The 72,089-nt window shown below is 41.6% G+C and overlaps 1 long non-coding RNA gene across 1 annotated transcript; it reads right to left on the reverse strand.

Annotated features, from left to right (window-relative positions):
• Positions 1-5,081: 5,081 nt before the first annotated feature.
• On the reverse strand, positions 5,082-42,204 carry LOC132324056 (uncharacterized). Its single transcript, XR_009485506.1, has 3 exons — positions 42,116-42,204; positions 40,546-40,651; positions 5,082-5,464 (listed from the first exon to the last, which is right to left on the reverse strand). It is a non-coding gene; the product is annotated as an uncharacterized LOC132324056 (long non-coding RNA).
• Positions 42,205-72,089: the final 29,885 nt, after the last annotated feature.

Raw genomic sequence — 72,089 nt, forward strand, 5'->3', positions numbered from 1 at the left:
CAGACAAGACGTGCCATCAGAATAGGTCTCTGTTTTTAAGGGGAAAAAAAAATTCTAATGAAAACAACACCTTGAGCAGTGGCACTGTGCAGCAGAAACTACATTAACTTGTCATAATATGTTGCTTCTGTTGGAATGACTTTCAATTGAATGACAAAACAAAGATGAGCTTCAGAATACACAGTATTACTGAAGTGCTTGGAATGTAACACATGGGAAGCACCCCTAACATGGATTTTCTGATTCCTCTTAAGATGTCAATGATTGCCAGCCTCAGCTGCAGGTCACTGCTTTGGGGTTTGCCCATATTCTTGTCTTACAACTGACAAATCATAACACTATTTGTAAAAATGCACACACACAAATAAATTCCTCAGAAAAGGTGATTCAACATAAAGCCGCCTATGATCTGAATGAATGGGGGAAAAAACCCCTAAAATCCCCAAAACTTATTAAGATGACATTTGCTTCATTTAAATTGCAGCCTTTTTTTCTTCTTCATTTCAGTCATATTCTGCTTTCTGTGAGCAGGTACTGAGTCCTGATTTTGCTGAAGAATTTTGGACATCATTAGCATCACTGACTAACTCTTCATACTTCCTTGTCTTTTGCCATTTTTATACTATGGGGCATTTATGATGTTTGCTATGGCACTTCTGTGCTCAGGCTCCCAAAAATCCTTCTCATCAGCTTCCACAGAGCACAACCTGCTGTTGCTGGCCCAAGTGGTGCCTGTGGTGGCAGGGGAGAGATAAGATGGCAAAAGCTGCCAGGGACAAATCCCATGCAAGCAGCTCCACACGCCTGGTCCTCCCATCTCTCTGAGCATCCCCTTTATTCTTAAGATGCTCCAAAAGTACAGAGCCATTTTCAGATCAAGGATAGTTCCTTGCCTGTGCCTTTTCCTCAGTGAATGAATGGATACAGGGCTTGTGGAACTGAGGTTTGGAGTACACGGTGCGGTGGCAGCTCTCAAATGAAATGTGTGTTGTGGCAGGACTTTTGCTTCTGAATAATCATTCATCACAAAGAGTGATTAAGTGTCAGAGCTCATGACTCTTTTAGAAGCTTATTGCTACTATCCGTGCATATAGCAGTGAGGGAATGGTTTTGTTGGTTTGTTTTTTTTTTTTTCTTCTCAACTCCTAAGATTTGGAGTTGAGAAGAAATTGATTTGGGAAGTAGCTCATGTGTATTGATATTAAATATTAACATGAAACACTTGATTTAGAAAGCTTTGGGTATTTCCAACATTTTGTTACAGTCCAAAAGATTATGCAAAGTTCACAAACAGCTTTTCCAATTGATCCAGACATGTAAAAAATCATTCTGCTTTTGCAGCAAGGCTAAATCCGCTTCGCTAACTTTAATGTCACATTTCAGTAAACAGAGACTTCTGAAGATTCCTTTTTTTATTGTTTCAGCATATTATCAATTTTCATCGAGGTGAGTGCTTTTAGTATATCTCTCCAGAGTATTAATCACCATTTACGATGTGTTGTATCACACAGCCTGCAGCAATCCAGAAAAAATGCATTAAACCATAGAATCACAGAATGGCCTGGGCTGGAAGGTACTTTAAAGACCACATAATTCCAACACCCTGCCATGAGCAGGGACACCTTGCACTAGACCAGGTTGCTCAGAGCCTCACCCAAGCATGCCTCGAACACCTCTGGGGATGGGGCAGCCTCAACTTCCCTGGGCAGCCTGTGCCAGTGTCTCACCACCCTCACAGTAAAGAATTTCTCCCTAACACCTAATCCAAACTCTCAGCTGGAATCCATTCCCCGTTGTCCTGTCTCTACACGCCCTTGCAAAAAGTCCCTCTCCATCATGTCAGGGAAAAGCGAGAAACGCTGAACTTGCTGGAGCTGCCTCTGCCAATCTCTTTTTTCATTTTCTGCGGGTGAGTAAATAAAAAAAGCAGGGAAGTGATGGAGTTCATCCTTTGTTTCTGCAGCCGCGATCCCCCCGAGCCCCGGAGCGGCGCGGGCGGTGCAGTACCGCGTCCTGCCGCGGGAGGGCGACAGCCGCGCTGCCCCGCCCGCTCCCCGGCTGCGAGCGCCAACCCTCTGCGCGCCTCGGACCCAAAACAGCCCCAAAAACCACCCAAAAACCCCTCTGGGAGCACCCCAAAGGCGCCAGGAGGATTCCAGCAGGCCACAGCGAAACCTCGCGGGGCTGTCCGAGCGTTAGTATGCAAGTGGAGCCTTGAGACGCTCGTGTGAATAATACCAAAAAGGTCTAAGCCTCTTAGTGCTGCGGGAGTGGAAAATCCCATTTCAGGCAATTGTGCTCATAACTAGGAAAGAGGGGAATGAAGGGGTTTGGTTCTAAGCAGCTAAAGCGCTGTCCAACTGCAAGACAAGTGGGATGTAGCACTTAAGTAATGACTGTTTTGGTGTCAAGTTAAGCCCTAAAATGCACAGAGATCTTACTAAATGAGTAACATCGGGGTCTGCCCTCTACCTAGCAAAAAAAAAAAAAAAGAAAAACAAAACAAATCATTTTCCAAAGTTAACAATAACAATGCATTATAAAATGTATAATTAAAAAGTTCATTATAAAAAATATTCCATTAAAACATTGTGATTCAACTTTCTCAAGATTTTTTTTGGACATTCTTAGACCAGTTCTGTTTATGAAAGTAAGCATCTCTGTATTTAAAGGTGTTAAGAGCTCATGTCCTTGCAAGTTTACTCAGTACAGCTGTTGAACTCTTAATTCTTCTTCCACTGCTCTAAGGAAAATTAAATGCTGCAGATGTTATCCTTTATAATGCCATATACACAGACTCAGTTCCTCATTTGCAGGGCAAGTTATTTATTTTTTCCTACTGATCTTCAAGGCAATCATGATCATTAGGCATCGCCAGGGTTAAATAAACATGACCTGAAGTGATCACAAGTCAGAAGTTATGTGAAAGAGATATTCTCATGTCAATAAGTGGAAATCTAGGAACTGCACTTGAAATATTTCAAACAAATCCCTCTCTTCAGACAAAAACATGTTAAGAACACAAGCGAAAAGGCAGAAATAGACCTGAAACTAAAACATTTCCTGTCTCTGAGATATATTTGAACTAGACAGTCTACATTATTAAAGATGTTAGTGGTCACAGATAATCAATAGGTTAAACTTCATAAAATAAAGGAAACAAAACCCAAAAACCAAAATGGCAACAACATGACAAAAAACCCCCCAAAAAACCCCAAAAATTAAAAAAAAAACCTTAAGCAAGCAAGAAAAAAAAAAGACAAGAAAAAAGAAGAAAATAAATGAATACTCTTATACTCTCTGAAAGTTTTACCCATTCCAGCTCCACATGTCTGACCCCCTTTCACTACACAGCAACAGCCCTGAGAGAGGCCAGGAAGCCCTGGTGTGCCCTGGTGTGCCCTGGCAGCATTTCTGCAGCTGCAGCCCGGACAAGCCCACCTGCCAGGAATTCCCCTAAGGACAACTGCAAGGAGCTTAAGAAGATTTGCATCCATTCATAAAAGATCCCTTTGCTTAAGATGAAACCAATGTGGAACTCGCAGGAACCTGGGGGACTTTTGGGGCTATTGCCCAATTTTCCAGACCCCCAAGCCCATGCAATTCCCAGTTCTTAGGGGGAAGGGAGGCACTGAGCACCAAGTGCCTCACGGTTGGCCCTGGTGGCAAACAGAGGAGCCACTTCAGAGCAGTCCCTGCTATCCAGAATCATTACTGCCTGACATTGTTTCACTCCACCAAGCTTTCCTCACCTCCTCCTCCCATCCCACAAAAAGGGGAAAGCAGATCTTGAAAACCTTCAGTGGAGAACTACTGCCAAGGATTCTTTGGAAGTGAAGAGCTCTCTGTGCCATGATCAGTGCAAAACTCAACTCCACAGCTCTTAGTAAATCCACTGTTACCCTCAACCTCTCTGATGCTTCCAGTGCTTTTGCAATTACCCTCCCAGATTTCCACTCAAACCTGGGTTTTTCCTCAGGCTTGCACGTGATAAAGGTCCACTGAAGCCAACAGAAACGCTCCTCCAACTATCCCACAACCCCATTCCAGGGTCTCCTCCAGATCAAACCTCAGGATATCTGAGCCTCTAAGAACCAGTTGCTGTTACAAGATAATACCAACATTCCACAGCCAGCTTGTCACAAGCAAAGACTTTTTAACAATGAGAAAAAGAGGAACATCATGAAATTAAACAAAAAATTGGAAAGCCACGCATCTTATTTTTCTTGTGTATAGCACCAGCCTCTTAGGAAAAGGTACAGCTCAAGTAGATTTACTTTAAATACTGCAAATTAGTGAGCAGGAGCAATGCTACCAGTAAAACATGGAAATTTGTATGACACGTTTTCAATATAAAGTTTTTAACCCTAGACCTCGAGGAGTTTTTTCAGAGCTGTAGGTGGGAGGTGGGAACACTTGCCTGCCTTTTTCATCGTAAAAAACTCTGAACACATCTTTAAACAGGAATCATTCAGAACTTCAGAGAGTATCTGAGCTCTTCTAGTAAGGAAATACAACAGTAAGGAAGAAAATTTTGCACAGTTATGTTTAAAGAGAAGAGAGTGTGGCACAGTAGCCACACATAAAACCAGTTAAACCCCACTTTTATCTGTCATACCAGGAATTTTTATTCTGTACTCTGTCATTTACACTAAGTGCACTTATTACTGGTTTTGAGTCTGTTTTCTTGCAAAGACATTATATATCAGGAATTAAGAAGCCAGAAGCATCTCTTTGAAGCATCCTCAGCTCATAAGAAGACTCATTCACCAGGTTGTTAGACACAATGAAAGAAAAGATGCATGAAACCAAGAGCACTTGCACAATCCTCCTCCCCAGTCATCTGTTTCCATCTGCCACCTATCTTCTAGGTTATGGTCAGCAGAGTTTAAAGAGCTTCACCTTTGTGAATCTTTGGGGGTTTTTCTAAGACATATTTTACTACCAATGTGTAAAAAGCAGCCACCCAAGGCAGAGTGGAGTTTTTATCCTGAACTGCTGTACTGGTCCTTTAACTTTTTATGACTCATAGTTCAAGTATTTGGGAATTCCCCTCTAAATATGAGTTTGACACACTTGCATTATGGAAAGTTATTTTATTCAAAAAGTGACAAAATGCAATATTCATGCAATACCCAGGTCTATATTTAACACCACACAATTGGGTTTTTCTCTTTTTCTTTTTTTTTTTTTTTTGCAATAAAGCTTCTAATTAAAGACAGATTCCAAAAAAACCGAGAACAAGACTGAATAGCAGAAGTAGCAGCATTGAAAGAGACAATCACAGTGTCACACATCCAAGCAAGTCGGGGTTTTTTTTAACTATTCAAACAATGTCAGAGCTGTTTACCTCCTCCCCCAGACCCCCCAGTTGCATGTGTGAGTGCACAGCTTCTCTCTTACCTGTGTGCTCAAGTCCCTTCTTGGTGGGCTGGCTACTCATCAGGGATCACCTGACTAAAGCCTGGAAAGAAATTAAAATATAATCAGCTGACCACCCTTGCTCACTGGCTTCCAGCTTAAATACTCCTCTCCACAGCACTCTGTCATGTGAGGCAGGACAGAACCAGCTGTCATTGCTTCAGAAAAAAGGGAAATGGGCCCCTCTGTTTCCACCTCCTTCCTTCCTCCTCGCTCACTCTTTCCTATCTGTTCCTGCCTCCCGACCTCCTCCCTTTCTCATTCTTCCACTTTGCTCATTCACTGCCCGCCTGGCTGGGGTCTCCCAGGGGAAGCCGCATTCCACAACGCTCAAGCATTTCCCCTGCATCCCGAGGTTTCTCAACAAGCTGCCTACACATTTGTACTGGAGGGGAAAAAAAAAATTAAAAAAAAAGAGGGAAGGGAAAAAAAAAAAAAAAAAAGGGAAGAAAAAAAAAAATCAGAGAAAAACAGAAAAAAAAGGCACCACATTCCACAACCCTCAGTCAGCCCTGGCAGACTACGAGACATTTTCAGTCACACAGCACAAAATGCATTAGTCAGAGCTGAAAGACCACACACTTTGTACCACTACCATGCTAACAGGGAATGGTCTGAGCAGAGCTACAGGAAAAAGGAAAGGAGGGGTTCCTATTGGTGCTTCCATTTTACATGGGGTGGTCACCTAAATATATGAAAAATCGGCAGGAAAAGGCCCAAAGCTGACGTTCCCAGCAGAAACAATGTGGACGTGGGCAGCGGGGAAAGCTCTCCCGACCTTCGCCAAAAGGACTCCCCCTCCAGCAGGATGTGTTATCCCAAAGACTGCACGGCATTATCTAAATCAGAACCTCTATCTCCCCACTGGTTTGTTCATAGGAAATACAAGCCTAGAAAAAGTGAAAGTAACACTGCATGATTCAGATTCCCCGAAACCACATATACTTTCAGTTCAGACTTCTCTCTTCTTCGCTGCTCCTTAGCAGCTCTGCAGCTTTATCCATCTATGGAGTTTTGTTTCCTCTACTTACGCAGTTTCAGCCCTCCGTGGTCGCAGGGAATCTGATCAGCAAGAAACGAGAAAGGAGCTCGGCGAAAAAAAAAACCCCTCCGTCCTCATCCCAATGACCTAATCACTCATCTATCTGCTCACTGCTTCCGTCCCCCACACGCACTTATCTCTCGCTTGGAGGCATTTTGGGAGCGAGGACGCGGCTCGGGAGAAAACAGCGCTTCTAAAATCGCATCAGAGAGGGGCAGCGCTGAGAGGAGCACGCCTTGGTGTCCACCGGGAACGGCACCACGGAGCCCCCAGCCCCAAATTCCCGCTGCCAGCCCCAAATTCCCTGTCCCAACCCCAAATTCCCTGCTGCCAACCCCACACTCCCCGCTCTCAGCCCCAATTTTTTTGCTCCTAGCCCCAAATTCCCGGCTCCCATCCCCAAATTCCTGGCTCCCCTCCCCAAATTTCCCACTGCCAGCCCCAAATTCCCAGCTTCCAGCCCTAAATTCCCACTCCCAGCCCCAAATTCCCTGCTCCCAGCCCCAAATTCCCTGCTCTCCTTCCCAAATTCACTTCTGCCAGCACCCAGTTCTCAGCTCCCAGCTCCAAATTCCCTGCTGCCATCCCCAAATTCCCAGCTTCCAGCGCTAAATTCCCACTGCCAGCCCCAAATTCCCTGCTCCCATCCCCAAATTCCCTGCTCCCAGCTCCAAATTTTCTGCTCTCCTTCCCAAATTCACTTCTGCCAGCACCCAATTCTCAGCTCCCAGCTCCAAATTCCCTGCTGCCAGCCCCAAATTCCCAGCTTCCAGCCCTAAATTCCCACTCCCAGCCCCAAATTCCCTGCTCCCAGCCCCAAATTCCCTGCTCCCAGCCCCAAACTCCCTGCTCCCAGCCCCAAATTCCCGGCTTCTCATGGGACTGTCCCTAACACACCCTGCCACGACCCAGGGGCTTTACCCAGAGTTAGGGAAGTGTAGGGAGGCGGGGGGAAGATGGGGAGAGCCCTCAAGCGCCTGCACTGGAATTTCTCTTCAGGAAAGTCCATGCTTTAATGAAAGACTGATACTAGATACCACAAAGAAACTTTTATTTCTCTAGGCACATGACTCAGATGCATTTTCTGTGTGGGTTATGCGGTTGTGTTATGTTTCATCTTAAAAAACTGTTTCAAAGAGACCTTTAAACATTAGTTTTAAGAAAAACTCGATGTGTTTATGTATAGTGAGTGTTTTTAAACTGCCTTTTATTGCACAATGCTGTATAGAGCAGAGACACTAATGTCTGTTTTCATCATAGACATAATTTGAATCTAATACTAAACACAATAATCTGTAAAAATATTTAAGTTACATCCCTAAATAGTTCCCAGAAAAGTAAACAAACTGAACCCTTCAGCAAAACAGATCCCCTTAGTTACAATATTGTTATCTGCCCTCTTTTCTCATGTATTTTGAAAATACATTTACTCACTGTGTTATTGACTTAGATGCATTAGTTTATAACATAAATGGTAGCTGCTGCTGTGCAGTATTTCAGCAGGGGAAGGCTGTCCAGAACTGCCTCAGAGACCGAACACTGTCGCCATTATAACAAAAGCATTAAAATGAATAATTCATGAGCAAAGGAAGTACCCTACCATTAAAAGGCACCGAGTATTTAATGAATTGTCCAAAAGCTACCCCTTTTACTGCCCAGTTCCTCTTACTACTTAATTATGCTACATTTTTCTAAAATGGCATCAAGTAGTAATCAGCAGAAACACACGGATCACTTGTAGGAGACTTTGTGAGGAGTAAGAAATAAAAGCTAAAAAGTGAGCCAGAGAGAGGGAGGGGAAAAAAGTGTTTATGTCTGATGATGGATATATTAAGGGAATGAGACTTCAGACTTGAAGGCTTTTCCAAATTGTGCTTTTGAATCTTGAAAAGGAAGAACATCGACAAATATTCCTTGCAAGAATAAAGGCAATCAGTTCTTTGCCTTTATCTGGTACCTTCTTTTTCAGGATCCCAAGGCATCATGAAAATGCTCAGGAATTCAAAAACCCCATTACTGAGGACTTTTGGAACTTTCCTCCTGTTTATAAGGCCTCAAGAAGACCAAATTATTTTCTCCAGGTCACACAGGAAGGCTTGGAGAGGCAAGAATAGAGCTTCATCTTCTGGTTACCAGTCCTGTGCCCAAGAAAAAGAGCAACTTCCTTGCTTTATGCTAGCAGGCATCAAAAAGTTCAACAGTCCTACAGGTTTTAACCCAATAAAATGAACAGTGGTGCACAGGCATTTTCTGCAGGGACAGAGGAAAATTCCAAACCATTAACCCCACATTACACCAGAATTATGAGCAAACTTAAGTTTTGAATAATATATTTAAAGGAATTTGGCCTAGAGTAGCATCTGCTCCTGTTTCTTATATCTGCTGCAGGAAACACCCATACAGTGCCTGGAAAGAGATTTATTTCTACCATACACTTTCAAACTTTTCAAGACATTCAAAATTGGTACACTAACATTAATAAGCTTCTCAGATTTAATTTGAATCAACATCCAGTTCTTAAAATTGAAGAAATTGCATCTCTGAGTCATTTTGCCAACGGGACAGCATTCCATAATGTCAAGCAAAAGCCATCCTAAATATCTTTACTTACATGGGTCACTTTTTAGCTGTCCTACTCTCCTACACTGTTGAGAAGAACTCAAACACAATTCTTATTCCAAGGCTCTCATTGCAACAAGTTCACCAATTATGTGGCAGCAAGCCCATTAATGCTGAGATACAAAAACTTGTCCCCAAGGCATCGTGGATGGAATGAAAACATGAGGTGTAACATTGCAGAATCAGACACTGTCACTGGTCAACACTGATGCTCCTGGGCTTTTTAATTTTAAACCTGTTGTCTTCTTTGCAGAGCATTGGTGAGCACCTTTTTGATTCTGACTGGCCAATTTCTAGGTTTTTTCACTTTTTAAAAAATTTCAATAGCATCAATTTGAGAAAGATGCTCTTTTGATCTGGTATTAGATGGATGACTTTCATTCTGCCAAAAAAATTTGCCCTTCAGTCAACTCAGAGCTGCTCCCACAGCAAGTCCTTACAGGAATAAGGAAATGCTCTTTAACAGCTAGAACAATCTGTACAGTTAAACATATTTTTAGTCTTCAATCCCCAAGGAACTGTGAGCAGAACTGAACAGCAAAATAAAAATCCCCATAATTTGTTGTTAGATATAATTAATATAGCCCAGCTCACAGCAAGCAGTTTCTTGTAACTGATTGACTGTTTCAGTACAAATGACCATTAATGGTTTGATAACTTGTGGCAGGAAGAAAGAGGAGGAAAACCCACAAAATATTTATGGTAACTGTTCCAAAGATGGAAGAAGTTTTCTTTTTTAAAAATTGCACCAAAAAAACCCCAAGAAACCAATTAAAGAAAGAAATGCTATGAACACTTCAAGTTTATCTCCTTCAAAATATTTATCTTGAGTCTACATTACAGGAGAAATTCTGTGTTGACATAAACCAGTATGAGTGTGTCCACCAAAGCAGCAACCTCCACCAGGGCATCCAGACTACTGAGTCACTACCTAAACACAAGTGTTCAGAGAACAAATAGCATCAAATAAATTACTTCAGAGAAAACAATGAGAAAGATCACCACTGCTTCCACTTGGAAGTAGGGGGGGAAAAAAAAAAAGGAAGGAAAGGAAACAAAAAGTCATCATGTCTGTAATCAGAGCAAAATTTTCAAGTGAAAGGAACTTAATCAGCATTTTGCTACTTGGACAAGAGGGAGAGGAGATGGGAAGAGACAGGAGAGACTTGAGGGGTAATAATCAATCAGATTGGTACATTGTTGAGTATGCACAACTGTCTCCAAACAACATTACAGCTGCAAGCAAGAATGAATGGAATTATATGTATCAGTGTAATGATAAGGTGACAATCAAGTGCAAAAGAAAAAATAATAAGAAATCAAAGGTGAAGGAAGTGTTCAGCTATCCAAGAAAAACTCATCTGATCTCAGTATGCCAAAAGTGTGGTCAGATAATGTATACAAATTTATATCTAGGAGCTTAGATATGTTTAGAGAGTTCTGATATTTGTTTTACCTCCAGTGAGTGAATTTATGTTCCACAGAGCAGTGGTGTTTACCACACTGCTGTTTACTTGTATCAGCAGAGTTGTGTGGACTGTGCAGTGAACTACTCAGACCTTTCAGTGCTACAGAGGAACAGAACATTACCTCAGCCTTCTAAAATAAAAAATAGTCTTTGGACATTAATATAAATACATCTTATAAATCAAAAAACAACTTTTAAAAGACATTTTGAGGGCCAACTAAACAGATGGAGATGCAAGAGAAGTGAAGGTAATTTCCACCTTTTTTATTGTAAAGAAATACCTTGAAGGAGGCATGTCAGCACATCTACAAGATCACAAAAATAGCTTAGGCTGGAAAAAACCCCTGGAGGTCATCTGATCCAGCCCCTGTGCTCAAACAGGGGCGCCTGCAGACCATTGCCCAGGACCACCTTCAGAGAGCTTTTGAAGACCTCCAAGGACAGAGACTCTACAACCTCTCTGGGGGACCTGTGCCAGTGCTGTCACCCTCACAGTGAAAAAGTGATTTCTTATGTTCAAATGGACCCTCCTGTGCCTCAGTCTGGGGCCACTGGCTCTGTTCCTGTCCCTGTGCAACGCTGAGAAGAGCCTGGCTCTGTCTGCTTTGCAACACCCCTTCAGGTATTTGACCCCATTTGTGCTCCTCCTTCAAAGCCTTCTTTTCTCCAGGCACAACAGCCCCAGCTCTCTCAGCCTTTGCTCCCAGGTGAGATGCTCCAGACCCTTCATCACTTTTGTGTCCCTTGACTTGAAGGGAGGTCCCTGGTAGCTCCATCTCTCTTTTACTGGGGAGTCCAAAACAGGAGCCAGCACTGCAGATCACCAGGGCTGAGCAGAGAGGGACGATCACCTCAGGATCACCTTCCTTCACCTGCTGGGCAGCCCTCCTGCTCACCCAGCCCAGGATGCAATCACTCCTGTTCAAGGCAAGGGCACACTGCTGCCTTCTGCTCAGCTTGGTGTCCACCAGCCCCCTGGGCCTTTTCTGGAGAGCTGCTTCCCAGCTGGTCATCCCTGGCTGGTGCACAGGACTGGTCCTCCCCTGCCAGAACCCAGGACATCCCTCTGGCTGTCCTGAGCAGCCAAGACCCCTGCCAGGGGTCTCAGAGACCCTGGCACAGAGCCCAGAATGCCTGTGGTTTGATTACGACCTGTGGAGCAAGTTACCAACCTTGGATGAAGATCTGCAAGCCATGACAAATTAAGTAGAATGAGAGTGAATTTATCGCAGGGTGAAAAAGTAGATTTTGGGGTTTCTAGAATGGGGGTTCAGGGGGCAATATGGAGGGATCTGGCTGTGTCCTGCCTTTCTCCTTCTTCTTCTTCTTGGCCTCCATCTTCTGCTTTGATGTTGGCACTTTTAGATTGGTTTAGAGCAGAGGCTCACTGTCTAACATAGATGATGGGTATTGGGAAGTAATTGTAAATAATGTACACATAGTTTTTAGTATAAAGACATAACATCACCCCAGGGGCAGGCAGAGTGTCCTGGGCTGTCTTGCTGAACAGACCTCAGCTGGACAGAAGAAAGAATTTTATAGATAAAGAACAATAAACAACCTTGAGACCGAGAAATGAAGAGCTCTGATTCCTCCTTTAAATGCCAGGCTGGGAAAAGGGACTTCAGACCAGTGAGAGATCCCAGGACACTCCCCAGGGCAGGACTTTGTGCCTGCCTCTGCAGGTCCTCCAGGTGTACAGGTCTTTGAGGAAAGGAAAAGTTATGCAGCTTGGACTAAGGTGCAAACTGCTTTCATTGACACCATTATTTCTTACTTTCAGATACAGGCTGGCTTCCTGAAACAGGTTATGTTTTCCTTCCCTTCCCTCCCTGACAAGGAATCCCTCTTCCTCTCTCTCTCAAATACCAGGTATTTCCTGGAGTAAAAAAGGTAAGATTTTAGTGACAGTTCATTTCTGCTACCTTGACATTTTCTGCCTCTTCCACAGTTTTCCAGCATTTTGAGAGAGTGGGCTTAGAACAGAGAACTTAGGAAGGAAATATATGTAAAACATTTCCTAATAAAAAGTAGTAAAGTCGCTCAGGTACTTATTTGCAGGAGGTTCTCCTGGTGTTTTCCAACAGAACTAAAGCAGCAAAAGCTCTCTGAGTTTGATGAACTGGTAGAGTCCCACTGCAGTCTCTGAAATGTCAAACTGTCATAGGAAGGACAGCAGAAAATGTTTTCTTTTGGGTCTTCTTATCAGACAATCTGCTGCCAAAGTGGTAGCGACCAAACAAACAGCTTCTGACACAAATACAGCAACCACAAATTCTCCTCAGATTTCACAGGTGCAATTCAGCTCTCCCAGCCCAGATTTCTGGTGCCACCTCTCCCCTGACCTCCTGCAGCCAATTCTCCAAACTCCAGAGGGCTCAGGATGTGCCCCAGGGCTGCACACGCCATGCAAAGGCTGGGGACACACTGCAGCACCTCAAAGAGCACTGAACAATGATGTGTAGGCACCAAAACCCGCCCTAAGCACCCCAAATTACAATCTGACTCCTTTGCATGCTCATATTTGAATCCTTTGGGCAAGCTGTGTGTCCAAGACCCTACATCTCTTTATCACATAAATGCAGATGTTGCCTGTCCCAAAGAAAGAGCAATTATGCTCAGCCATAAATCAGAAACTACTTATAATTCAAAAAGACACAGAGGAAAATCTAGGCCACCTTACCACGGCATAAAAAGGGAAACAAACTGGTTTGTTTCCAGAACAGGAGAGCAAGTGATTTTTCTTACAGCACAAAGCTCACCGAGAGCCCCTCAGACACTGGCAGCACAAAAAAAAAAAAAAAATCAGCCAAAACAGAACAGACCCCTGCACCCATGCCTCATATTCCCAATGAAACTTCATACACTCTGTCCCACAAAAATAATGACACTGGATTTTCTTCACATCTTTTCCAGTGACTTCCCTATTTTCAAATCCAGTTTTATACTCTGAAATATTTACAGACCCATGAGCTTTCTAATTAAGGGAAAAAAAAAAAAGAGGAAAGGTATCTTCAAATATTTCTTTTTTCCTATTAATACATTTCTGAAAGCATTTAAAAGCTTCTCCAGACCAACATTTCTAAGAAAAATATGAACTCAACCACATGGCTCAGAAAGGTGCAGGGATATTGCAGCTCTGAACTGGCTCCTGAGGGACCAGCACCAGTTTAAGTATATTGATATTTATTCAGCTTCCTCAGAGAGGCCAATAAAGCCAATCAAGGAACACAGCACCAATAATTACTCTCATTTCTACTGCAGTATTTTCAGGTGCTGCAGTTCCAAGCTTTGGTGCTGACACCTTTTGTTTGATGCACAACATTAATTTTGGGATTTTGCTGTGAATGGACACCCTTAAAGCTCCTTTTGGGGCTCAATGGCTACAGTGTGACATGCTGTGAATAATCAAACCGTGCTGGATGCAGGCACACAAACAGGAGGTCTGTAACAGCTCCCTCATACCTGGACTGCTCCTGTACAAGTGAATTTGTGTCCCATGTACACAAAACCAGGAAGAATATTTATTCCATGTGTCTATAGAAACATCTGCTCAGTATTTTTCAGCATACTTGTGTCTTGTTACATCACCTCAAGCAATGATTACACTCAAAATGAAGAGTCCTGCAGTGATTCCCAGCAGAAAGGAAGGAGGAAGATTTCAGGGCCTCCCATTCATTGTTATTTTCCAGTTCTATCTCACTGGGATTATTCAGGACATCAAAAACTTATCAGCATAAACAAGACTGATGATCTGTGATCAGCACCCTGCTCTCTGTTCTGTTCTACCAAGCTGTTTTATAAACAATCAATGCTATAATTAATAAGCAGTGACATTCATCAACAAGAACTGCACTTGCTTTCACTGATCAAAAAATTTAAGACTGCTACATAATATCAAAAAGGTTTCATCTGGTTAGGTTTTTAAAAATTTTAAATAGAGAAGAAATGAGAGCTGAAGTTCTCTGGTCTTTGAGAAACTGTCATTATCTTCTTCTGCTTTAAAAAGTTTCAACAGCTTATTAAAAAAATTTATCCTGTACAAATGTGAGGTATTAATTAAAATTCAAATACCTTATTCACAGTTTTTACAGCTAGAAGCCTAATTCTTTTCTATAGCATGTCATTATTTAAATCAAGTCTTATTTGAGAACCACGGGAAAACAAAAGAAAGGAGAGGACCTTGGCAAATTGAATGAATGTCAGATTTCAAGGAAGAGTGGAGAGCAAGAACAGGGCAGAGAGAAAGAGGAGGAGTTTTCAACTCCTAAGGAATGTTAAATTTGCTTATGCCAGTCCTTAAATATAATGTCCATTGCACCTAAACAATAGGACTGAAAGCCATGATTTTGAAAGAAATTATCTCAATAACTTTCAGGATCTGTCTTTCAGGTTGTGAGCCAGCTGGAGGCACATGTGGGCTCGCCAAGTGATCAGCTTCTTAGAATTTTTCTTAACCACTTATCTTAGGAAAACTTTATTGCTGAATTAGTGTTCCCAGCTCCTTAACGCTTTCACAGAATCATTAAGGAGGTAAAAAGGCACACAGGTCTGTAAAGCATTAGTGCTTCTAAAAATGTATGATGCACAAAAAGGTGTCTGAAACAGTGTGAAGTTGAGCACTCAAAAGGCAGATGGGGCCAGACTGAAGGACCCTTGAGCACCTGTAAACCCATCTTGCTTTGTGTGTGCACACATCACGATAAAAATCCTCAGTTAATACTCAAACCCTAGATGTCTTTTTTTTTTTTTCTTGAACAGGTCCATCCCAGTCAGTGCACAGGATCATTGGCTGTTTGCTCAACAAGCAAAGGGATATTCCAGTTTACTCTGCCATTCAGCAGATGGCCACAGACTTTCCTGCCATCTCCTATTTAACTCCAGCTTGGAGACTTCAAATTTCCTCATGGGTTTATCACCACCATATGGATACTGGGAAAACAAGTTCCATAACATTTGTCAGCACCACCTACCATGAAAAAAGGGGAGAAGAACTATTTTAATTTCATACCTGGGGAACTGAGGTGTAAAGAGAGCAAGGCTTGGATGACTGTGGTCATCCAGCTAAAGCTGTAGCAAAGAAAATGAGAAATGGTGCCAGGTGCCCACAACAGGCTGAGCCGGTTCTGAAATATAAAATAATATATAATATAAGATAGAATATAAATATATTTATTTATACAGCAAGACCCTCCCACAGACCTGGGCTGGGGGCAACCATGTCTGAGTAAGGTGTCTCCAACCAGGAGCCAGAGACCTGCAAAATGCAGCTGTCACTGACCTCTCTGAAGGACAGGAGGCTGTTCAGCCCTGCCAACAACCAAGCAGTCAGATGCTCTGAAAATGGGATAAAGGGGGACAGAGAACAGCTTTCCAGTAGTGGTGAGGGACTGGGCTGTCCCACAGACCTTGGGAGAGTCCCTGGGCAGCCCTCAGCTCTCCTTAAGGGAGTTGCTGTTGCTTTGCAAACTTCTCTCCTTCACAACACATCTTTCAGAATCCACAGCTGCCACATTCTGATGTACCCTCATGCAAATTCACCTGAGCTAGTGAGTGCAAGAAGGAAGTCCTGAGGAATAAACATCATGTGAACATGTAATTAGATCCTCTAACACGGCTAAATAATCAGAACTACAGTGAGCTAAGACAGCACAGGAAAAATTGATTCCAACTTTGGATAATCTTTAGGACCTTCCTTCTTATTTTACTACCTTATTATGCAATGTGTTTTTATTCAGTATATTTTTTAAAATCCCAGGGAAAAAAATGTAAAACAAATGCTCATAGGGAAATGGCCCAGTGTGGAACAGCTGAATCCACACTACATTTGTCTCTGTCATTTGTACTAATGGAGGGGATAATTACAGCAGTGAGAAGCTCTCATCAATGCAAGCCATCCTTTTGACAGTGGGTCAGCTACACAAGACATGTAGGAAAAGAAAGGAGCCTCTGCTCAGAAATCTTTGGCTCTTCCCTGCAAGGAGCAGTGCACACCTGAGTTGCACACAACTTTTGACCCATTTCCTCAGCCTTGACATTTTCTGCTTCTCTACTCTTCATTTCTTTCCTTCCAGGGCTTGTTCTTCATCCACTCTTAAGCTTCCAAGCACTGGCCCTCATCATTACCCTGCTTTCCCACTGCCCCCAGCTCCTCATTTTGTTCCACCACCTAGTCTAGCTCTCCTTTCTTTCTTAGGACTTCTTCCTTAAATTCCCTGTTTTCCTGACAAAATGGCCATTCCTCATCTCCCCAGCTGTCCTCATTTCCCTTGCTTCTCCCCCATCTCAGATCTCTGTTTTGGACTTGTCAGGACCCTTGTCTCAGAGGTTTTATGCAGAAGTCCAGCCCTGGTATAATCAGCTCCCATCAGGACCATTCCTTCCCCACTCTCTACTCCACAGTCTGTCCTATGTGTCCACTGCAAAAATCCCAGGAATTTGCTGGAAAAACTACAAAATTAACTTGAGGAGGGTCTTTGATCTCAGTTTCAATATCCAGGGTCTGCACTACTGTGTACAGCAGGTTATTTCCATGTTTAATTACACTTGCCAAAAGCAAAGCAAAAGGATGTTGCCTCACCTCCAAGACTCAAATCCCTACCCACAGCACAGCCAAAACAGCACTAAAGCAGCAGAAAACAGCCACAAACAGCTGAACATATTTCAGCTGACAATTTAATTCCTCCTCCTCAACTTCAACAAATTGTGCCCAAGGCAGAGATGTGATGAACAATTGATGTGGTGTGGTGGAGTCATGCTCCGAAGGACAGCAGGCTCTCGAGCACAGAGAAATTGTCCATTTATTCTCTTTCCATCCTTTACTCCCCAGCACAATAAATTCTCCTCCATGTGCCTGGACAAGGAATAGGCTGACACCTGAGCCATGGTGGGGTGCAGACCTTCAGCACAGTCACACAGCTCAGGAGCTGCAGCTGGCTCCATCAACCTCACCCCAGTGAGCTGCAGTGGTGGCCCCGAGGAGCAGCTGAACCAGGCAGCATTCCAAGGCATGGGTGTCAGAGTGAAGGACAAACACAACACAGTAGCCACAGGAAACAACAACAAAAAGAATCCACTTCTTACATTTTCCCTTTTCCTGGTCCTGGAGCACAGATCTGTCCTGTCCCTCCCACCAGGCTGCTCATGAAGTCACTGGTGAAGGATTCCTCCCTGTCCTCAACTCATGAGCCTTCCTTTAGAATTTCTCTGCCCCATCCAGTGGAGGAGGGAGGTGAGAGAGTGGCTCTGGTGGCCACCTGGAGTCCAGCCCAGCCCAGCCCACCCCAGTGCCCAGCCCCACCTTTCCCAGCAGGGCAGCATGAGGTGGGCATGGCCCAGCCCACGCCACCAGACACAACTCTGAGCTGCACAGAGGTCCTCTGCTTCCTGATTTTCAGGCTCAAACCCACAGAGGTGATCACAATTACATCCTGCTGGACATCTACATATGAAACAGGATGCTTGCCAGATGAATTTTTTAGTTCAGATTTACAGCACCACTTAAAGCGGGCTTTTATAACTTATTATAATTTTTATTGTATTTTGCTTTATATCACATATATCTTTTGCAAAACTCAGTTTTTATAGTATTTAATGTTCTGAAAAGCCTGTTTTAAAAGTTTATATGAACCAAATTATTTGTGTATAATTACACTTTTATTATTTTTAAAAGAACTCTTAATCTCCTCGACAAAAAAAAAAAAAAAACAAAATCTTTTTTGTTTTAAAAAACAAAGAGACTGAGCCAAAATATGCAAGGTATTGTGCTGGCATTCCACTTTTAAAAAATAAAAGCTAAGGATACTTTTCTAACAAAGCTTTCACAAATTATTCCTCCTTTAATTAAATCCCTCTTTGCTGGAAACTAACAAAATGCCATTAAGAGCAGAAGACAGTTATTATCTTTCAGTCGTTTTCCTTTTGTATAATACATTATTACCTAAGTTTCAGTGATTCTTGCTGTGTTATCCACCTCTCCTTTAAAGAAAATACTCTGTAACCATAGCAATACTTTCCCACCCTGGTATTATTTCCCGCTGGTTTGTTCTAGGCTTTTTGCACATAGCAACCACAGCAATCCTTGGGCCAAGCTGTCAACTTCTTCTTGGCAACTCTGAGCAAAACTGGTGGATCTCTAAACTACCAAATATGCAGCTTTGTGTTTTCAAAACAAGATCAGCACCTATCTTCTAAAGAAAGTGAATCTTTTAAATTGTATCTCTACTTTGTATGGTATTTGTAGTGCCACAAATGTGAGATTTTGATATTCTAGATGCTGTCTTCTAGTTCTATCACTTTCTGCAGAGCAATGCAGCAATCCCTCCCTAGGCAAGGCTGTGACATCTCACTGTAATTCACTGAACTTGCAACAAAACTTTAGGGTCCTGCTTCAAACCTGCCCCACTTGTCACTGAATTCACACAGGGGAACACCAGGTGTACCACCCACACCTCACCAGCTGGGCTTCAGGTTCACAAAGGCAGCACCACTTCTGCAAAGCCTGAGACGTGAATACTTGGAATCCATCATCTAGGCACTCAGAAGTCACAGGACAGAGGGCAGATCTTGGCCACGTGCACAAATGTTAAACAAATTCCTTACATCATTTCTCTACTCGCCATGCAATGCCATTAAGGCTCCCAAGCCTTAGCAGACCATCAGTGTACTTCTTGATCTCCACTGTGGATTTGAACTGAAGAGAAATTATTTTTTTCCTCTACAGAAGTAAAAACACATGAGAGGAAAAAAAGTGCTAAACCCCCTCCCCATTTAAAACTAACCAAGCTTGATTTTGTTCAACACCTTCTTAATAGTATTTTAAGTTGCTGCCTAATAAGGACAACAAAAGCACTGGTAAATTTTGAGATTTAGCTGAATTTTGCTAATGGTTGAGTTAGTTTTCACAAGCTTCACAGTAAGGTAGAGTCAGTGAACTGTGGTGAAGCAGCACAAATTATGTTTGGGAATAACAGTAATTTAAACCATTGGTGTTTTACTGTGAATCCTCTCATCCCACTGGAGTCAACAGGGCTTTTGTCATTACCTTCTCTGTCAAAACCTTACCCCCACTCATAATCTTTCCCATGAATCACCCAGGGATATTCCCTTCATATGCTCTCTGGAGGGGGAGTTCCAGAAGTGGAACTAGATGTGCAGGACAACTTCATTTGCAAATCACCTACTGAGAGAGGTGACTTTCTTCCTTTGAAGAAAAAAACCCCATTGGTCTCAGTCACAATGATAGAAACAAGCAAAGGAAATTGGATAGGTATTAAATACATGTGAGTGTGTGTGTATATATGCACACACCCCCATATATTTTTATTTATGCACATGTACAGCCTGTATTTTTTATATATATATATAAACCCCTCCCATATTTTTATGTATATATACACACATTAATAAAACAGAAGGGATATACATCAAACAAAAACTCAAATGACCTAACATATTTGTGAGATCTAACAAAAAGTAGAAATAAAAAAAGAAACTCACTAAGGCAGTATCAGCTAGCTAGGTTGGTTTGGGGATTTTTTTAGAGTCTAAAATGCTTCAGAAGAAAATGATGGTGAAAAAAAATTTCATAGAACAATTATTCCAGGAGGGAGAGGAAAGACTGCAGATTACCCTACTGTTTTAAATGCTGCTGGTTTAAAGCACAGTCTTGTTTATATTCTAATTTATGGATGCATCAGATACCCATACACACAAAATTCCTCTACAACCATGACCCAGCTGGGGCTACATACCAGAGAAATATAGACTGCCCAGATGGGCCAAAATAGGAATATAGAAACACATTCCTGACTGAAAAAATTTAAATCTTTACATCACTGTTGCCTGTGGTTTTTTTGTCTTTTTGTAGAGTGGAGTTAGACCTTTGTGCCTGCAGAAGGAGAACAAGAGCCCAGATGTGGAAAGGAAACAAAGGTATGTCAGAACTTCCCAATAAAATCTAAAGAGAAGGACAAAAAGTTGTATTTTGCTATTCTGGTAATTTGCCTAGCAGAGACATATATTTATGAGTAACTTACATTAAATTTACAAAGGTTTTCTTTTTAAAGAAAAAGGTGGAAATTTGAAATTAAGAGTTCCTATGATTTAGCTGTGTTCACTGAAAGATAAGCATAAATACAGAAAATAGGAGTAATTTTGTCACCAGAGCACTTCAAAATTAAGACTTAAAACAAGCAAAATGCCCTATCACTGTACACTAAAACAGTATTTTGTATTTTATCAGCTCTTATGCTCAATTTGTAGGAGAATTTCCAGACAGAATCTTTCAATTGATTATCACAAATATGAAAAAAAAAAAGATGTTTGCTTTTTCCATAAATGAAGGTGGTAACAGTTTTTTTTAATTCTAATTCAAATTATGTTATTTTAACATGTTGAACAAATGCATCATGAAAAGCAAGCATTATTTGCTTCATTTAGTTTTATGAGGGTACAATGGGAAATGGCATTTTCTCCAATCACAGCTTTTCTGAATGTATCCACTTCACCAGTCTCTTAACAACACATGCAATTACATTTTACTGTAAAATAATCAAATATTCACTTCTTTGCACATAGCAGCTATTTTGTTTTGGATGTAAACACTTTGGTTAAATTTTCTATTATCTAAAAGATGCTATTTTCCAGAAGGCAGCATCCTCATTTAGAAAACTGTGGCATTTTCTGACTCTGGATTTCATTTAAAGAGAGACCTAAAGGAAAAGGAATCACTGAGAATTATTTTAAATTTGAAATTATAACTCAGTCCACAATGCTAAAGAAAATGTACTTTAAAAAAACCTATTATTATTTCCTATAAACTAATGAAGGACTTACAACACTTTAAATAACATTTTACCAAAGCGTTCTTGCCCAGAGTCACAGGAAATAACTTTGAAAACTTTTGCAGGAATTAAAGGCAAAATGAAGTCAATATTTTTTCAATGAATTGTCAGGCTAAAACAATGTGTCTTTTAATTTAATTTCTGTTTATAATGGTTCAGGTTGACATGACTTTAACAAGACTCCAAAAATCTGCTTAATGTTTTAGGTACATCTTGTGCCTCTGACACAGACAGGTCCTTGATTGCACTCCTTATTCCCTGCAAGAAGTTTACTTTTCTTGTTCTTGCTTCATGTGTTTTGGAGACTTTTCATATTTATCCCTTCTTTAAAGAGGATAACTGTCCAAAGTTTTACCTTCTGGAAGCTGTGAAAGCCTTGGCCTCAGGGGTTTTGTGGTTTTGTTTGGTTTTGTGTTTGGTTTTTTAACCTAGCAAATAGTGTCTTTTATTAAATTGTAGAGGTCTCATTACAGTGACCTTCCAGACACAATTTACATATTTCTCCATAAATTAAGAATAAGCATTGTTTTAATGGTCTACTTAAAGACTGTTTGGTTTTTCCCCTTCCAATTTCCTGAAGCCTCAGAACCCTCTTTCAGAAAACCTTCTGTAACCGGATCTCGTACAGGGACACCAAATGATCCAATATCCACCAGAAAAGTAGAGAAGTGTTAAAAGAATCAAAGCAGGAGTGAGGTCTGTGACAGACAGCAGGTATTCTGGGAAGTTAAAGAATATCCTTTGTTTATAAATCCATCCCTTCAAAAGCAAAAAAAAAAAAATCATTTTTTATCCCATTCATACTGGAAAAATATGAACCAAACCCCCAAATAAACCAGCTTTAAATTGCAACCCTGAACCTGAGAAGGAAGAACATAGCCCTGTTTGGGACATACACATTAACCATTGTGGATGCAGAGCTCCTATTAGAATACATTATCACACAGTATCCAAGTTTATCAATGCTGGCCTCAATTCAAATATGCCGTGAGATGCCTCACTAAGTGCTTCACTAAACCGAGCCTTTAATGCTATTTAAAACTAACTTAATATAGAAAAGAGCTATAGATTAACTGACACATCTATTGCCTTCCTTGTTCCAATCACTTCTGTTTAAGTGCACTGCACTCTGGGGAACATAAAAACTTGGTGGGGGGGAGGAGGGGAACCCCAGCAAGTTCTGTTTCACCTGGAATTGAAAATTCAACCACCAGACCATTCCAGACCTCAGGCTGTCTGATTCTTCCAGTCTCACGTAATCCATTCAATAGTTAAGCCTCACTCCCTATTACCCCTTAATAGTGGTTGTGCCTTTTATTGAATTCCTCAGAGCAAATCATCTAAAACTGGCTTTGAATGACCACGTGGCTCCTGGAGTTGATTTGGAAATCCAGAAAACAAGACACGCACCAGTCTTTGAGCAGCTGGCCACAAAATGACAGCCTCAGGCAGGAGCTCTGTGGCACAGGCAGCAATGCCAGAATCCAGCTCCCTCTCACACCACCTGATGCCTCAGCCAGGAGACCCTTCTCTGTCCTTGTGCCTTGTCAGCACACCTTCCCCCTCGTGTGACAAGGGGAGATTCAGAGATGGGAAGTTCTCCGAGCACAGCGCACGCACCATCAGCGGGATGGTGGCAACCTCAAAGCTATGAATGAAGGCAGCCTGCAGAGCCCAGCACCTCCTCTGGACAAGGGCTCAAAGCAGGGAACCCCCTCCCTCCAGGGGTTTTCAGCAAGTCCCAGAGGCTGCTGCTGCCATGAGTAAGAGGGGAGCTGCACACAGAGGCAGGTGGCAGGAAGCCCTGGGAAGAGAAGACTGCCAAGGGCAAATGTCTGTCACAGCTTTGTGCAGAAAAGTTCATCTCAGAAATATCTGTGGACATCTCATTAACTGCCTATCTCTGATTCATCCCATAAACATCACACTTTTATCACAGGTGTGTTTCTCCCAGGAGAAACAAACAAGCAAACAAACAAAAAAACCCAACAAAACCTTCAATACCTATTATTTATTTAGATTTTGCTACAGCACACACATCCAGGAAAATAGAATTAAAGTAACAAGTGCAACCTTGATTTCAGCATTTCCCAGTTCTGGTGGCCAGGCTTTGTCCCCTTAGCAAGTCTTTAAAAGGGCATGGTGTGCATGCAAAGTTTCCTCAAACTCAGGGGAGAGAAAAAAGTAATTAAACCAGGCAAATTCCTTTTTTTCTTCTTTTGGGTCAACCTGTTGACAACTGCACACCTGAGAGACAGTGTGGGAGCATTAACACCCAGGGCTGTTGCTTGAGTCATGCAAGAAGCCAAAACCAGGGTCTGTGTTACTTTGCAGTGCCCCAGGCCAGGAGAGAAAGCAGAACCCAGAAATCTTGTGTTTCAGACAGTGTTCTGGGGACAGCTTCCATCCGAGCTCCCCATGGCTGCTCCTCATCTTCTTCCATCTTGCCCTCATTACCAGTCTGACTTAATATTTCCCTTTCCTGTGCTCACAGCAAGTCTGGCCCTGTTTCTTGCTGGTTTTGCAGCTTCCATTGCACATGAATCAGAACTGCTTCCCACCTTCCTTTCACCATCTTCCTCTGCTGCTTGAAGCTTTGGAGATCTGGTCTGCCTTATCCATCTGTCTCATGCTCCAACTGAATCAAATAAATGGGACATGAGGCTGCATTTGAGGCAAGACCTGCTAACACACAGAAATATCCCAAATACGTTGGTTTACCCAGTCCTCCTTCAGCCTCATGGTTTTCTATCTCTAAAGAGGTAAAACTGCCTTCTTTCTACCCTGTTTTCTGCCCCACTCTGCCATTCAGAAGGCATTTTCACAATCCATATTCCCCAACATAGAGCCTGGGGTTTGTTTTGAGCCAGAACAAAAGAAATAACTTCTTCCAAGTGGTGCACAGAGCAGTTCTGGAGTCAAGGCAATTAGGCCTAAAACTGTCTAAAGAAAATGACTTCACATCCCAACTGAAGAGAGCATATGGAACAAAATGTAATGGAAGAATGACACAGCTGAAAACAAAACAAAGACGTGCCATATTTCATAACAATGCAGATGTTAAGATATTGAAAATATTTTTAGCATGTACCAGAGAACACAAAAAAGAAAAAACCCATGGGGAATAAGAGCTCAGATCTACATTGTTCCCCTGCTCTCATGACGTTTACAATAGTGTTATTCCCTCCCACCCGCCACGAATTTAAACAGCTTCAAAACAAGCTCTTCATTTTGCCAAAAAAACATCAACATGTTCATTATTTTTAAGTCTATTCTAGTGAATACTACCTGAAACAACCCCTTCGACTCTCTGCAGCTGTTTTTTTTTTGCCTTCAGAGGCCTTAATTTTCCCTACATGGACCTCACCTTAGTCACAGCCACGTTGGACCTTTCAACTCCCCCTCCATTTTTAGTTTTGAGTTCCAGTATGCTGCACACTGAAGTCCCAGAAACTCCAAGTAACTTAACTCAAAGGGCATATATTTTATTTCAAAGTCAATTTAACACTGTAGGAGCTGTTCATCTACACTCACTCCACTGTGTCTTATCATCCTTTTCCATTGCCCTCTCCTCTAGAAATTCAATTTTTCTTCAGCTGGCTAACCCACACATCCTTCAGCTGCTGGGAAAGGTAATTTCTCCTTTCCTTTTGCCCATGACCTGCCCTTCTGCAGGCACACAGATAAACCCTACAGTAAGAGGAAGAGCCAGCACACCATGACAGAACTGCTGTGGTCCCCAGCCAGGTCACCCTGTGCCCTGCTCGGTGTCACTCTGGGCTGTCTCACCTGAACATCCCTGCACGAAGCAGCTCTGCTGGCCATTGGTCCTTGTGCCTCCCCAGCTCCCAATGACAAGATCAATTCCTTGCTTTGCACCCTGCTGCCTTTCTCCAAAGGGTGAAAACAAAGCCAGTGTGGGGGTTCTGAATTCCCCCACCCACCCAAAAAATGGTTTGCTGGGCTAAGCAACTTGATGTCACAGAGGGACAGAGAAAGGAGTCAGAGTTTTGTCACTCTAACTCGATTCTCCAATTTCCAAGAACCAGCACTCATGGTGACCTCACAAACTGGACCAGCTGAGGAGCAAAAACTCCAGCTCCTCAAGGCTCCACACCCAAAAAGATACCAAACACCACGAGGTTACACCTCCTTTCTCAGCCTCATGTCCATCTTGTGAGATGTACAACACCCTTCATTTGCACTGAGGGCTCTGCACATCCCAGCAGCACAAATTCCATGAGAACAACACAGCCAGTGCAAATCCTGGGTGCTTTCTCAAAGCTTCAGACTTTCTGAACTTCTGTTACACAACACAGTCTGAACCCTCACCTGCCCTCTGGGATGGGAAATCAACGGCCAGGAATGGGTAATTACTGCCTGGATAATTCACTCCACTCATAAGCAGCCTCACTTATCCCCCAGCAACAGCTCAGATAAGGAAGGGACCCACACAAACTGAATTAAGGTGGTGGTAACAAACCATGTGCAGCACAGTGTTTCCAGAGGAGAAATACAGAGTGACAGCAGAGGGGCTGCAGGGAAAACAGCAGCAGTCAACAGGGGGTACTTCCATGGCCAGGGTCTGCACTGGGGAAGCCTTTGGGTAAGACCACGCATGGATTTCAGCAGCTAAGTCTAGTTTATTTTGGACAGGAACAGAGAGCATGTTTTGAAAAAAGTCTTCAGGCTGAAGCTCCACAGTTAGCTCACCTTGTTTCAGGGAACCACCACACACCAGGAATTCCTGGTGGCTGGCAAAGCTGGCCATCACTGAAACACATAAATGGGCAAAAAAGCTCATGTGAAGGCAGCTGAACAGCTCTGTGATGATTTTCACTTGTCAGTTGCCCAAAACAGATCAATAGTTCCAACTTTATTCAATGAAAAGCCAACATTTCACTTCATTGTCAGGAAAGATATGCTGCTTGCTTCTCCCCTCCCAAATTTCTCAGGCAGCTCTGCCACCACTTCAAGGACAGTGCACAGTTAAGAGTCCCCAGGACCCATTTACCTGCCACTGCCACCACCCATGACCCTGAGTCAGAGGGTCACACCAGACTGTTTATACAAGAGGAGCAGCTTTGGAAAGCCTGGTTTAGTCTGCCTGTCTTTAGCTACAAACTACCAGACACAGGTTTCAGAAAGATCTGCCAAGAAATTGAAATCTAACTTGTCAGAAAGGCAGAAACAGATTGCAGAAGGGCAAGCTGGAAACAGGGGAGTTCCCAAGAGGTCTTAGAGTTTGTTGAAAAAAAAAAAGTAAAATTTCTCTAGTTTTTCCCTACATAAGAGGAAAGTACAGTCTGACTTAATTGCAAAGCATAATGATAAGCCAGCATATATGTACATGACTCATTTTCAAATAATTACAAAATGCAAGGAGATACAGAAGACACAATTTAGGACTGGTTTTTTACTCTTAAGACTCACACAGTAGGATCAGGTATACAGTAGTGTAAAGCAGATTTATCTCCACTTAGGCCTGGTATTTCCCCAAAATCCCATCTGCAGACTCCAATTTCACACAATGAAGGCAACTCTAATGCTAATGCAAGGCCATACTGCTCTGAGAGCACACAAAGCTGGTGCATGTCTGAAACCTGGGACCACAGCCTGGACTGATGCAGGATCAGTGATCAATCACTCAACACGTGCTGGCAGGCAGGGCTGTGGAAAAGAAGGATTAGGGCAGTCCTCAGACACCCAACAGATACAAGCTCACCAATCTTGCTCTTTCTCTGCATGGTGAGATCAATACTAGAAGGCACAGGCATTGGGACTGTATGCAGAAGGTGCTAAATAAAAGTGGGGCAGAAACAGAAGAAGCCCCAGGTGATTTTTAGGGATAAAACCAAAGTGTCTTCAAGTGAGACTTGAGGATTTAAGTCTGTATAAATTATCAGCAAGGATAATTTGCTTGAACAGAGTACCAGGCTAAGTGATGGATTCTCTGTCATCCCCTCAAGTTTTTGCAAGATACTGAACACAGCAAAACCATTGCAGAATATATTTCTGTGTCCTTTGGCATGCAGGATGTTTTAAAAGACAGCATGAGGATCTTTCTGGCCTTGAAAACAAAATTCTGAGGGCTGTGCTAAAGCTGAAGACTGAAATCTAAAGAAAATATTTAACGCTTTAAACAAATAATGTGTTTCTTATTTAAATAAAACCACTTTCAGACAGTAAGCATTACGAGTGGGGAAAGCACAAGCATTTACAAATGCCAAGTCAGCTTGACAGAATTTTTAAGAAATAATTTAATTTCTATGAAATATTTTCTGCTCATTCTCTAATTGGGGAAAATTCATGTGAATGTCAGTCTCGCCTCCTACCAGTTATGACCAAAATATTGCCTTTTACTTCCCATCAGTGACACACCAAGTACTGGCATTTTTATTTCAAAATTTGTATGTGAGGACAAAGTTAACATATCAGTAAAAGGCTGTGGTTAGTTAGGTAAACTCCCCGTGGTAAATTTAGTTATTTCCTGATGTCACAACTTAGTAAGACAGGAAAGTCTTCTGCCAGTCTCCACCTTCTCAACATACAGCAACTCATTTCAAACCAAGAGGAGATACCAAAAGCTCCCCTTTTGCAATAAAGCAATTAATCACTGTCTGCTAACTTTCTTTCCTGCTTTTGTGCCACTTTTTAAAGGAATTCCCCTCATTCTTCTTCCAAAGGTAGATTTTAGGCATAGCATTAAGCAAGCTATTAACAAAAAAAAAAAGCCATTTAATTCTATGTCTCTCAAGGCCATGGTTCTTTGCACATCTTCACATCCTTTTGTCATCCTCCCAGTAGGTGTAGAAAATGAAAATATAAAAAACAAGAAAATGAAAATACATGTAGAAATGTGGCAGCAAGAATACATGTAAAGGAAGTGCAAGGTCAAGAAGGGCAAATTTTAAACCCATTCACATTAAAAACTGAGAAATGCAATTAAGTTAATCAATCATTCAGGTTTCATCCATGGGTTTCTACTTGAATGACATGAGGAACAAGTAAATATTACAAATTTGAGTTTGGAACTTAGCATAAAAACATACAACATGCATTTGAGGGAATCTTTCTGAATGAGATTAGACAGTGAATATGATAGGAAAGAGAAAACAACAAATTAAGAGAGAGCAAAAGAATACACAGCAAAGGCTTTGCCTGTTGTCTTGTGTCTTATTCTACAAAAAGCTGCCTGAGACCAGAGATGCCATTTAGTTCTAAAGGTCCCAAAATCCATGTACTGTGAAGCATCGTGGATATCCTCAGTAGCAAACTAAATTTTGATTTAATACAGTCTGGAACCACTCAGAGGGGTGAGGAGAAAGGTCTCCAAGGTCTCAAAGACAGCTCTGTCTCCATGGGAGTCTCATTTTTTCCAGATCAAGAACAGAAATAGAGACATACTGCAAGAACTGAAATTCTTGAGTTGTAATTAATTCATTAGTGACAACTTTGTAAAAGCACCACGTAATACTTTAACCATGTATCAGCTTCAAAACTCTCCTTAATTCAGGCAAGATAAAAAGCACAGTTTTATACATGGCAGAACAGGACAAGTTCTACAGAACTGTGATGAAAATTAATGATCATATTATGAAGCAAATGATACCAGCCACCAATTATTTGCAGCTCAACTAAATGAGAGGCACCCTGAGAAAATTCCAGCCAGGCTGGTTGGATTCTGCACTTTCCAACAGCCACTGAAAGTGGAAACACAACCCAAGCACTGAAACACCTGTAGGGTACATTTTGTATCAAGTGCACACAGTTTAAGCCAACCCAGACCCTGTAACATAACAAAAAGGTGTAATTCCCCATCATTCAGCTTATGTTTCCTTTCCAGACAGGCTGAGCCACCTTGGGCAGGTGAGGAGCAGGCAGCTCCTCACCAGTGACCATCAAACACAGCCCTGCTGCAGCTGGAGGAGTCAGTGGCCTTCTCTGGAGGGCAATTCAGAAAAAAAATCCCAACTTGGAAACTCAGAATTGCCCTGGAAAGCCCAATCATTTTCCACTAGCCAGGGAGGAAACACAGTCAGTACTCCCTCAGGACTAAGGACAGAGGGAATGTCCTTAGTGAATGCCCCACCAAAGTGCCAAAGCTAATGCCCTTAAGCTAACACTCCAGAAGAAAATAACTCTGCCTAAAAGAGGGGCAGAGGGAGGGGAAGCCTCGCCTGACAAAGCAGGAGCATAAAATGGATTTATCAGAGTGGGAGGAAAAGGGTGATAATGAAGAACATTTCAGTGAGACCAGCTTGAGAGAGATTAACATTCAGTGTTAAAAAAAAAAAAAAGGTTTAGAGAAAAAAAATCACAGCAAAGTGACTGCCTTGGGAGAGAAAAATGTGCTAGATCTTCAAGGTGCCATGCTGGCCACATGTCTTTACCAGCAGAGCTGGTGGAAAACCCAAGTGACTAAAAGGTAACTGCAATCAGCTTGTAAAACAACAGAAGCCTCTTCATAAGGGTCTCAGACTAAAACAGCGTGGAGATGGCAAAAGTAAAAGAACATTTGAGACAATCAGAGCAGGCAACAAAACCATCTATGAACTTTAACAAGAAGGCAGAAGTATTTCTTTCCCCATATAACCAAGGAAACACACAGCTGCCACTCAAGGAAAGTCCTGTGCTATTTCAGAAACATTTGGTCTAAAAGATGAAACTTTTTATCTTCAGATACACTTCTGCATAAAATACCCAATGCAAGGGTTGAAGATCTATAACATTTTCAGAATAAAATATTAGCCAGTTCAAATGTGGAAAATTAGATGGACATATTTTGAACACATGACCACTGAGGAATAGTAGGAAAATAATCTTCAGAAAGCAGGTAGCAGTAAAAATTCAGATATAAAACTGGAATCATGTAACAAAACATTTGACCAAATGATTTTTTAAATGGACTTTTTAAATAATACCTGTTTAGTTATTCAGCCATTACATCTTTTGCCTGGCCTTATTGTTTGGTTCTTTATTCCCTAAACCTTTTGATAAATTTTTGTCCTAACCTCTGATTGCATTAAATGCAAAGAGCCTGATGGACATGAAATCTAGGCACACATTCCTCATTTCCACTGAACAATTTCAACTCTTACAGCTAATTACAAAATTCTGGCTGGAGTGCCACTGCTCACTAAGTTACTTAATGTCTGTGCTTTTTAGATCAGTTACATATTTTTCTAAAACTTCATTTTTTAGAACATACAGCTCCCCAAAAACTTCACAGGTAAGCTTGATTTAATTCTAACTACCTAAGAATTTTCCATCTTCCTAGCTTTTTATCATCCATAGGTTTGATCACCTCCTCACTATGTTCCAAGGCATTAATTAATGAGACATAAAACACAAGGAAATTTCTGTGGGACAAAACTTTCTTTTATCTTGAGTAATAAAAATGAAATAAAACCTAAAGTAATTGTTGAAGCAGTCATAAATCAGCTATCTATTGAATTAAGTAATCCACCTGGCTTCAAATTCTTATGTGTTTTCTAAGTTTTGCTGAATCAAAGGAGCTACAGCAGACTTCTTGGAAGGACTGCTACCTTTTAAAGGTTTCAGAAGTCATTACAAGCACTACCTCCACTCTGCTCCATTCCTCAGCCTCAGAAATACAAAGCAATTCTATTTTAGGCTGACATTTCTTGGTCTGTTTACAGGGGAGCTGGGTTGGGGGGCAGGGGGTAAATGTTTCTTTCCACAGACTTTGTTAAATAAAAGATTCCCAAGATATTTTTTGCAAGAAATTGATAGAATCATAGAATTGTTTAGGCTGGAAAAACCTTTAAGTCTATCAAATACAACCATCAATCCACCACTCAAATTGTCCCCCGTGTCTTAAATATCTGCAGGGACAGTGACTCCACCACTTCCCTGGGCAGCCTGTTCCAGTGTCTGACCACTCCTCCCATTATATTTTTTTCCTAATATCCAATCTAAACCTCCCCTGGTGCAACTTGAGGCCATTTCCTCTTGTCTTGTCACTGTGACCTGGGAGAAGAGACCAAGCTCACCTGGCTACAGCCTCCTTTCAGGGGGTTGTAGAAAGCATCAAGGTCCCCCTGGCCTTCCTTTTCTCTGGGAGTGAAAATTAAGAAAATCAGGGTTGATGAAGAAGGATGAGGAAACTTTGCCCCAGAGCAGCTGCTGTGTCTGGATGCTGCAGCTCCTTGAAATTCCACAAACCATCCAACAGAACCCTCTGCTCAAAAGCATCTTCACCACAGCCAAGAAAATCTTACACCTTTACAGACTGAAAAAATTCAACAGGCAAATACCCACATGGGAAAGCATTTGAGAAAACAGAGTTTAAAAAGTTGTCAGTTCTTGGTTGGTCTCTGTAAAGGATCATATGAATGTTTACCTGGTGAAGAAAAATATATTAAATTGAGTAACCCTCTTAAGGCATTTGCCACCAGCAAGCTGGCACAGCACATCACCATTTAGGGTAGCCCAGCTTGTTCTGACTGAAAAAACAAAAAAACTTCTTCAAACTTCATAAAATAACCCAGTGTGGGTCAATGGAGAGAGCATTGTTAGGTCTGTGTTTGATATGCTGGTAAATATTCATTCCAATTAGAAATTATTTGGGCATGGGGTAAAGCAGCTATGGAGACTATGCTTATGTGTGTCAGGAAGCACCAAGATGGATCAAAATTTAAAAAAAAAACTCCAAATATAAATTTGATGATTAAAGGTAAAACTGCCGTGAAGCAAAGAAAAAAACAAACAGAAAAGCAAAATGAGAAAAGAAGGCATAGCTAAAAGCTGAAAAAGCAAACTGGCAAAGGTTTCAGGGTCTGAAATTAGAGGACCTGGAATTTCTGTGCATCCTCAGGAGGCAGCAGGACGCAAGGCTGTAGGAGGTGATGCCAGAAGAGCGTCTGTGCCTCGCCACTGGGCTCAAGAGAGACCTGATAAGCAGATTTCTGATTTGCTTTGGGCCCTGGCTTCCATTTCATCAAAGGTTTCATAAGAGTTTACAGCTTTCTCTGTGAGCAACACAGACTTCTTAAACCAAAATCTGAATCAAAGGCAGCATGTGACTTTCATTTTGACTTCAGAATTATTATTATTTTCATTATATAGCACACAACCACCTCAATTATCAGGAACATTAAGAACTATCCAGATAAAAACTAACAAGTACAATCAACTATTTGCAAGGCAACAGAGAATAATTACAGTGCCTGACACCCTCCCCCCCAAAAATGAGAAATACAAGTGTAGTTGATGATAAAAAGGAAAATAAAAAAAAGGTATGTATGCACAAGCTTTATAATACTGAAATAAACAACCTGTTTTCTCAGAGGATCTTGTATTAGAAAAATATAACTGCAATAGTTTCCAAATAACTGATTCCACTCAATTAAAAAGAAAAGCAAAACCATACAGCAGTGTCCACTTTCTAAGATAACACTGGAATAAATAATTGCTTGGCAAATATGCCATGGCTGGTGCATCCCTTTAACCACTTAAGACCCCACACTACAGTTTAAAGTATGATTTTAAATAGATATGAAAGCCTAACCCTCTGACTATGTTCCTAGTGAAGTTCAGTTCCACAGTGCCTGGTAACAAATTCTTTTCAGAGAACAATCAAACCTTGCTGTTATCTGTGCTGACCCAAATCTCCTTCAGTGTCTGACTGCCAGTGGTTCAGCTTCATTACCTCACTATGTTAATTACTGGATAAAGAGAAAACCAAGATTTTTTTCCTACACTTTTTCCTTTGGTATAACATTCCACCACAGAAAATTAAAATTCAGAAATTACCCTAAGTCTGTTTTGCTGTTGTTGAACAAATGGGAGAACTGAAGACCATTCAAGGGAATCATCAAAATAACTGAGCTAATGACAGGACTGATTCTTCTCCCATTACTGAGAGAGATGAGTGTCTTAGGTGGGGTAAATAATTAACCCTTTCTTTCAAACAGACTCTATTGCCTTAATTTTGCAATTTACAAAAACTCCATCTAATCTTTTTGCAGGATTCTTCATTTTATTTCAGAAAAATCTCTGATTTTACTTTTTTTTCCCCTTTAAACAGAAGAATATTTTAGTCTCATGTTTTAATATGGATCTCAGTTTAACAGGCAACTATGGAAAACTTTGTGGGACAATCTGAACTTTCATAGGAAACAGACACTTCTCCATGAAACCCTTAAAAATGGGTTTAGCTGGTCTTGTCTTTTCATGTATTTTTATCTTAGTACCACTGGGGAAAAAAAAGTGACCTACAAAAACCTCTAGAAAAACCAGATCTGACAAACATATAGAATGGGTATATTCAAAGGCCAGCTCTGACTGAGGGAGCCCAGTCTGCTTTGTTCCCCTTATCAGTCTGCAGCCAGTGTGGACAGACAGAACCTCCTCCAGCAGGTAATTCAGAGCAGAAACCAGCTTGGGGTGCTCCTCATCGCCCACTGGGGAAGCTGAAGTATTGTACCAACCCCAGGAACCCAAGGAGACAAATATCCCTGGGTTAGATTAACCTTTGTGCTCCCTGCTCCACCCACTCCTGTGATTCCTTGTAGGGTCCAGCACAGGGTTTGTGCTGATTCTGTTGTGCTCACACCAAGATCCATCACTGGGAGACTCTTCTTTAATTTCATTTATTACTAGGTTGGAAGGCTACACAAGCCTGGTTTCATAACTTCAAATACTTTTAGTATTTAAATGCCATTCTCATGTCTAATGGCCAAGTTGTTGTTTATTCTGAACAACCTATCCTCTCCAAGTTCTTACTCAGTTCAACTCTAACATAGCTTTAGTCCTTCTACATTTGCATAAGGAACAAGTCTGGGTGTAACATCACCATTTTTACAGGAAAAGAGATTTAATCTTCCATGTTCAAAACCTTTATTTTTAATTTTCTTATATTGATAAGCATTTTATCCTGAACCAAAATTCTCCAGTTTATTTTTGCATATAGGTTTTTTTAATTCAGTTCATCTCAAGAGAAACTGCAAGGGATAACAAGTGTCCAACTCAGTCTGAGCAAGGACAAAAGTAAAGCTGCATACTGATCCTCCAGAACTAAGAATCTTAACTCCCTTGTATGGGCAATAAACTCCACATATCACACAACCATAAAGGCTGGAAAAGACCTCCAAGATCAGAGAGCCCAACCTTTGGCCAATCATCACCATATCAACTAAACCACAGCACTAAAATGTGGTATAGTAAAGACTGGTCCATTGTTCAAAGAAAACTGAACTTTTTTTGCTTTGGGAAGCCATCAGGCCCAAGGAAAAAATAACTCTGTCCTTCTCAACATGTTTTCCTCACCAATATTTGTATTATGTATCTGGAGTGGCATTTGGTCAGCATTTTCTGTATGGGGCTGCAATTTTTCTTCATTTTACGTATTAATAACCACAGTCAATCAGGCCAAAGACACAGCTATCCTCATATTGTGTCTTTAGCAAAGGCTGAGAGCAGAGGTCTGGGAAGAGCACCAGGACAAGAAAAGCATGCAGGGATGGACTTTGGGATCCCTCTGCAGCCTTCAGGGACTGGGCTCTGGTTTCTTCTAAGCAAGAGTGGATGCTTTTGCACTGAGTCCACACCCAAATAATCCTGCAGTACGTGCAGTGGCTCACAGCTAAACTATGCACTATGAAAAAAATACCACCTCTTACTTGTTCTGAATCTGTCACTTGATAATTTTATTTGATCCCTCTGGGTCTTGTACTACAAGAGACACTTAATGAACATTCCCTGTTCTTTTTTTTTTTTTTCCATTACACTCCTATATAGATTTTCATCATTTTCATCTTTTGCTGCTTCTTCGCCAGGCTGAAGGTTCTCAATCTATTTAATTGCTCTTTATCATCTCTGCCACCCATTTCTAGTTCTGTTACCTCCCCTTTTTTTTCCCCCTCTTATTCTCCCTTTAAATCCAGGGCTCAGAACAGCACCCTGAGGTCAAGACAAAAGCACAGGCAGTTTACAAACTGGCATAGCAGACTTCTGCATTGTGAGCCATTTTTACCTAATTTTTTCTTTTTTTTTTTACCAATCCCAAACTCTTGATCAATACTCAGATTTGGCATGACAAACTCTCTACCACATTGCTTCCTTCCATGCTAATAACCTCAACAACGGCAGGATTGTTCTCCTCCACATGCATTAATTCATAGCACCAGCAGCAAGCTCCAGCCCCAGTTACTGAGCATGACAAGCTCCCACTTGGGTTCTTCATAACTGGCTTTCATTTATGCTCCTCTCATTAACTTAGAATCATTCTCCACTCTCCCTTCCAGGTGACCATGCATCCTGGTGTTAAACTTAGCACAGATCCATGAGTAACTCTATCCATCCCTTCTGTTAAACAAGACATTTATTCATCTTTTGGCCAGCAGTCTAGGACAAAAAAATTCCTCTTATGGCAGAGCAGTTTCATTTTGCTCAGCACCTTGGGTGAGTCGTTCTCACAAGGGTCCCTGAAACCCCAGTGTACTGCACCAGCTAAATCAATCACACTTACTCACAACCTCAGCAGTGCCTTCAGAGAACTCCACCAGACCTGTGAGACTGTTCTGACTCTTTCCTGGTACATCAAACTGTCCATGAAGGCTTCACTTTTCTTCTCCATGGTATTTACCAGAAAACTGGCTGCTATGAATGCCAGTCAAACTTGTTCTGTTCTTTCCCACAGGCTTTCTAGAAGCCTTTTTAAAAGCTGGCATCACCTTTGGCCCCCTCAGCTTCACTGCTGCTGTGAACATTGTTATCTCACAGTCCTTTAGCTACAGGTGCAATATGCTTTGAGCTCTTTTAGAGTTTAGTTATCTATTGGACCATTGGCTGTCCCATTTCTGATTGTTTTGAAAGAACTTATAACAAGTTCCTCTGCCTTTTACAAATCATATATCAGGCTTTAACTTGTTTTACTGTATCTTTCATGTTTAGTTCGCATGAATTTCCCCTTTTTAAAATTTTTGAAAAAGTTTTGCTAAGTATCTTTCTGTTCCTTACATCTTGCTCAACCATGCTAAATATTCCTCAAAACTTTTTTAAAGAGTCAGAGAAGCAGTTTTTAGGAAATAGGCTTTTTTTTTTTTCTGAGTCTCTCCACAATGGCTGCAAGCATTTTCTCTTGACAGCTCCTCTCACCAGGCTGTGCACAGGAACCCTAATCAGTGTCCTGCTTGATACCTTCTCTATGGCAGATGTGGACTGTCAATAACTCACTGCAGAACTAAGGCATCAATCCCTCCCTTTTACACTCCACTCTTCCAACATTTGCACAGAAACACTTCCATTTTGGTCTGCCAGCCTGTCCTTCTGTGCTCCTGTCTAAATAGGACCTAATTTTTCCAGCAGTCCTTGACTGTTCTCTAGGTGACCTTCATCAACTTCTGCCCCACACACTTCAGCCACAGCCAGTGTCACCTTGACCTGTGTGCCTTTCTTGCTTGCCCTCATGCAGAACATTGGGATTACACTGGAAACTGATGCTGCACAGCTCTTTATTCTTCACCTTTTATCCAGCAACTCATGTGCTGCTTCCAGCACTCTTTTGGCAGCCTTTATGTCACCAGCACTTCTCCACCATGAGAAGACAGCCTAGAGTCCTTCTGCTGTAAGCCACTTTGGCATGTGGTTGGAAGGTTACCAAATGCTCCCTTCCAGCACTGGTTACACTCCACAGCAGCAGATGTCTCTCCATCCCCTGGAACCAAGACCATACAATGGAATTCTCAGAGCAAAAGGATGCTTGGCTGTCACTTGACAGCAAGGTCTCATCTACAGGATGAGATTTTTTTGGATATAATTTCAGGGTCATTTCTCCTTTGATGCCCTGCTGCATTACAGCTCCTCATGGAATCCCAGTGGCAGCCTCCCTGGAGACAGAGGTGGCAATACCTGCCTGGAGGTTTGCTTTACACCTTTGCTGACTGAGAGTATTTTCTTTACACTTTGCACGTTGTGACTTTCACAAGAGTTCAGTTGCATTAATCTGCAATGAGCATCTTGCAGTGTCATAACTATCCCTTTGGTTTAACAGCTGCATTAATACTCTTGAGGGCAAGTAAATGCTTCTTTTATTTATTTTTGTTTTCTAACTGGAGATCTTATATCAACCTCTAACCTGAGAAGCCAAAAGATTTAGGCTAAATGCCCTCAGACACACTCCTTGTGTTTTAAGCTTATTCTCATTGAACTCCATTGCAATTTTCACTTGGTGTCTCTCCCCCTAGAGACTTTGATTCAGACTGTCCTCATCCTCCTGGGAGTCATTGGTTTTCTAAAAATCTAAAACCATTCTAGTGGTTTTCTAAAAACCCATCTTTAATACTGGACAGTTGGTGCTTGTGAAAGTTTAAAGAATTTATTTATTTTGTGAAAAGTTAATAACTTCTCTGCCTTCCATACAGCATCTTTAATCCTTTCCTCAGGTTCCTACAAACCATTTTCAAGACAATCCTATGAAAGCAAAGAGGAGTAAGAAAGTTTAATTTTTCTTGTGTAACACTCTGGTATCACTAACAGACATTTCCCACAACTGCTGGGCAATCATGCTTTATAATCTAACAGATCACAGCCACTGCATGATAGCATGAAAGGACTGATTGTGCAAGCCCTTAAACACTGCTTCCCTAAGACAACAGAACACATAACCAGCCACAACTTTTAGCTCAAAACAGAAGCCCAGAACTGGTTTTTAAGATGCAGCCTCTTTGCACTGTTGAGGGGAGCTGTACTTACAAACACACCCTTCACCAAATCAAAGAGTATTCTACATAACCAAGACTTGCTGATTCAAAGTGGGACCTCACGTGTTCAGATTCCAAATTTAGATTTCTTACTATGAATTCTACTTTCAATTACACCAAGTCTGCTGCATTTTGTTGGCTCTAATGTACACAGCTTTCGACACAAAAGAAGTTTTGAGAGCTTCCACACACACACACTGTCACTGCTGTATTTATAGGCAAGATGCTCAAACATTTGCATTTTATTGTAAGGGGTAAATTGTGCCATACAGTGCAGAAAAATTCAATACTGATTCACAAAACAGCCCTGATTCTTCAGTTGATAGAAAATGGTTCTGGTTCCCTTTTCACCATCAAATCTAATTTAAAGTAACCCACTGTAGTGCAAATACATCAGATACTTAGTAATCTCCTGTAATGGCAGGGAAATTCATCACAAATTGCTGAATGTTATGAATCATCTTGTGAACACATAACTGCCATACACTGAAAAAGGCACTTTAACAAGTGATTTCATTCATTTATGTCAATACTTCATAATTAGCACAGAGAAGTGTCTGTAAATTGAACTCTTGAGCATCACACTGCTTAGTTGCCATTTTTTAAAAAATATTTTCAGCACTTGATGTAATGGAAGACCCCATTAAAATTTTGTGCCAATGACAAATGATATTTTCATTTTCTCTAAATGTGTTAGGACAAGCTAATGAACTCAACAATGTTCAACAAAGCCATAAGCATATGCTGACCTGTACTACATAAACAGTTCAACCAACTTTATCAGGGATATTAGTGTGAGTTTTTGATGGATATTTAAACCCTGTTGCTCAATAACACACAATAATAAAATAACTATTGGTTTATATGGAAGTTAGTGCTGATGCTCACTCAGAAGTAACAGCTAATAAGAAAAACATGACAGCCAGAGGCTTAGAAGAGCTCTGTTATGCACACCAGCCTGAAGATCTAGATTTAGCCACCTTTTCATTTGAAATTGAAGAACTTTGAAAGCTTTGCAGGGTATTCTATCCAAGGTACACAGTATTTTGAAAGCATTATGATGTACCCAAAAAACAGAGATCAGGGTCTTACTATTCCCCAACAGAGACCTTACAATTTCAGGGCTGGAGTGCCCACAAAGCCATACCTGAACTATGGTTTCCTGGTCACTACTTAAAGCTCTGGGTGGAAATAATCAATAATTTCTACTTGGATTCCATAATGCCAAAATGCCAAGTTTTAACAGTATTTTAACAGTTTAGTGGTGACAGCTGGTTGGTTGTACCTGTGGGGTGCACAGACTTGGCCCATTTTAACAGCAAAATAAATCATTCTCTCTGCAACTGGGCATAACTCAAACCATGCCCAAGGCCAGCTCCTGCAGAGGGGCTGACACAAGGTGACTTGGTCATCCATGGGAATTTGCAGTAGAACCACATTCTCTCAGGAGCAGCTGAAAGGTTTAGAAAAACTGCTCTCCTAGACCAGAAAAGGAAGTGCAAGACTATAAATATATCCATGATCACAGTGATAATTCCACTTTGACGCTTCTTACCAGGATAACTTCCCACTCATCAGTTCTAAAAAATCCTCAAGCCCCAGCTTTGAGTTTGTGTCACCCTCCATGGCTTCCCAGGAATCCAGGAATGCAGACCCATGGACTAATTTCCACAGGCTGTGCACATCAAGGTAAACATGCAAGAAAAGCTTGTCCTACTCTAATGTTGCTAATTAATGACCAAATAATTATTAAAATAATCTAGTATTTCCCTGTGCTTTGAAATAGGAGACCTAATCTTGAGCTCTTATTACATACTGCTTATTTTTACTTTTATTTCTTAATTGTAAACAGCGCTGTCTTTTTTTTAATTTTACAAGATTTAACCCTTAACAAGGTATACATATCTCCTCTGGACACTTATTTGAAATTACATATAATTCTCAATTACATCATCTTAATTCTGCAATTTTCCTCACACTTTCAATCCTTCAGTGCTTGTTAAAAAACTTTACTGATAAGACATCCAAAATATCCAGACATGCAAATTTGTCTCTTGCATCTAAAGTTTCTCCTTTTCAAGGATATCCAGGCCTGTAACTGCTGCTTGGTTTATCAATATAAAATGTATTTATTTAAAGGGATTTAAAAAAAAACCAACTTCAGGCTACTTAGTGTTCCAATTCTCAATAGTTACAATAAACCATGAAAAGTAGGAAAATCCCACCTCTCCTTCCATACTGCCTTCAAAGTATTTTTTCTACTTTTAGTAGTCAAATACAGATTTTTCCATGACATTTTGATTAGGCTCTTACTGTGAACCCATTAAGTGATAATTGGTCCAAAAATACTTATTGAGCCAGGAATATCAGAATACAGTAAATACCAGGAGCACCATAGGCAGCTGCATGAATCACTTCACATACCTGTGGTTTTCCAGGTTCCTGTGCTTAGTCATGAGTACACTCTTCATATTCTCATACACAGAACACAATTTCTGCCAATTTTTGTTCTTGGCTTCTACACTGCCACCTGTAGTCATACAAGAGAAATTAGCAATATTTTATGCTGCAAATCCTATTAGCACAATGTTTCAGCTCCCTTGTTTTTCTAGGCAAACATTCTAAAGCATCCCCTTTTGTAAAAGGTGCACTTCAATATTCAAACCAAGTTATTTATATTTTTCTCTTTAATGCATTTGAAGAAGAAAGAAAGAAGAATTACCACCAAGCAATCCCAATTCTTTTTAAACCAAGAGGACATTTAAAACTCTCAGACTCTTTGCAGATTTTTATTTTACCCTCACTGCTTGGTGGACACATCATAACCTTGACAGAGCAAAATGACTTCTGAAGCAGCAATGCAAAAACATCTGCACTTAATTACTAGGTAAATACAAAAAAACTAATTGGATTTGTTCTTCCATCTGAAAAATGAACATAGTTTTACAGAAACATAATATCCATGCTCAGTTTAGTTACCTTATATAGGTTATAAGGAAATGTATGCAAATAAAAATTGCTAGCATTTGAAAGATTATCTCATAGAAATAACAGTGATCTTGAACTTTTTTTACAGTGAAAGCCATTCAATTTATTCCAGGCTTACTGCACTTTGAGCAATATGCCACAGATCCTGCCAAATTAACAATTTATAACAAAATAAGACCTAAACATAGTATACCCGGAGCCCTCGCGTTACTCCTTCCTTGAAAATGTGAAAAAACCCAAAAAATTCACGTCTTCCTGGAAAAACCAAAGCTTCCTGATGCTCAGAACACGGGTTTCACCGAATAGCGAAGTTTCGGAGTACAAGCTCTGGGGGGGAAACCTGGCTTTTGCACGCACATGCCTTCTCCTTTCCTGCAGCTGAGAACTGCTCACCATCCCTGGGAGCGGGCGCCCGAGTGCTCCCACCACGCGTCTCCCTGGGAAAACGCTCCGGAGTCCGGAGCGGGCAGGAACAAACTCGTGTCCCCGCAGCACGGGAGGCTCCGGGCACCCGCACCCTGCGCTGCCCTAGGGCGGCGACACCCGCAGCCGCCACCTGAAACCTCACACTGAATGGAATAGAAACCGAAATCAAACGCTATTTCCAAGAACAAGTTGGTCTTAGAAAACAAAAAAAAAAAAAACCCAAAAAACAAACCTGAAGATGATATAATAAAGAAATAAAATCCCCAAGAGCCGGCGAGGCTGCCCGCGTCCCGACGCGCACGTCCAAGTAACCCTCTCGCCTTCCCAGCAGCGCCGGTCGCTCCCGGACGGGAGAGGCTCCCCCGGGACCCGGCCACCATCCCAGCCCGGCTGCGGCCGCTCAGGTGCGCCGGGCACCGCCCCGCTGCCCCCGCCGCCACCCCCGAGCCATCCCCCACCCCACGGACCCCTCGCACTCACGCTCCCCGAGCCGCCCCAGCCGCACACGGGCTCCGGTGGCTCCGCCGGGACAAGCGGTGACCGCTACGGCCGCGGCGGGGAGCGGGCGCTGCTCACCCACCTGCGCTGGCCGGGCCGGTGCCGCAGGATGAGGCGGCGGCTCCTCCTCGCAGCGCGGCTCCCCCGCTCGCTCCGCTCCGCGCCGCTGCCGCCGCGCAGCCCCGGGGAGCCGCGCGTCCCGGGTGCCGCCGCTCCGCCCGGGATTCCTGCGGGAGGGCGGGCGGGAGCGAGCGAGGGAGGGAGGGAGCGAGGGAGGGAGGCGGCTCATCGGTGGGCACAGCCTCCCGCTCCCCCGCCGGTTCAGCCTGCCTCTATCCCCTCCAGGCACGTTTTGTCGCACGGCGCCCGGGCGGACCCGCGGCGCGCACCTCCGGCCCCTTCCCTTTTTATCGCGGGGCCGGGGCTCCCGCCGCCGCCGCCGCCGCCGCCGTGAGGGGGGCTCGGCATCCGCGCCGCCGCCTGCGCACGGCCGGTCCGCCCCCGCCCCCGCCGCCGCGCTCGCACCGCCCGCCACCCACCTGTCCGCGCCCCGGCCCCGCCGGAGCCGCCCCCGCTCCGGCCCCGCTCGCCGCAGCGGCCTCCGCCAGCGCGGGGCTCTGCGGCTCCCGCCGGAGCCGCCCGCGGGCTCGGGCTCGGGCCGGGGCTCTGCGGAGGAAGGGAGGAGGTGGCCGTGACGCTCCCGCGGTGGCCGCGCTGCTACAGCGGGGCCGCGTCCCACCTGCGCCCGCAGCCCCCGAGATGTTCGCCGGGATGTTCGCCGCCCCCGCGGCGGGGAGGCGTTTGCCAGGCGCTGGAGGAGTTCCGAGTGCCTCCCCGCTCTGCCGCCCAAACAAACGAGGAGTCTTGCCCGCTACAAGTAATTTACGTGCTCAGGAACGTGCTGGAAGCCCAGTTGTTGATGAGTCTCTGACAGCTGGCGTTGAGAGATAACCTAGCGGGAGGTGGTAGGCTCTTAAAAATTTGAGTTGCGATGCTTAAAAAATTCGAGAAAAGCAGGAGGTAAATGCAGAAAAGTGTTAGGAAAATGTCTGTGTTGTAACTAAAACTGCAGCTCAACCTGAGATTGTGCACATGCCGTCTGAGCTCCCGTACTGGTGGAAGAGCAGCTCAAGCTTATGAACACTTCTCTCATTCTGTGTCTTTTGCCTTGTGTATTTGCATCTCGGAAACATATGATGTATCGAAATTCTTGAGTTTGTATCTTTTTGTTCAAATGGGTGATGTTGGCATTGAAAGTGTGCCCTAGCGCAACCCAGTAAGGGAGCATTGGGAGGAGTTGAGTGCATTGATGCAGTGTCACACCAACTGATACCATTTTCAAATTTGTGTAATAAAAATATACTGCATTCATTCTTCCCACAGCAATAGATGCCACTTTGTTTAAGATAATCTTTACCTTTCCCAAATGCTTTATTCTAATCCTAATATTTTGGGAGCCAACCTTTTCAAGGTAAGCCAGAAATCCATACAGTCATGTTACAAACTTTGATATCATCCTAGACATATTAAGAAGTAAGCTACAAAAACAAAATCACTTTTCTTCACCTAGTCTTCTGCAGAATTAAGGCTATTTTCAGTTCCTCTTCTTACATCTCCTAAGTGAGATGCCAGACTACTGAATATTTAATGAGTAGTAAACCAGAAATCCAGAAAAGTAGCAAATATAATACATATGTTTTGATAGCAACATAGACAGGTACTTATGTGAGAAAAGTTTGTACAGTTAATTCCACAGATAAATAAACATTAATAAATTCCATAGATTAATAAACAGCAATTTTACCTAATCATATCTGCAGCCATTCTTAATGTAAAAATATCAAAATCAAACAAAGCTTGCAATAAAGTATAAATTAACCCAATGAAGGTGAGGATAAGAACTGATACAGGCATGTAGAAATTGTTTTTTTAATCTACTCATCCAAGAAAACATTCCTGGTCTTTCCCTTCAAAACCTAACAACCTAGTGGCACACTGGTGCAATAATTCAGAAAACAATGTGAATATTGAAAATGGTTGTGGCACAGCTCTGCTTTAAAAGGCGTTTGCTAAACATACAGAACAAGCTTTTACAGCTGATAAGTAATAAATTCTATTGTATCTCTAGATTGTGTGTTTATCCTCTTTTGAGCTTATGGTACATGAGACAAAATTAAGTTTTTCAGTTTTACCTCCTCACCTAAATTTCGATTAAATGCAACTATCGATATACCAGGAGTTACCAACTGGTGAATATCATATGAAATTCCATAGTTATCTACAGTGAGGTCTGTCCATGACTTCCAGGACTGTGTCTGTTCAAACAGTACCTCAGCAATAAAAATCACATTGACTTGCCTGCAGTGCAGAAGAATTCATTTTCCACTAAGCCCCTCATAAACATAATGTTTTGTCAACAGGTGTCTTTCCTATAACTGTTACAAATGTATTAAATGCTAGTAGCAAGTTCTTGTCTTTTCACTGAAGCATGGCCAGTGCACAGACTGCTCCCTCTGCAAAAGAAGTCATTGTTCCTTTCAGGTCTTACACAACACTGCTGTTAAATCCAGCCCATCACAGGAGAAATGCTTTCTCAATTCTTATTTTCAAACCAAGAAAATAAGCATTTGGTCACTTAATAATGACTATTAATCAGACACTATCATACTTGCCTTGAGTGTGTGAGATGAAGAAAATTAGATCAGTCATGCACAGACCCTTTCTTTCACCTCCTCTCCTCTATACCACCCACCTCCCAAACAGCTCTGTCTTTTTTTCTTCAGCAATTCAGGCTTGGAAGAATAAATTCCATTGTAACAATGATTCAGAGACAAACTGAAAGCCAAGTGAAATATTGTTCTCCCAAATCTGACAGGAAAACTTATAGGATGGAAACACCCAGAAGATAAAACCCAGTTCTCTTATAATATGCTCCAGAAAGCATTACTTATCACTGTCCCCTCATTCCCAAAATATATACATCAACTAATGTGTTGCTGTAGTACTGAAAATTTCCAGTTTTCCAGATGATGAGCTGTGACTCAGTACTCCTACTGATACATCTCAATGCACCATCCATTTATTTTATGTGCTGGTAAATCATCTCTCCCTTTCCTTCCACCAGAACTTCCTAAGAACCCTCCTGTGTCTGCAGGTCTGATCTGCCCCACCATGTCCTGCCCTGCCCATCTGAGACCAGATCCAATGAAATCTCATCTGCTCCAGTATTTTTCTGGTCTAACTCCTTGTTTCAGTTGTTACCAAGTGTGCTTACAGCTCCAAGAACATGTAGGTGAGAATCTTGAACTTTCCAGGCTGGACTACATCCTTGTTAATTGTTTAGGGAAATCTGAACAGTGGGCACAGAGATCTTTCACTTTCTGTCAAGGGAGTTTATAGAAACTACTTTGGAGAAAATATGTTTTGTTTCCTATACAAGCAAAATCCCTTCTAAGAGTCAGTGAGGTGATGAAGGCAATTTTGATCCATTTATAATCAAAAGCATGACTTCAGTCTACTCTAAGGAAACCAGAATTTGGCATAATAAAGCCAGCAGCTGGTTGAGGAAGAATAACAGTGTGGGGTCTTTGATGTTCACAGATGAACGCAAACAATCAAAGACAGAGTTAGGATAGCACATGATGTTTCTGAGTAGTAGGAAGGAGTTAAAACCATTTCATAAGCCCATTTATCAAGAACCAATTTTCTTATAGGAAAGCCATCCATTGCCTGTAATAGCAGCAAAAAAATACCCTATAAAACATTTAGCATGCAAGAATATTGTGCTAATGAGAAATCTGTGTTAAACTGTCCTTATGAACTATGCAAAATGTAGTGCAAGCAGCTGGAAAGTTATCCTAATTTCAGGGAGTCCTCTTGCCTCAATTTGCTATGTACACTGAGCAGCAGCACGGAGCAGTGAGGGTATTTTAATATCTTCAGCTTCTGTCAAAGCTCTGCAACATTCCCCAATGGGCATCAGAGACAAAAGCAGGCAGAGCTATAGAGTAAAAAACCAGTTCTAGTTAAAACTATTGATTTAATTTTAACATCTGCTTAGAGACATTCATTAGCCAGTGAGCACTGAAATTTACACCAGAGAACTTCAGAACTGGAGAGGAGATTAAATGCCCTGACATGGGATTCAGAAGAGCAAAGGAAATGAGCTGGCAGTGGGAAGGAATTGCTCATGGTGGTAGTGGGAGATGTGTGGCCAGACTTCTGCAAGGGTAAGGAAATGTTATAATCCTGCACTCTACATCTAAGCAAACAGAACTACAAAGGCTCTGTCTCCAGCCAAGCCAGAAAAATCCAGGAGGCAGCTGATCAGCTCCCCCAGAACAAGTTCTCCCTCGAAGAATCTGCTTTAGCTGAAATTATTGGGAATGAATAAGAGTTGCCTATAACAACAACCAATTTCCTCACGTTACATCTTTCCTCCCCAGTAAAATTATCATCCTTCTAATAATAGGATCATCAAGAGCCTTTTTCTCCTTCTTTGGAAAAGAATAGCTGAGAGTTATGTTCAGTCATAAAATGTTAACAAAACCTGGACAGCATTTTAAGGCAATGGGCTGTTTCAGTTTTGATGGTGTTACAATCATTCCAAATTCCTTGTTTTGGAGTTACAAAATCTCTGACCATCAGGACAAGAAAATGAGATTTTCCTTCACATCAATTTATTCGTTACCAACTATTTCTGGTCTCTACTCAATGAATATGATAATGCCAGCAACCATCTAGCTTGAGCAAAGTAAGGCTTGAGTGTCAATTCCATGGAAACACAATCATTTAATGAAACCCTCCCACTTCATCTACTGTGCTTTAAAGTATTTCCCTTGCCAGCTCTGTAGCAGGTTGATGATCAGTGCTGCTGGTTAACTAAACACATATAGTAGAATCAGTCTTATTTCTTAGGATGGTCTTCACCACAGGTCTCCCCAAACCCTTACCATGCTCTTCTCCAAGTGGATTTCAGTAGATTTTAAGTTGCTTTTTTTCCCTCCTAAAGAATACATTGGTTTGCTGAAACCCTCTTCAAGGAGAAGCCAAAAAGCAATACAGATTACATTTAGATTCCAATACAGGTTAAAAAAACCTGTATTTTTCATCAAAAATAGAAGAGCTCTGTTCCAACAGACTGGGAAATCATTACAAATTTTTATCTGCTTTTAAATGGATTGTAGCTAATATTGCCCTACAAATTATATGTCCATGACCACATAACTCCCTGGGAAATTTGTCCCTTTTTGTCAGCATCAGCCATTGAAGCCATTCATTAATCTGTTTTCTAATGCAACTATTTCCTTAGACCAAACCTATTTAGAGACACCACTGGTTATTAAAAGCATTTGCAATAAAACTGACATGCATTTCTAAGAACTGCTGTGTAAATCAATATAATTTCTTAATTGGTTAACCAAATAGCTGCCACGCTGATGAGTCAGGATCCCAGAGAATCCCACAGAATCACTGGGTTGGAAGAGTCCTTCAAGATCATGGAGTCCAATCCAGCCCTAACACCTCAGCTAGCAGAGTAACTGCAATTCTCTGCAAACATCTCCTTCTGCCTGATTAACTTCTTCAACCACTACACAGCTGCACAGGAGGAAAAGTTCCAGCGCCCCTTTTTCTGCTCCTTACAGTCATTTCAGCTCATAACTCTGCAACATGTAGACTGTTCATTTTCCAGTAGTTTGGATCTCTTTAGAATGTATTCTTAAAATTTCTTTGTAAGGGCTCTGTCTCTAATTATCCTTGCAATATATAAATTTCTAAAGTGAGGGGTTTATAACAGCAATGAATGGGATAATCAGATGACTGACTGCCTAAGGAAGAATTGTAGAACATCTTGGAGAGAAAGCACTGGAGAAATCACAAATTTTACATATGCAAGGGCCAAACTTAATGACTGGTCAAATTGATGTAAATAAATTCCAAGATATTTCCATGATTATACTCTGGACTCATAGGTTGTGAAATTGAGTTTACTCCAATGCAGTGTTATCACTTGTGTGAGTGCTAAACACTTATTGAAGAGACACCTTCCAAGATATGAGTATCTGATGCTCCTAAATGAAAAGAATAAATATAAAACATTGAGCTAGACAATCTAATAGAAGTCTAGCAGCTGGGGCTGCATTTCAAATGATAAAATGCAGCCTCCTCATCAGCAATTGTTTCAGTCAGTGGAAACAGTTTTGTCAAATATATGGTGTTTTGCCAAAAAGAAAAGGTACTTTCTATAGTTGCCTACTGGGTAATTTGCCACTGTTTGAGGCAAACAGTATATATCTGAATAGTCTTTTTCCCTCTCTCAATTCAACCTCATTTACTGGGTTTTAAGTTTTAATGTAGCCTGTTCAAGAAGGTAGAGTCAGCCACAAAGTTCAGATTGTGATTTGGGTGACAGTTTCCCCAGAGGCTGCTGAATGAGGTACCTTTGGTTTAGAATCCTCTTTACCCTTCCTTTCTGCTGCTCACAGGCAGGACAGGGCACAGAGGGAGGGGATAACTCCTATTTTGCTTCTGATCAGGTCGAGCCAGGGTTGCATTCCAATTCCCTGCTAACTTTGAGATCTGCATCCATGAAGAAAATTGACAGAGCTATGGAAAATTGTACAGCAATGCTACCTAAACACAAGCTGGACTTGAGATTTAAGAGGAGTGGCCCTTTGCCAATCATGGATTTTTTTCTTTACTTCTCCATGCTGAAGGGGCGTATCTCAAATCTGTTAATACAGAGGTTATTCTTCATGTGAGTAATTTCATCCCGAGGTCTAATACAGGGTTGGAGTTACTTTCCTGCCTACATTTAATCATGGGCTCATATGCTCCAATTACTTCACAGGTGCACAAAAATTTCAGGATGAATAAAATTCCCTACACGTGGTTCAGCATCTTTTTTCAACACTTCCACATGCTGAGTTTTCATTTGTTATTAGCAATGACTGATTTTTAAGCAGGCTACAGTATGAGATGGAACATTTTATTGCCAATTATAAGATGAATTAATGACTCCTGAAAGCAGGTTGGCAAAGTTAGGAGGCACTAACCAATAACCTTTCCATCAAATAAGAAAATTAATCCACAAAAAAAAAAAGCCCAGCAAAAAAAAGCCCCAAACAAACAAACTCAAAATAGCCCCCACAAAAAAAAAAAAATCCAAACAAAACACAACCAAAAAACTCTGAAAAGAAAAAACAAAACAAAACAAAACAAAAAACCAAACCAAAGCAAAACAACACAGGAAGAGCAAGAACTTGCAATTGCTCTTGCAAATTGCAAGTTTTAAAAATAAAATCTTCAGGCTCAGTCCCTCTCCTGAGATTAATTTTCATAAAGGTTAAATCAATACCATGAAGTGAAAAAAATAAATGCCAGACAAAGAATGAGACAAAGAATGCCATCACAATTTCTGTTCCTCAGAGCTGCTGTGGATTATCTATTTATTGTCCCAAGCAGAGTAGGAGCAGTGAGATTGTGGATGCCATGGGAATGTCTGGGGCTCTGTTCTGTCCCTTGACACAAAAGGAAGCCATTCCCCAAGGCCCCTGAGATATTGCTGCAGTGAACTTTATTAATAACAGCTAATAATGCACAAAGATGACCTGGTAAGGGACGTGCACAAAGGAACTTAGTGTCATCAGAATAAAGCATCATAACTGCCCTTTTTGGTTTTATACTCCATGAGACAGTTCAGGATCCAATTTCATGAGACTTCTGCCATCATGGGCCTTTAGAAAATGTTGGAAATTCAGTATTTACTCATAAGGATTTCCTGAGAGAATCTTTCCTGTGGTCAAAACTCTCTATTTTCCCAGAGTCACAGAGTGGTTGGGGTTGGAAGGGACATCTGGAGCCACACTGCTGCTGATAGCTCCATCCTATGGATTATTTAAAAAAATTTCTTGGACGTGAAGAAAAATGTTTATGTTTACACTTGACAGATAAGAAGATTATGAAAAGCACTAACAACTTCAGCACAGGGAATTTTCAGGGAAATTAATGACTAGCCAAGGTTAATGGCCCTCAGCTTCACGTTGGCCCATCAACTCTCCCAGTCAGTCATTAATTCCCAGGAAATGCTTTGTGCCTTGATTGTTATTGCTTTAATACATTAAATTCAACTTAAAGGCTTGACTTAATGTTTAGCCACTATAAAGTAAAATACAAGGAAATGTTCCCACTGGATATACTCACTGTCAAATATATTTTTGTTTACCTATTTCTCTGTAGGCATTTGAATAAAGGAATTGAATACTCATTGGCCAATTTGCTTTGGTTTTACTACTCACAGTGGTACCCAAGAAATCCTCCAATCTTCTTTGTCATTTATTTTATATTTAATAAAGATGGCTTATCTGAGTTCAAATTTGATTGAATGTGCCAAATATAAATTATTACATTTAATAATAAGATGAGGAAATTAAAATTTGATCAGAAGTAGTTCTGTTGTGGCTCATTAGTGCCATACTAATGAAAAAACTTGCAGAAAAAAAAAGACACTATGGCTATTTACTCCAGCAGAAAGTGAAAAATCAATTACTATTTTGGCCTCAAACCAATTGAAAGGTGGAAATGTGCTGGTGCCAGTTTTCCTTGTGAAATTTCTGCCATCATGACCTCCACCTCAGGGAAAAATGCTGTGGACAGGTTGATGCCAATTGTCCTTGTGAAATTTCTGCCACCATGACCTTCCCCACAGGGAAAAATGCTGTGGACAGGAATTTTTTCTGCCATGTTCTGATAAACCCAAGTTGGATTTAAATTTTTTTTTAAAAGCCAAAGCAAAAGAGTTCCACGACCCGGATTTCGTGTGAGTTCTGGTCTGAAAGCATGGCTCCCAGCAATGCTGAAAATGTCCTGGTTTGTTTCTTGAGACATTTTATATGTTACTCATCACATATGCTTGGCCACATATTTAAACACAGCCAGCTCATTTTCCTTCAACACATGAAGAAAAAACTGCTTTCTTCAACATCACACTCAGACTGTCAGTGCTTCTATTTCATTCACTGGCTGAATAATGTTCTTCTTGCCATTGTGGAAAGCAGTTGCACATGGGCTGAAAAGGCTGTTCCTGAAACTTGCTTTAACATTTCACAGCCAAACCTGGTTCCTGGTGCTGCTCCATTAGAGCCAACAGAGTTATGATGGGGGTAAAGCTGACATTGTAACATGCCTGTGTACTAAGGTGAGGTTTGATTTGATGAGCTCATAAAAGCACATCAGAACCACCACTGGATTCCTGTTTTAAGTTTTCAGGAGTCTGGGAAATGTCATGCAGTCACTTTCATGCACTGCTGAAGACAGTATTCACTTAAAAGTCCTTGGGATGTGAGATGATGCTAAGTCAGGCCAAAATATGAGACAAAAGCTGCTTATAAAGGGATTCAGGCTATTTAGTCTCTATTTTGACTGATTCTTGCTGGATGAGTGACATTGTATAAGTCACCTTATCTCTGCATCAGTTTTGCCAAACTTAAAAATGAAAAATGCTCATAAAGTAAAAGACAAAAAAATGTTATTTTCACTTTTAATTTGATACTCCACACTAGCAATCCTGCCAAGGCAATCCTTGTAGTGTAACTATGGGCTTCAATCAATTCCTCCTTCCCTGGGATCAGGGGCTGGGAGGATGCAGGAATTGGAAGCACAGGGTGGAGATATCCATGGTCATGTCATGGTTCCACTGTTCATCCATGGTCAGCTTTGAGCTGGAGGGAGGAGACCTGCCAGAACCTCAGGGGTTCCTGCTGGGCTTCTCTTCACCCCACAGTCTGGATTGTTGACCTTGCACAAGAAGGAGCTGGCTGCAATGATAATGTGGTTAAATCTCCCCAAAGGCCCAACCCAGCACTGGTGAAATGCACACAAAATCTGGGCAGTCTGTTCTCATCCCACCCCTGCAGAAGGGGAGCTACAAAAGAAAAGTTGCAGAGAAAGAAGAGTGTCAGGCATCCTGAATGAAGAGGTTTTGCAGCCCCCTGAGACCTCTGCACAGCTCTGCCTGCAGGTTTGGGGAGATCCATCCATCCATCCATCCATCCATCCATCCATCCATCCATCCATCCATCCATCCATCCATCCTCTGTGAGCATGACACCTTCATAACTGCATTTGGAGCCTTAGACTGGGTGTGAGTCAGGGAGTAACTTCAGAGATGATGCACAAATGGGAGGTACCTACAAAAATCTGTGTTTGAGGTTGAATTATCTCCCCATACAGGACAGAGCTGCTCCAAATTTTCCATTCTTGAAACCAGAGTTTCTTGCCTTCTCCTGATGAAACCTTTGATGTGTATTGGGTAATCTGCCTGGGCATTGGCTCTGCTGGTGTCAGCTTTACAAAACTGCCAGCTCTGCTTTGAATGTGCCACCTTCCCTTTCTCAGCTGGCTGCTCTTCCCCCTCCTTCAGTATCACCCTTGTCACCCGTGCCTTGCCCCACCAGGAGAAATGGGTGTGGAAATGCCAGGGTGGAACTGGGCAGGGGCAGTGGCTCAAGGCACAAAAGAGACAAAAATTCCCGGCTGAGACAAAAATTCCTGGCTGTGTGTCTGTCACACCCTTGCTCCCTCAGCAGGTCCTGTACCAGAGCCAGAGCCTCACAGGGCTCTGAAGCAGGACAGGGCTCTGGTGTGGCCCATGTGCAACAAGGTGTGGGAGCAAAGGAAGTCTGGGAATAGAGAGCACAGGAGAGGAAGGGTGAGAAAGCTTCCAGTGAGTGTGTTGCCTCTTCAGGAGGACGTGGGTCTCACCTGAAGGAATGCAGCGAGTGCAAGCGGCCGTCACAGCTCTCAGCAAGTGAAATTGTTGCAATTGGCTTGCAATGGGAAAAAGTGGGGCTGTCCTGGGAACTAAACCATCATTTCCTGCCTGTTTGGGGATGGAAGCAAACCTTCCAGACCCCGGGTGAACAGGAGAGCAGCGCAGGGAGCGATGCCCAGCTCCTCAGAGAGCCTGGAGCGCTCTGTGTGGCTGTAAACTGATTCCATCCCTCCCAGCGGGGTGCTCGGGCTGAGGGCTAATGATGGTAATTGAAATGTCGACCTTAACAGTTTAATTGCACAGCAAACAAATATCACCCAGCTCTACAGCATTTTTACATTTATAGAAAGAATTTGTTTTCGCTCCCGTGGTAGATGCAGAGGCAACCAATTGCTAGAACTGCTACAGATCTTCACTCCAAAACTATGTCTGAATCAAGGTATTGCTTAGTTTGTGCTAAAAAATCCTCACTTTTCCTATAGATACCACTAATATAAACATTTCATAGCTGCTAGTATTGCTTACTCTCCCCTCAGCCATCTGCAGAAGTATCTACATTTAATATGTTTTCAACAATTGGTCATTACTAATTAAAATATTATGTAATAAATTTTAATAATTTATCCTATAATAATTTACTTTATAATAATTTCTACAACATATTGAAATTTCCCTCAGTACAAATAATGGTGTCAAAACAGAGATTGAAACACAGAGGGACTCTGAGGTAAGTTGCATTGAATCTAATAAAAGCTAATGACAATAATAAACAAACAGCACAGCTACTCTCTGAAGGCACTGGATTGCACAAAGAACTATGAAAAAAGCCATGTATGAGCCATGTTTTTCAGGTTCTCTTAATATCAGCCATGGCCAGTGTGTTGCCAGGTTTTTCATACAATACTACTGTGCCTAATTAAAGCACAGTCCTGCCTGATCCAAAACTATTTCTCAGGTGATTTCTGAGAAAACAGCTTCTGAGATTACTTCTCAGGAGCCACAGGGCACCATGACCACTCAATCTCTGCCCATGGCAGGGAGGCTGGAACTGGAGGATCTTTGAGGCCCCTTCCAACCCACATCATCCTGGGATGATTTTCCTGCTTTGTGGGAGCAAGCTCCGTGCCAGAGGTGTGAAACAATTCCAGGGCTTGTGGTGCACCACCAGCTTTGAAGCCAGGCCACTGTGATGCTCCCAAGGGTCTCATCTTCAGCAGCTCACCTGGGACTTCCACCCTGTACCCCTCTTATCCCAGCAGCTGTGGTGGGAGCTGATGGGCTGCAGGTGGGACTGGCTTCTCTTCTGTCTTCCTTTAGCTCAGGAAGGATATCACCAGCATGCAAGTCCTTTTTGCAAACATTTTATTAATACAATTTAAAAACAACTGCCACAACCCACTCATCCCTCCCCCCTTCAGCAACACACCATCAGACACCTTTCACACACTCCCTCTCTTTTCATCCAGTCTAAGTTTTTCCAAAAGATCAAAAGCTGCTAAGACTGCTGGCCAAGTCATATTTTCCTCTTCTCAGCTAGTACTATTTTCTTAGCAGACACATAGGATTATAGGTGCCCCTTTATTTTTTTGTTCAGTTTTGTCTTTTGGTTTTTGGAGTTTTGTTTGTTTGTTTGTTTCAAATGAAACTTTGCTAAACACCGGCTGAAATTGTAAATAACTTACTGGAAAGCTATAGCAAGCAGTTCAAAAGAGCATTCTGGCAGTAAAATTATTTCTAATCAATTGCATTCTCTGTCTCTGTCTCTCTCATCATTGCCACTGCTCTTTAAGCAAGCTGCCTGTTGCCATTTGAGAAGGAGCTCACAGAGGCCTTGATGTGGTTTCATGTGCCCCTTGCCTTCTAAGGACTCTGCATGCAGGTTTGGCTCATGCATCTCTCCTTAGGCTGGGTCACGCAACACCAGGGTGCTGCTCAGCTCACCCAGAAGCCTCATACACATCTTTATGTAGTTTTGAATTATGTTTTTTAGCCTGCAGCCCACTGATGTCTGCCAACCTTTCTTAATATTAGTAATCAACCAGCATCTAGGCAAGGGGTTTCTGAGGCTGTCGATAGAGCACGGTTGAAATCTACCTTGACAGATCACCCTGAACAGAGACTTTGTCTTCTAGGATCCATTAAATGAAGGAAAAAGAATTATAAGATGTGCTCTCTCTAGGTGTCCAATACTCTCCTTATTTATTTGGCTGGTTTATTTGGCCTCCTGAGCTTCTCCTCTGCCTGCAGCTTCCTCACGCTGTGCTGCACTTTGGCAAAACCCAGGTCAGACAGGGAAGCTCAGCCCACAGAGGCTGTGCATGGGCAGCCCACCTCCCTGGTGAAATTCAGTTCCATCCACAACCTCTTTTCATATGTTCATATTTATACAAAGGCAGCCTTCATGCTCCTGACTCCATTTAATCTTCCACATTTCCCCTCCCAAACAGCTCAGCTCCTTTTTATTCAAATCCTCCCCAGATTCACTTCCATTGTGCATTGTAGATGCAGTCCCTTGGCGTAATGAACTCCCTCACAGCTGTAGCAACTATTGTTGAGTTGTCAGTTCTGTTTAAAATGTCAGGATTAACTGTTACCCAGCTGGTCATCTGAGCAGGAAGAACATGGGCTCATTTGCTGTTGCCTGGTGCATGGGAGACGTGAGAGATTTCTGCAGGGCAGCACCACGGCTTGGTGGGTTGAGAGTGAAAAACTCTGACCTCTTTATTCTCTAATTAAATGCCACCTCTGCCCTACAAATATCTAAAAGAGAAAACACAAAATTGAGTCTAATTATAATTTTCCATTAATAAGTCAAGGCTATGTTTTGTACAGAACAAAAAAGTTCATGCTTCAGTGCTAGAAATAGTTTGTTAATCAAAAAATAAAGTGGCTGAGGCTCTCAAGCCTCGGGATCTGTGCCTTTTCAAAACAAATATTGCAGTTTCACAACACTTGCAACACAGCCTGATCAATGCTAGCACGCAGCTCCATGGATGCATCACTGGTGCTGGAAGTGCTCTCCATGGAAATTTTGATCCAGTTCTACTCAAAGTCCATAAAATGCATAGAGAATCAGAATTTTGAGATCAAATATTTCTGAAGGACAGACTTCTGGTTTGGATCCCTACTTAGCCTAGAAAGAACATGCTTGAAGTGGATTGACTGATTTGACATTAAGATGTTACAGACTCTCTGAAAAAGTAAGTTCTACAAATCCTACCATTTTATCCACTGTCAGTCTTACTTTAAGATTTCCTCTCCTAGACCAAAGATGGCTTTGAGACATTTGTCTCAATTAGTTTGCTTGCCAGTTTAAACACTTGTCCCAATTTAAGATAATTACGTATCATTTAAAAATAAATTCACATAAAAAGGTCTCAATAGAATTGTTTGCAATCAATTTAAATAATTAGCCAAAGTTATTATAACATTTTAGACTGATGGTACTGCATATGAGATCAATTTATCATTTCTTGATCATGATTCAAAACACAGGTAACATACCAAGAAATTGCAATCCAACCTTGAAAGCATAAAATTGTATTTTTACAAATTGAACTGGAGGGGAGTGCTGGGATTTGACTGCCTGAATTTGTTTTTGGGAGAAATATCAGCCAGAAACCATAGCTGGGAACTCAGATGTTGCTTGCTTTCACTTATTTTATGGAACACAAGAACACAGAACAGATATTGGCCTGATATAAACGTGGGAGAGTCTTAAAGTCAAGAAGCCTCCTGTACTTCCAGTGAAAGCATTATTTATGATCCTCTGGGAAGAGCAGCACCAGATTACATTCAGCAAACTCTCCAGTGAGGAATGCTGGGCTCAGACACCTCTGCAAATTACTAGAGACAATTTTGTATTTTGTATTTTGTAGGGCCAGGATAGCTTTTGCTGATGCATTGTCTCTTTGAAGGAGTATATATATTAGACTAAAATTAAAACCAAAGACTGAAATGAAAGTTTCATATATTTTTATACTTAAATGGAAATATAATTTCTTTGTACATCCCTAAATGCACTCTGCTCTAACTGGCCTGAGAAGTGACACAGAGTAGATTGCTAAATTACCTATTTTCATATATGTATATAGAACAGAAATTCTATTTAGTCTTGCCCTGTTTGTAAGACTTTACAGGCTTAATAGGAACTGTAACTTTTAAATAAGTGCCCTTTTGTTGTCCTTCCAATGACATGTTCTGCTGGCTAGGAAGGAACACCCTTCACAATGATGTTGGAGTGCAGCAAATCCCATCATTTTTATGCAATATTCGAAGGGGACAGAGTGCCCTGCATTTTAGGGTACCAAAATGTCCTGTAAAAGATCTTTTCCAGATGTTTATTTCACTTAAACCTTTTTGTTTTCAAAATGTAGCTTTCCAAGTTTGCTCTTGGGTGTCTTTTGTTTTTTTTTTGTTTTAATGAGTGCAAAAGTTGCCACATATTCTCATTATCAGGTGTGGGAAAGTTCTGGTAAATCTTGTCAGCAAGGTACATTTAAATTATAACTGATCCTAATTTCCTACCTCTTTGGAACACCAGGAAGACAGTGAAATTGACACTGATTTTTTTTTCTATTACTGCCTTTCCTGATTCATCCTGATTCACCTTTCAGGCCAAGAGCAGGTCCCCTGCTACCCAAAAGTATAAAATTCCCTCAGTTTTGTACCTGGGTATTAATTTTGATTCACAACTTCTCTCTTCTCTCTTCTCCTGGACAAAGAGGATTAAATTCTCTTTCCATTTCATCCAGTTGCAAAACACCTGCCAAGGTCAACAGGGCCAGAATTTCACCCAGAAATTTCATCCCATGCTAACTGTGAGGTTCCTGGTGGGGATGGCACGTCCCCAGCTGGAGCTCTGCTGCACTTCCAGAGCTCTGCAGGATCCCACTGGGATCACATCCAGGGGATGAAGGGCAGGGCATGCCCTGAAGTGATTTTAGTTCTCTGACCAGTGAATGGACATAACTCAGAGGGGTTTCTACAGCAATGCCTATTGCAGCTTCTCTCTGCTTTCCTTTTCTTTAGCAAGGCAGACCTAAATACACCTTTAATTATTACTATTACTATTACTATTACTATTACTATTACTATTACTATTACTATTACTATTACTATTACCATGTATCTGTTTATAATATATAAACATATATAACATATATATGATCATACATATATATATCATATATAACATATTATATATATTATTTAAAATGTATCTGTTTATAATATACTTTTCCAAGGATAAAAATAAAGTACAAACACTTGCATATCTGCTATGTCACATGTTTATGTCTTTTACTGCTCTTTAAGGAAAAAAGGGAGATGGACTTGTGTGATTTAGCTTTTTACTATAAGAAAGTGAAATGAAATAGAACTGTATTGAAGAGTGCAATACTGTTGTTTATATACATATTATAAATGCATATATGTGTATAAATAAATAAGTAAATATATATACATACATATATAAAGACATACACATGTGATTTGAGTTTGCCTGGCCAAACACTAAATTGCAGACTATCCCTCTGGAGGTAAAGCTATTTTTTTGACCTTTTTCATCTGAGGAGGATACAGATTTCCCCTGGCTGTTGAACTGAGGAATGCAGCAGCAGTGTCAAGTCCGTGTCATGCCTCCATCATGGGACTTTGAGTGTCATTCAACCCACAAGAATAGCTCACTATATGCTCTACACAGGAAAAAAAAAAAAGTGACTGTACTGAATCAGTGGATTTAAAAATCTTTGTGTGTCAAAAATTCACTTTTGATGTCAGTCCAGCCAAGTATAATCTCATGGTCATATGCCTCTCACAGTCAACTTCCACCTTGAGAGAGTCATGAAACCCTGCTGAAAATGAGACATTCTGTGGTTTAAGAATGCATTCAGAATTTAGGCTGAGCATTGTCAGAGCCATTATTTAGGATTTTTGAATTCTGAGAAAGCATCAGTGCCCGTGCACCTCCATTCATGCTTTGCCTAGGCACAGCAAAGTTCTTCTCAGGAGCATCACTGCAGTCCAGAGAAACCTGGGCTCCTGCATGGGGCAGCACTTGGGTCTAGAGATGGACTTGTCATGCCCTGAACTGTGATCCTCTTTTAGCTCTCCTTTCATCCACCAAGAGAGAGTGAACTGTATTTACAAATACCAGAATTAGCTCTACCATGTGATTAGTTAAGCCCTTTTTTAAAAACATGTGGGCCGGCCCCCTCTCCACCACAAGCCTTATAAATAACTTGCTTCCTGGCTGTTGTGTTGACAAACTGAGCTCCTTCCACCACCCCTGCCACCCCCACCTTCTCCCTTCACCAACACAAGCTACTTCTCCCAGGATTTCAAAGTTTATTTATCAAGCATTTTTGAGGGGTGGGAGGTGAGCAGGAGGGAGAAAAGAGGAATAAGATTGTTCCAAAAATCAAAACAATCAATTAAAACCAAATCCTATCTTATTGCATGTTGGGACACACAGAAACTAAGCCCCAGTATATTTTGAAAGTAACACAAAGGTCAGCATGGAGTTGCTCAGGAAATCTTGAACTTCAGAAATCCTGCAGGACTTTTCAGGTGGCACTGAGTGGACTGAAACCCACCCAGGAGCTGCACAGAGCCAGACACTTCCAGCCTTGTCCTGCTTATCTGGCTCAGTGATGCTCACTCAAGCTCCCATTCCCAGGCTTTGCAATCTTACTTAAAGGCCAGCTAATGATTGGCCTCGTGAAAATCCCTCTCCAGTGCCAATGATTTGATCTTCAGGATATTCAAAATTAAAATATCCCCCAATTTAAATGCAAAAGCCCTACTTTATGCTGCCTGCACAAACATAAAATACCTTCCAGTAAATGCTGCACGTCCAGTGCGTTACACACAGGGCTGAAGATTTTGGGGGTTTTTTTTCTGTCAGAGTCGTCAGGATCCAGGAATAAGCAGCTAGAAGTTTCAAATGACCCACCACAAGCGTGTTAAATGCACAAACTTAGAGGCAAGGGGTTATCTCTGTCTCTTGTTTGGGAGTCTCCCAAATGCTGACTTGTTTTTTTTACCTATACGAGGCATCTGATGTCACTCCCGTGTGTGGGTGGAAAATGCTGTACAAAGGTTAAACAAGTTCTTTCATCCTTGCTCATGAAAGTAGGCTCATATTGCATTTCCAGTAACTAAGTGCATTACTATAACAGGTTGGGGATTTACTTTCTGCGTGCGTCTGTACCTCTGGTGACTAACTGGCCATGTGCTCTCCCCACTCATGATGATGTTGCTTAAATTATTGCTTAATCTGAATGCTCTTTTGGCCAGAGTTTAGAAAGGTACTGCAGCCAACATTTCCCGCTATCAGTGAGCAGCCTTTCAGGCTCAGCACCACAGAACCTGCTCTGCAGGCTACAGAAATGAACTTTTTAGAAATAAAGTGTAAAGACTGCATCCCATAAAACAGCTTGTTTCTTCAGCCAAGTACTCAAACAGAAAGATGTCACCGAGTTTAACATAGGAGCATGCATTTTTGCATGTGAGCACAGGAAAAATTCCACTGCTGGTACCTTACTATTGAGCAAAAGTTTATGAATTTTGCTCAATGGAAAGAAACTAGAATCACTGGAGTTACCTCAGTGGATATTATGCAATAGAACTATCCAAAAGCCTCTAATAAAGTGATTTTTTTTCCCCTAGAAAGGTTGTTCAACACATGGCAGCCCAGGATGCTGGAGAAAGCCTCCTCAAGGCTGAAACATGCAGGCCATGCACAAGTTGCACTCAGAGGTGCAGCTGGAGGCTGAGAAGCTTTACATGAGTCATTTTTTGCTGGTGTAGCTCCCATGCTGCAGGAGGGGAGGTGTATCAGCACAGAGATCATCACAGCTACCTCAGGGAGGCTCTCAGCCTCCCACACTTCTGCCAGCTCCACCTGGGCCAGCCAGTTCAGAGGAGCTCAGATGTGTCTGCACGAGCCCCGAGCCAGCTCTGTGCTGACAGCCGGAGCACAGCACAGAGGTGCGAGGTGAAGAGCAAGAACAAAAAACCCAGGTGGCCTGGCAGAAACTGAGCTGGGGTGTCTCCTGTCTTCTAGCAGGGCTGCTGATGGAAATGAACCTGAGAAAGGGATGTGTGATAATGTGGCAGCATCTGCAGAACACACACACACACAGAACCATAGAGTTGTTTGAGTTGGAAAAGGCACCAATTTCAACTGTGAACGCAGCACTTCCAGATCCACCACCTAACCATGTCCCTCAGTGCCATGCTTACTCTTTCATACAAAAGTAATTAATATATTAGATAGTAGACCAATTTTTGGTCTTTTAAATACCTTCAGGGTTGGTGACTCCACCACTTCCCTGGGCAGCCTGTTCCAATGCCTGACAACTGTTTCTTGACGACAGATTTCCTAATATCCAATCTAAACCTCCCCTTTCTTCTCTTGTCCTCTAATTTTTTTCTTGAGAGAAGAGACCAATGGCTACTTACTCAAAACCTCCTGTCAGGGAGTTTTAGAGAGTGATAAGGTCCCACCTGAGCCTCCTTTTATCCAGGCTAAACACCCCCAGCTCCCTCAGCCACAGACCATGAGATTTGTACTCCATCCCCTTCCCCAGCTCCATTGCCCTTCTCTGGACACACTCCAGAGCTTCAAAATCTTTATTGTTGTGAGGGGCCCAGAACTGAACACATTATTGGCTGAAATTGAAGAAAAACAGGGTGAAAACCCTAACAATGCCAGATGAATGGCAGCTCAGTACATGTTGATAAGTGAGAAGCATTAACAATTATTAAGAAGAATTTGGAAAGTCAAAGGCACTTTATTGACTTATAAACTGCTACACTCTGGAAAAGGCTTGGCTCACTCCTGACGACAGCTCTGCAGGAAAGCTTCTGTAGAGTGTGGAATCTGTGGGAAAAAAATGACAAATTGTGTATTATGAGGTGTAAGACAGGGTGGAAAACATTATAAACAGCATAATGTGATAGGTAAATGAATAATGCACTGCCAACAGGGACACTGTGTTCAGTTTTGGTCAGTGCATTTAGAGGAGATAATACAACAACAGAGGGGATTCAGATAAAAATAATTAAAATAAATAGAGGAATGAAGAATTTTCTATGTGAAAAGATAAAAAGGATTAGGTCCATTTAATTTAAAGACAAAATAAGAAGAAATATATTAGAGGTTTCAATATGATAAGTCTAATACAAATGAAATATCCTGTGCTCCTATTCAATGTTTCTCTCATTCAAAAAGGTGGAAACGTTACATAATAAAAATCCATAAGGAGTGATAAAAGACTGCATTTTTTCTCACAACACCAATACAGAACTATTCTCTGAAATTCTTTGTTCTAGTGAAATTAAAATGGACTGAATGCATATGAAGAAAATTTGCAAATTCATTGAGTTCAAGAAATATTTTTCAAGAAGTTGTAAACACCATTAAACAGATTAAACAGATCCTGCTCTGATATCATACCAATTCCAGCATACATTCAGGAGAGGGAACAGAAAGCATGGGAGGGAGGGTGCCATGAAAATGGTTTTTCTATAACTAATGGCATTATGACTTTGGATATCCCATGCCCTGTTAATACCAGGCCTAAGTTGTTAATGAGGGCAAGATTCATCCTTTTCCAATGGCAAAGTTTCTGGCCCTATCCTTGCACTGCTGGAAGCCAATGAACTTCAAACTCTATGTCTGAGTGTGGAAAACCCACTGCCAATGCAGACCCAAATGATGCCTGCCCAGTGCCTCAGGCTGGGATAACACACAGGAGAAAATCCACTTCTGGTGTGAAAGGGAAAAAAATATTAGCCTGACAAATTATTTAAAAGCAAATAATAATACTGAGAGCTATTTGTAACTGGAAAAAAACTAACAAGTCCCAGCAGAGACAGACTAGCAGGCAGAGAGTGGAGAAAACATTGCAGAGCTAATTAATTTATTACATAAATCCATAGCTTAACAAGTGATTAGCACTCAATATAAATGCCATAAGCAAAAAAAAAAAAAAAAAAAAAAGGAACATTAAAGCTTTCAGGAGCATCAACCAGCTCCTGAAAGCTTCTTTTGGGAGGGAAGGACCAGTGCAGTATCGAACCTTCAGGAACGAGTGGCTCATGACACACTGCATGTAGTGGCCAGATTTTTCCAAAACCAGAAGCTCTTTCTTCCCCATAGCTTAAGAAGCCAACAAAACAAAACAAACCCCTAAAATCTCCAAGCCCACATGCAGCACAATGAGAGAGAGAGAGGAGAGAGTAAAAAAAAAAAAAAAAAAAAAAAAATTTAAACCCCCTGGTCTTTGTAACCCAGTTCCTCCTACATGCATTTCCCACAAACTGTCAACATCCCACAGGAATCTACCCACGTTACACATCACAGCACAATGCTCCCAACAAAGGCAGCTCAACCCATGATGTTCCAGGCAGCCTTTCAAACCGCCTTCAGTGTAAGCTCACCAGCTCTGTAATTAGGTGTTAAGTTTGATCAATCCGGGGATTTTTGCAGGCAGAGTATTCTTTGGTTGTTCAGAGTGATTTATCCCTGCAATGGTCTGGCTGGAAGGAACAAAGGTTTGTCCCATGAAGAGAATGAGACTTTCCATACTTCTAGAGAAGCAATTAAACATATGTTTGGGTTAATTTCTATTTAAAACAGCCTTTAATCAAGCGTGGGGACCTCAGTGGTCCTGTCAGTTCCACGGAACTCAATCAGGCAGGTGACTGCTCCCCTAAACAGACTTTCATTTATAAACATCAATAATAATGTTAATAATCATCATCATAACAACATCTGCTCTATTTGGCTTTACATGACAACGCCAGACTTCAGGAAGGAACTATGATAAATTAAAAGTACAGGTTCTTGCCATAAACAGAACTGGGGAGACAACACTGGGAGTAACACTGATCCTTGCCAGTAGGTTTTTCTTTGGTACATGGCAGGGTGTTGCAGGGTTCAAATGGCCCTTCAAAATGCTTCTTTGGTGTGTGATTAACTCTGAGCAAGTGAATATTCCTACTGACCCTGAGAACTAAAGGGTGTGCCATATGTTTCCTTTTAGTCTCCAAAATCAGGAGTTAGGACAAAAGAAGGTGGAAAATACAATTTTAGGACACTAGAAGGTAAAAGACAAAATGTAAGAGAAACTTATAGGGCCATGTAAGCAGCCAGCTCTCCAGAGGGCTGCACAGCATGTTTTCAGGTGTTTTACTAATCATTGCATTGGTACATGTCGAGAGAGTTGCTGCTAATGACTCTTCTCCTACTCCAAACTCTCTGCCCAGAATGGGAGTAACAACAAATTTGGCAATCAATTCTTGAAGTTTCAGCACCAATCATGTCTGGCACAACTCACTAATCTAAACATGCATCTGCCTCTGTTTTCACCACACATACCTTAATTACCACAAAGCCTGATTTACATTGTTATCTCTCAGGTGCATTCAATGTCTTCCTGCAGCCCCTTTCAACTTCCAGATGAACTTTGGATACACCATCAGCCAGACAACACATTGTGGCTCTTTGGTTTCCAGTGCTCTGTTACAGCTGATATTCATTACTCTGTTATTCTGATATTAATTTTATTTTATTTTATTTTATTTTATTTTATTTTATTTTATTTTATTTTATTTTATTTTATTTTATTTTATTTTATTTTTTATTTTATTTTATTTTATAATTTGCCTTCCTATAACTTTGTGTTAGCAGTGATGAGAGGAGTACAGAGCCATGGGCATGCAGAACTCAATGGTATTCAGGGACAGCTGCCACACTGCAGGTGATTTTCTGACCACTGTGATAAAAAACAACAGATGTGCTTACTGTAGAAGAGTTTTCCAGATGAATTTTTGTTTTTATAAATCTAATCTTTACTCACATTTTCTTGTCTTTCTAAGAAAAATCACAGCATTTTATTACTGGTTAGTTTTCTGAAGTAATTTTGCTATTGTAGTTGCATGTGGTACAATGAAAATCTTTGCATCTGCTATGTACATGGGCATGTATATAAATACAGATACATGCACAATAACACATGTGGAGGTATCTTGACTATACTCACTTGGGGGAAATACTCAAAGTTACAAAAGAGCAAATTCAGCGGTTAAAAGACATATTTTAACTGGGACATGGTGCAATTCTTCCCTCTGATCTCTACTGTGACCTTATGCAAACCACATTATTTCAGGAAATGTTCTGATCTTTCTAGTCAATGATTGTGAAGCAACATTTCAAAGGAGGGTTTTCAGGCATATTACAGTTTCTTATTCCATGGAAATGCAAGGGAGGAGGAAAAGCACTCTTATCTTATGCAATCATTCAACACTTGTATTAATGATACATTCATACACCTAATAACTTTCTGGGGTTTATTTTTATCCAAATATTAATGAAAAACACACTGCAAGACAAATCATAAAAATGAGAAGTTTAATGTCTGAATCATCAGTGAAAAGAGAGAGTGACAACATATGGATGATCTATTAGATGGTCCTAAGCCTCTAAACCTTGGGACTGGCCTGAGTGGAGCATCAGACCTCTGAGCCCATGGTAGGTGATTTAAACATGAAACATCTGGGGTTTTAGACAATTGTGTCTAAAAAGTAAACCTGCAACTCCCCCAAATTTAGTTATTTTTTAAAATATAATGGTTTTTAATTCTTAAAGTACATCTTCAGTATCTTGAAATAAGAGAGGTTGCAATGGACCTTTGCCCAGCAGACACACTTGGGAGGAGGATTTGGGGCCAGACTGCTCTGTGTTGGCTCCTCGTAGCTTCCCAACACTCAGTGTTGAGGGTTCCCATCCCCTGGGTCCTCTGACTTTGTCAGCTCAGTTTTTCACACTCTTGTGAGCTGCTGTGCTTGAGGATGTGGCACAGGGGAGGAGGGGATAAGGTGGATGAGATCCAGTGGGGTTCATCCCCATGTTACACTGGAGAGATGCAGCAAAAACTGCCAGGCAGACATGCTCAGCCCACGCCTTTGCCATTGTGTGGCCACAGCCCACAGGAACCAGGAGGGGAGGGGACAGGTTGGGCAAAAAACAAGTGTGGGGATGCTGACCTGTTTTTGTTTGTTTGCTTTTTGTAAAACTCGTGGTGATAGAAAGCCAACATAAATTACAGTTGCTCATCATATCTGCAATTATTAGGGAGAGCTGTTCCTAGTTTCAGTCCTAATTATGGTACTAGTGATTTCAGATGTTTTTTTAAATCAATGTGAGGGACTGCAAAAAATCTCCCCATGAAAACAAGCAGTGACCATGAAGGTGTAAAATGAGATAATTGCAGCCTGAAACCAAGGGAAAAAATGTTAGTATTCAATTACCTCTACGATAATTAAAACTTGCATCTGATGGCCTTAACTTAAGCATCTACTTAGGAACAGAAACCATTTTGTTCCTTGTTGGTCCTAATTTACATTCCTACAATGGTGCTGGAACAAAAAGACAGACCAGTGACCAAATGGAGGTGTCTGTACAGCCTTGAAGCAAAACTCTCAGGATTTAAATTCCCTTTACTGCAACATCAGCTTGGTTAGGGGCAATTGGCTCTTTGCTGTCACTCACAACAGAAGAAGCCAAGCTCAGGTTCAAGAGTCTCTCAAAAGGCTCTTCAAGCCCACGTGCCTTTCTCTGACTCCGTGGTGTGACAGCAGTGGGCTCCTCAAACTCTCCAGAGCTGCTGCAGCACACCTGCCATTGAAAACCAGTGGGGAGGATGAACAGCAAAACCGCTTCCATTTTTCAGGTGGAAAACAATCCATTGCCAACAGACTCCTCCACAGAAAGCAAAGGAAAGGAGATCACCAGCAAAGTGCTGTAGGGTAGGGAAGCCCCGACCCACAGCTGTCTGAGCACCAGCAAGGGAACCTGAGTCTTCCCTTGTTTGCTTTCTCCTGAGAAGGTGTGTTTGGAGGCTGAAGCCCTCTAAGCACATCGAGGTGGGACCAGGCCATCCCAGCTGGGGGGACCCAGCAGCCAGACCCCAGGTCTGAGCACCAGCTCTCAAAGGAAACTGTCAGGGCTGCACAACAAAGAATAAATAACACAAAAGGAGGAGGAAGAGCAGTTATGATAAACAACCTCCAAATGATCACATCTTGATGTATTTATTTACACTACTTTTCATAAATTCCGCCAGCCACATCCTTAATCCCAAAGATTCTGAACTATGCAGCAGAACCATTATTTTCCCTGGACAAGGGTACATTCATTTTCCAGTTGTTCCTTGGAAGCCCTTCTACAATTAAGTCTTTATTAAAATCTTTCAGAATAAATAGCAGGTAAACTTAGAACAGGCTCCCTCCATGTTTTGCCAGCAGAAATGAAAGTGCTGTGTGTCCTGTGGGACAAGTGATTTGTTGCCAATAACTTAACAGAGTGCTCCTTACAAAAATATTCTCTCTTCTTCCTTAATAAGGTCCATGTCCCACGTGTCTGCTCATGCACACCCCTAAAGTGGACGGGTAAGAGACTGGGCAATCTCTGTTTCTTCAGGATTTTTAAAATACCCTTTCCAACAAAAATTCTTTTAAAATTAATTCATGCCAAAAAGAAGGCAATACCTCCTCCTTTAATGTCCTTAACTCTGCAGGAAAACAAATGGTTCCACAGAACATTAGCAGCAACCAAAGGGCAAACCACCTATAGTTAATCAAAGTAAACATTACAGAGGACACAAATTTGCTTTCTCTTACAGTAAATGAATGTACATAGATGTCTACTTGGGTAAATAGGCTTCTCAGAAGGTTGGGGTTTTTCTGGAGAATACTCATAAAACTTGGAAATTCCAAGAAGATGTTTTTATGTCCTACTGTGCAGTCATTCATAAACTTCATGTACATTTACTGTAAAAGTACCATTGCCACTGATTACTACTGACCTATTGCAAGCCAAATATTTCTTTGAAACAATCTCATACATTTGCAATATTTTAAACAGATAAAGTTAATGATCAGAGATGGAATTAAATGGAGCCATGATTTGAAAGCTCTGCTACCATGCAAGGTACTTTTCTCACAATATGCTCATCCCAGCCATGGTGGCCCCCTTTCTGCAAATTCTTTTCCTGCATTGTTCTAGCCCAGCAGTCATTCTGCATATTGACGTTCCTGTGCAAATAGACATGCTTGGAAATGAGGTTCCCTGGCATGTCCTGAACTTCAGAGTGTTTTCAAGTGCACTTCCTAATGCCTTTTACATTTGAGAAAGACTTGTGTAGTTTTAAAGAAGAAATATGAATTCTCATGGCATGAACACATGCTCTGTGATGAATATAGATTTTGCAATGTGTGCCATGCTATCCACTCAGAATGTGCTGCTGTTGTAGACAGTCACATGCTTGTTCCTCTTGAATAGAATTATGCTGTGAATAAGTCACTGTGAATCAAAGTGTCTCCTAAACCAATAAAGTACTGTACAACAAGCTCAGTAACAACAGAACAGGGTTCAAAGGGTTGCAAGCATTAAATAACATGGTGAGATGGAAGTGGTCAAACACACAAGGTGTGTGTTGAACTCAAGAGTCTTAAAGAAACTTTCAGCCTGGTTTAATTACTCATTAAAGATATTTTAATGCTGCTTTGCAAGAGGTCTTTATCTTGCTGCATGTTATCTTCCCAATAAATTTCTCTTGCCCCTCAGGCCAAATCATTTCAGTAGGAGTGCATTGATCAAGTAGTGTAATGATTCTCTTCCCCCGCACCTGACATTTCTAGCATTTCATTTTTACAGGTTTTTCTTTGATTTTCTCCATCATTAGCTGGTTTTATATCTGTGAGAGTGTATGACAGAACAGAGGGTATGCATACTTAGGTTTATTCAGCACAGCTCTATCATCCTGTTTTTACACCAACATAAAATTGGTTTAACACAGTGATAAACCAGACCTCTAACAGCCAGTCCTTCCTATCTCAGGAAGACAGAGTTAATCTCTGGGTTTTGGGTACCCTTAGCTACTACACAGTTGCTCTCATAGCTGCTTTTTGTTCCATAATTAAGCTCACTGCTCTGTTTTGCCAGTCCCTCACATCTTGTGGAAGCCTGTGTGATATCCAGTGCACAGAAGCCTGAATGTGCTTAGTTTTGAGAATATTCATCAGACTGGGGGATTTGGGTTTGCAGATTCCCTGTCAAAGGTATCTCACAGCTGTGGCTTGATAAACTCAAAAGCTCGCGTTTGCTCATCATCCAGAAGGAAAGAAAACTGAACTGATATATGCAGCTCAAGAAAGAAGTTTTTATGAGGCAGATGCAGACAGACAGTTCTGGCTTCTGGGATGCCTGTGTGAACAGGAAGGATACCTCCCATCATGTCAGGGTTTGACGAGTGCCACTGCTCTGAGTCCGACTCTCTCTCAGCACTGTCTCAGCATCCAGGCACTGTTAGAACTGCAGTTTTGTGATAGCTGTCACATGAATTTTGTTTTCAGCTGGCTTCATGTGTTTTTAAATCCATCCACAGCTCCTGCCATAAGGAGACATTTGTTTCTTAAGAGAAGAAAGATGTGCTGAGCGATGTGGGAAGAGAGACACCTTGAACACATTCACAGGGGCTCTCAAGGCTGCCAATCCCACAGCTAGAGCTCATGATTTCTTCTGGATATCTCAGAGGCCCTTCCAAAGTATCTCAGGCCATCTGTGTCCTATCTATCTGCTGTGGTTCCATGTCCCTGCCCTGCCTGCTACCTCCTGTCAGGGTGGGTGGGCTCTTGCCTGCCTGCCCAGCAGTGAAATGCATTTTTCAGTGCAGCTGAAACAAGGATTGTGAGGAAGTCTCAGGTAGTCCAAGGCAGCTCCTGCAGCTGCTGGGGCTGGTGCAAGGACAGGACAGGATCATGTGACAGGAGCAGGCAGGACATCAAGCTGCCAGTGAGTTTCAGCTTCTGGTTATGGTATCACATCTTGCTGAGTCCTGCTAAGGAAGAGAGAGGAGACCCTGCCCCTCACCCTCTCTCCTCCCCCAGCCACACTCTCCTGCCCCATTCCTTTGGGATGGTTCGAGTGATCAGGTAGCCCTGGGGCAAATCAATGCAGATAATTGACCTGGTGGAAATCCAACACCACAGATAAATAAATATGCAAGTAAAAGAACAATTTACTGCCAGATATGTCAACCTGTCAAGTGAGCGGGCTCGCCCTGAGGCCACACAATTTCCAAAGCCAATATGGGGAGGGAGAAGGGTGCCTGCAGCTGGGGAGAAAGGGCAGGGGAGATGGAGCAGGACCTTTCTTTTCAGTGAAAGCTGGGCACTGACTTGGCATGGCTGCTGTTAGTATAAACTCACCCCCTCTGGTTCTGTACCACCTGCGTATACAATGGAAGGGAGCTTAACAAAATTCATAGAGAAACATTTAAGTTGTTGGAGATTCATTTATCAGAGTTGATTGATTAATTAGCAGACAGAAATAGACTTCTCTGGGCAAGTGGTTATGTTATCTCATTTGTGAGATTACCTTATCTCAGTTATATCAGATTACTTTTTCTTAGTTGTGATCATGGAAGGAGCCCAAAGACATCTACAATTACCTGAGGGGAGGTTGTAGTGAGCTGGGGTTTGCCTCCTCTGCCATGTCTCAAGTGAAAGGACAAGAGGGGATGGCCTGAAGTTGTACCAGGGGAGGTTCAGATTAGATGCTAGTAAAGAAATTCACTGACACAGTGATCAGGCATTGGAATAAGTTCCCCAAGGAGTTGGTGGAGTCTCTGGAAGTGCTCAAGAACCATCTGGATGTGGCACCTGGGGAGGTGGTTTAGGGGTGATTATGGTGGTGCTAGGTTGTCAGAGGGACTGGATGATCCTGCAGGTGTCTTCCAACCTTGATGATTCTGTAATTACACTCTCTAGGGACAAGGCTGCTCTGTGGAAATCTGTAATAGTGATGGCATTTATCTTGTCCATCACAGAACCCTGGAGTTCTCTGTTAGAGGGCTGAAGGCTGGTAGGGTGACCCACTGGATGTGGGCTGGCTGTCTCACCTCCTGTCAGCCCCTAGAGAAGTCACCTGTGTGCTCAGAAGATCCTGACCCCACAGCACCAGGAACTCAGTTCCCTCTGCACAGACAAAGCAGCAGAAATGAGGAGAGGGCAATAACACCACTCTGCTATTGCTACCACTGAGGTAGAGATAAATAGTTAACAAAATCGTTGTTCTTCTTTATTTTTCAATATGTGTATTTAAAAATAAAGAATATTTGTATTGAAATAAAATTACCCATGTTTCGTACTGCATGCTCATGATGCTCACCTTGCATCAAAATATGGATGGTTTATCCTGACAAGCCACTAGCCCCAGTAAGAGCAGACCCAAATCTTTGGCAGGAAATATGCTACGTAATTTAAAGCTGTTTTATACTAAGTGTGTATATTTTCAGTCTAATGCAAGGTAGAAGAAAAGCTCCCACTGTTTTTCCTAAATGGATAGGATCTTGCTAATTTAGGAAAATCAAAAAACATTTCTGAACATCTCATATTAAAATTAAAATTCAAATAAAGGTAAAGAAACAAACTCTTTTAAACATTCTGCAAAGAAATTGTTATATTTTGCTATTGAGGAATTTCACTGGGACTCACTGAGTGCTTTTCAATTCTCATTTTTTGTATATCCAGCTCTTTCTTAGTTTGCACTGATCTGAATTTACAGGGTTTGCTGCCACCTTCTTCAGTTACTGAATTCAGAAATATTCCTCTTTAAGCAATCTTACCTGTTCTAAGCATATTTTGAAATCATTTGACTGCCTGTTAGTTAAACTAATAACTTCAGGATGGCTTTGCATGAGCAGTGTGTCAACAGGTCCAGTTCTCTATCCTTAATAAATATACCTAATGAAGTTGCTGAATGTTTTGTGTCTATGTGTGCAGAGAAGAAAATCAGCTCCAAAACTAGTAACATGTGGAGAACAAAAAAATATGGCATCTTTTTTTCTGCTTTGTGAAATTCTTAGGTTTCAGCAGTCATGCACATGGTACATATGGTTTGTCAGTATAATTTACCTGAGTTCACTCACCATATTCGCCAGTGAAAAGCTCACCACCTGTACTAGATGCTAAAATATTGATAAATAATATATGTGGAAATTAGTTAGTATTAATGTATAAGATGTTGGTGTATTAATAAGTTCTCACTAGGCAGAAGGAATTTGTATAATTAAGATCATTTATCTGTAAAATGTGAGTGTTTGATGTTGCCAGTGATATGTATCACAACATTATCAGAAATTATTAAAAAATCCACACTGAAAAAAGGAAGGGAGCAGGTCTCTACCAAGGCAAGATAATGGAACTTTGGAGT

The sequence above is a fragment of the Haemorhous mexicanus genome, chromosome 2 (assembly GCF_027477595.1).
Source record: "Haemorhous mexicanus isolate bHaeMex1 chromosome 2, bHaeMex1.pri, whole genome shotgun sequence".
Classification (NCBI taxonomy): Eukaryota; Metazoa; Chordata; class Aves; order Passeriformes; family Fringillidae; genus Haemorhous; species Haemorhous mexicanus.